At 30.7% G+C, this 60,278-nt stretch overlaps 7 protein-coding genes and 1 pseudogene across 7 annotated transcripts in view; 1 reads left to right on the top strand and 7 right to left on the bottom strand.

Moving 5' to 3' along the window:
• The window catches only part of LOC114370880 (myosin heavy chain, skeletal muscle-like), a 7,519-nt gene extending 2,166 nt beyond the window's left edge, over positions 1-5,353 (bottom strand). The window contains exons 1-7 of the mRNA XM_028328282.1: positions 4,813-5,353; positions 4,411-4,549; positions 4,118-4,312; positions 3,755-3,877; positions 2,880-2,917; positions 2,622-2,778; positions 1-2,025 (exon numbers count right to left, since the gene is read on the bottom strand). The exon at positions 1-2,025 is cut by the window's left edge and continues 1,476 nt beyond it. Of these exons, the coding sequence (XP_028184083.1) occupies positions 1-2,025; positions 2,622-2,778; positions 2,880-2,917; positions 3,755-3,877; positions 4,118-4,312; positions 4,411-4,549; positions 4,813-4,820 (2,685 nt within the window). The 5' untranslated portion in view covers positions 4,821-5,353. The remainder of the gene's footprint in view (positions 2,026-2,621; positions 2,779-2,879; positions 2,918-3,754; positions 3,878-4,117; positions 4,313-4,410; positions 4,550-4,812) is intronic.
• Positions 5,354-7,093: 1,740 nt separating this feature from the next.
• Positions 7,094-8,178, bottom strand: LOC114369822 (leghemoglobin C3). The gene is made up of 4 exons (XM_028327078.1): positions 8,021-8,178; positions 7,793-7,901; positions 7,589-7,693; positions 7,094-7,361 (listed from the first exon to the last, which is right to left on the bottom strand). Exons 1-4 carry the CDS (start codon positions 8,116-8,118, stop codon positions 7,236-7,238), a joined length of 438 nt encoding a protein of 145 aa, XP_028182879.1. The 5' UTR covers positions 8,119-8,178; the 3' UTR covers positions 7,094-7,235.
• A 3,134-nt stretch (positions 8,179-11,312) lies between these two features.
• LOC114369821 (leghemoglobin C2-like) lies at positions 11,313-14,112 on the bottom strand. The gene is made up of 4 exons (XM_028327077.1): positions 13,997-14,112; positions 13,783-13,891; positions 12,235-12,339; positions 11,313-11,456 (listed from the first exon to the last, which is right to left on the bottom strand). Exons 1-4 carry the CDS (start codon positions 14,092-14,094, stop codon positions 11,313-11,315), a joined length of 456 nt encoding a protein of 151 aa, XP_028182878.1. The 5' UTR covers positions 14,095-14,112.
• Positions 14,113-15,714: 1,602 nt separating this feature from the next.
• On the bottom strand, positions 15,715-17,078 carry LOC114369823 (leghemoglobin C1). Its single transcript, XM_028327079.1, has 4 exons — positions 16,913-17,078; positions 16,629-16,737; positions 16,292-16,396; positions 15,715-16,005 (listed from the first exon to the last, which is right to left on the bottom strand). The coding sequence occupies exons 1-4, from the start codon at positions 17,008-17,010 to the stop codon at positions 15,883-15,885; spliced, it is 435 nt and encodes a 144-aa protein (XP_028182880.1). The 5' UTR covers positions 17,011-17,078; the 3' UTR covers positions 15,715-15,882.
• Positions 17,079-20,474: 3,396 nt separating this feature from the next.
• Positions 20,475-22,228, bottom strand: LOC114369824 (leghemoglobin A). Its single transcript, XM_028327080.1, has 4 exons — positions 21,985-22,228; positions 21,757-21,865; positions 21,419-21,523; positions 20,475-20,740 (listed from the first exon to the last, which is right to left on the bottom strand). Exons 1-4 carry the CDS (start codon positions 22,080-22,082, stop codon positions 20,618-20,620), a joined length of 435 nt encoding a protein of 144 aa, XP_028182881.1. The 5' UTR covers positions 22,083-22,228; the 3' UTR covers positions 20,475-20,617.
• A 6,143-nt stretch (positions 22,229-28,371) lies between these two features.
• LOC114370184 lies at positions 28,372-30,296 on the top strand (annotated as a pseudogene).
• A 1,939-nt stretch (positions 30,297-32,235) lies between these two features.
• On the bottom strand, positions 32,236-37,397 carry LOC114370839 (coatomer subunit alpha-2-like). The gene is made up of 3 exons (XM_028328228.1): positions 37,039-37,397; positions 36,462-36,956; positions 32,236-35,597 (listed from the first exon to the last, which is right to left on the bottom strand). Exons 1-3 carry the CDS (start codon positions 37,244-37,246, stop codon positions 32,644-32,646), a joined length of 3,657 nt encoding a protein of 1,218 aa, XP_028184029.1. The 5' UTR covers positions 37,247-37,397; the 3' UTR covers positions 32,236-32,643.
• A 15,424-nt stretch (positions 37,398-52,821) lies between these two features.
• Positions 52,822-53,622, bottom strand: LOC114369644. The gene has a single exon (XM_028326877.1). It carries the CDS (start codon positions 53,535-53,537, stop codon positions 53,121-53,123), a length of 417 nt encoding a protein of 138 aa, XP_028182678.1. The 5' UTR covers positions 53,538-53,622; the 3' UTR covers positions 52,822-53,120.
• Positions 53,623-60,278: the final 6,656 nt, after the last annotated feature.

A 60,278-nucleotide genomic window follows, 5' to 3' on the forward strand; every position in this document is an offset into this window, starting at 1 on the left:
AAGCATTCTTTCATACAACTGTACATTTTCTGCTTTTAGTCCAAACAAAGCATTGTCTTCATCATCAGAACTTTCAAATGATAAATTCCTCACAACATCTTTGCTCATTAGAGTCTGGGAATCCTCTGTCAAATCATGAAACTTCATGTCATTTGGAAAATCAATTGAACAATTTGAAGAAATTTTGGATTGCAGATAAGCAGCTTCAGTTTCCAGTTCTAGCTTGGAATACCTTGGACAGGATTTCTCCTTCCCTATCATATTGTCAGATTTCAGCTTGTTGGTCTCTTCAGATTCAACCTGTTGTTGATTTTTAGTTGGTGGCGGAAAATCAGATACAAATTTTGCATTTACATTTTTCAATTCCTGACTGGAAATGCAGAATATATTTTCCTTTAGACTGCAATCTCTTACTTCATTCTGAAATGCATTATCAACTCTGATTCTTCTCCCGTCCAACTCATCTTGAGAATTAATGTCATACTCAAAGGAAGTAGCTTTTGTTTCAAGTGACTTCTTCAAGATGATAATGTTACACAGGATTGCCTCAGTCAATTCCTTCAAATCTATTTTACCTGCATCTTTTGAGAGCTCTGATACACTGAAACAACTCTCATTTTGGTTTAATGTCATTTGACCCAAAAGAGGATCTTGACCCCTCAGATTCTCTACTGAAAGCTTAAGCTGCTTATATAACTCAAGGAACACTTCAGTGATGTTGATATTAGTATCAGAGTCAAACAGAGGAAAATTAGAAGAAAAGGAACCAGAAATGATCAGATCCTTTCTGGACTCTCTATGCTTCTCACAAAATTCAGCTTCAAGATCTTGCACCCTTTGTGTTAAAGCTAAGATTTCATTGCCAAAAGCATAAACACCATCGGATAACTTGTTTTCAAAGTTGGTGATTTGTTTCCCTTTCTCAAACTGCCTATTCCTCCATTTTGCCTCATTTTCTTCTAATGTTTGAGCCACAAAACATCTTGCTGTTTGCATCTCTTGATCTTTCTCTTCCAGAGTTTTCTTCAGAAACTGGATAGTACTTTCCATATTTTTTTGTTTCTCCTGCATAAGTTGGTGCTCAAGCTCCCAGTTCCGGAATTCCTGTAGTTCAATCCCTTCATGCAGGCATCTTATTGCATTTTCATAAGTACCAAGATCAGCATCTGAATGACAAAACTCCTTTCTCATTTTCTCTGGTAGGACTTCCTTGCTCAAACTAAAATCCTCTTCCTCGCTGTCTTCAAGCACACGGCTATTAATTTCAGCATCTTGAAACCGCAAGCTATTCATTGATAGATCAGCCATCTCCATTTTCTGCTTTTCATTTATCTTCTGTAGTTTCTGGAGAATGGAAACAAGATCAATCTTTGATTCCTGTTGTTTCGTTAGCTTCAACTCCAAGTCACGATTAAGTCCTCTCTGATACTTGACCTCATCTTGCAACTCCCTTATTGTATTATCCATCTCTTCTATCTGGAACTTAAGATTTCTGCTGTCATTTTGTTTCACCATTGAGGTTAGCCGCTGAATTTCTTCCTTCAGTGCATCGCTCTCTTTGTGTGATGCTGACAACTCCATTTCAAGTTCTTTTTTATTCTTTGACTTCTTGCTTAAATGCTTCCGCAGTCTCTCCACATCAACCATCAGCTTTCTAGCATTTTCTTCCCACATCTTTGCTTCACCATGAAGTAAATCAATGGTTACTTGTGCTACACCCAAGAGATCTTTAGATGAACTAACACTCCTTGTCAACTTTGTCTCACTGGCATTTGAAACTTTCCCAAGCTCTTCCATTTTACCTTGCATCCGTGTCCCAGAAATCGACCTTACTGGGGATGAATATGTTGATCTGGAGGTATCATAGAGTGGATAGGGGCCATTTTTAGAGTAAGTTGAATCTTGTCTCTCATTCATATTCTTCTTCAATCCACTGACATTACTTTGTTGGGGAGACATCCCAATCCAAAAGGACAAGGAACTCTCAATTTCGTGATCTGAACATGTTGCAAGTGGACTTATTCTCTGTGAGATCATAAGGTGATTTTATGTTAGAAGAAAGCCAATTTGAACAAGAACTTATCAAGAGAGGAAACAATACAAAAAGAAAATGAAAAACCGCTTAAACTACAGAAAAGGAATCTAGTTAGACAATAAAAAGGAAAATATGCTTGTACAAACTGTGAAAGGTATGCTTTTTTTTAGTGTACAATGGCTGCAATGAGGATCGAACCTAACAACCCTAGTGGGTTGACAAAATGTATGTTTGTGCAGGTCTCATAATTCATAACTCATAATTAAAATTACTAGTGCCATGCTTAATAATTTGTAGTAAATAGTAGGTTTACTTAGATAATAAATGAAGCCAATAAAAATGAAGGAATTACAAAAGCATTTGAAATTATTTTGTTTATGTTCACTGAACAATGGCAGTTACTGAAATGATAGAGCTCGATTAGACATTGCAAAATACAAAATTTTTCATTTACAAGTGAAGTAGGAACACGACACATTTCACTCTTATCATATACAATAGAATGACTGAAGGCTGAAGCATATGATATTGATTGGTATAAAGGGTTGATTACATAAAAGTTAAATTAGCTGAAGAATTTTAATACCTTACTGCTAAGTTCTCTTCGATAATATATATTTTCTAAATGGTCCCAATGTGAAGATCCACTAGTCCTGCTGAATGTATTGTCAGATACATCGGATATGCTGTCCACATCATCAGAGCAAACACTCATTTCGTCCACATATGAATTTGCATCCTTCCTGTGATATCCAATAAAAATGAGCGCATATTTATTTATTTATTTTTTATAATAAGCACACATAAGTTAAAGCAGAAAAAATTTATTCCATAAACAACAGACCTGTATTTGCTTCTTGGGGTCAAGCACTGTATTTTAACCTGAACAAAAAAAATCAGAGAGAACAAGAGGAACAGATTTTTAATAATTCATAATTGTAAACTGATAAAAAAAAATCATAACTGTAAAGAAACTAGGTGTAAATAGTTGTAAATTTGGGATGCTAATTGTTTCTACTTATTGCTTGGTAAAGGAAATATTATGGTGTGCTAGGAAGGGAAAGTGAGAATCCTTATTATTTGCTAGAAAAAGCGGATTATTAAAAGAAATTCGTATACCCTGTACAAAACCATTGAGCCTTTATCAAGTAGCTATGGGCATATTTGATTTTTTAAAATATTTTTGTTTTTATAAATAATTACAAAGATGGCATTATTTTTATTTTATTTCCTATTTTAAAGACTTGTATAGAAACTGGTGAATAGATGTAGTTTATCAAAATGAGAGTTTACCATTGACACCAAGAAAGCTAGTTTATTTTCCAGTTTCTGTTGTTTACAAATAATTACAAAAATGTCTATTTTTATTTCTTATTTTTAAGGCTTTGTTTAAAAAATGGTGAACATGTGTTGTTTCTCAAACTGAGAGTTTAGCCTTGATTCAAAGCTTTGAAGAAAATTAAATTAAAGAAAAAACTTAAAACTCAGGTATGTGTAAATAAAAGCAAAATTTCTAAAAACAAAAATAAAAGCTTAAATATGAATTTATTCTTTGTAAGTTAACGCTTTTTAATTTTAATCTTTATAACTTTTTTTTTCATTTTAGTTTATGTAAGTTTGTGTCTTTTTAATTTAGTCCCAAATGTAAACTTAGGACAGATACTAAAATAAAAAAATTGGAATTTTAAAGAGACTAGTATTGGAAAACATAATTCTTACTTGTAAAATTGTCCCATGGGAACAATGTTGTCTCAAAGGCAATGATGCAGTAGAAGTTTCTGGTCTAATGTAACTTGCTAAATTAATGGTAGCCTCCCCAAGGGTCCCAAACCTGGCAGATCCCTGTAATAACGATGCCATTTCAGGTTGAGTAAGTTATGTTAGACAATATTGAATGAGTTTAATTTATATATATTATCAGTGTAAAGTCATTTTACAATTAACACGTACATCTAATTGAAACTTGCCTTAACATCACATAAATTACCGAATATATTGATAGTTAATATAAATTAAACTCATTGAATAAACATAATCAAATGCGAAGTGCACATAATCAAGCAACAAAGTTAACCTACAGACCATGGCAACAACAAGCTTAAGGAGGAAGCCTTCATTATCTTGTAGAGAATCATCAGAAATCCATATAGTACTTAGCATGGAGTCTTCCCAATGACACTCTCCATTTTGTACTGCTGCTTTGCCAGACTTAGCTATGGTTTCCCCTGTTTCTATACTAATAATGGAAACAAAAAGATTGTTCCACCCTTTTTCTATCTGCAAAAATAATAATGATAATGATAATAATATTATTAATATGTAACCAGGAACCTTTTTTAATACTAAGAGAGTTCGAGATCGAGTTGGAGAGAAACCTCCAGAGCTTGGAAATCATAGAATTTGAAATCCAATCTCTCCTGGAATTTATCTCTGTTATGCCCACTCAAATTGCATATTTTCCTCTTTCCTTTTCCATCCTTCAATTGTTTCCCGTTCTCATAATAGGCTTCAACACTGCCACATTGAATCATATCATGTCACATAATTTGCTATCTATAATAATTAGTAATTCCGAGCTTACATGGTGTAAATTGGTAGTTTGAATTATCGATATTCAATATGTCAGTTCTTCCCTAACCAATTATAGTATAACTAACAATTCATATTAATAAGAAACACGGTTAATTTTAGAGTTTATTAGCACACTAAAAACCATATAATTTAGAAGCATTGTGGATGTACTGTATTTTAAGAATAACAAAACAGAAATATCTTACCTTGACATGGCCCTTCCACTTCTACATGCACTATAGAGAGTAAAGTGTGATATTACCACTAAGGTATGTAACTTATGAAAAGAAACAAGGAGGGCTATACAAATGGTGCTAACAGCTAGCCCGTCCCCTTGTTTTTTTAACTAGACGGCAAGAACTTTAGAAGGTACTTTCGGATATTTTTAGTTGAATAATGAACTCAAGAAGGGCAAGGGAACTACTTATGATTTGTGATTTCATGAGGTCCAATAATATAAGTTTCGGTCAATTAAGCAAGTTTTTTTCCCTTTTCATTCCTTTGAAGGATCGATGGTTGTATTAAAAAAGAAAAAATTGACTGCATTGCATTATATTTACACCCAGAAGTCAGAATTGTGTTTTGTAAACGGTTTTAAGTTTCATTTGTAAGTAGCAAGTATCAATATAAACTAATTTTGAGCGTGAGTTATTGTGTTTGGTTCCGAGTTCGAAAGTCTTAAACCATGGTATAAGCCAAAGTTATAAGAGACAAGTTTTCGTTTAAGTTTTGGTTGGAGCTTTCCAAACACAAACCACATGCTCTGTTTTTTATTTTATTTCTTTTAAATGCTGGTGGTTGAAATGAAGCATTGAATTGCTTTGAAATAACTAATTGTCACAATGTGATAATTATTTTAAAAAAATATTGTATGCTTATGTATAGATATAATAAATATGTTCATGCATGATTTCAAATATGAATGAGTTGAGTTATTAGTGAATTATTATAGTTGGATTCATTATTTGTGTACTAATATGTTTTAAAAAAAATACATTTAAGTTTATAATCGCACTCACTTATTTAAATGAGTTTTATCAACTTAACGTTAGTCTTAATGTGTGTGAATATGAATGAGTTGAGTTGTTGTGAATGTTAAGTACTTAGACTTGACATTAACAAATGTATTGATGTTTATTTAGACTTAATTATTTAAATAATTTAAGCACAAGTTTTGCCGGCTTAACATTAATATGTGTGTGTTGTGTTTTTTAACATAACTAAATTGAGTTATTAGTGAATGATGTGGGTTACACTTATTATAAGTGTTGAAACTCCTTGGTTTAGACACAATTATTAAAGATTTAAATATGTTCTAACTTCATGCAAATATGACATTGTTGTCTGGTTTTAGATTTTTAATATTTTTTTAGTATTCCTTTTTAGTCCTTACATTAACTCTAGTTAGTTTAATGCTAACAAAATAAAAAATACTTTAAAAAAGTTTAACAAATAGCATGTCAAACTTAAACTTTAAATTTTTTAAGATTTATTATATTTTTTAATTCCTAAATTTTAAAAAATTTATATTTTTATCTCTTAGATTTGATTTTTTTTACTAATCAACGTCTTTTAAAGTTTTTTCGTTTTTATTTCTAGTTTTTTAACTCTCTTTTTTCATCCTTATGAGACTAAAAAAAAATCAATAGTTAAAAGTAAAAATCTTAAGAATTTGGATTCAAATATAAAAATTCTAAAAACTTTTAGGACTAAAAAAATAATAAATCCCATATTTCAAATAGGCCGGTCAGACTAATTTATCCAAAACTTTATTCAGCCCACCTTATTATTCCACTACTAAAAGTTACCGCGACTATGGCAAAATTTGTGAAGTGACAAAAACAACTTCACTTTGTTCGAATTGATCTCATTTTATTAATTTATTTATAATTCTATACCACTTTAATCAATCAATTAGCTTAAAGAGTGTGATTTTGCTGCAAATGAGAATTGAGAAGGGTAAATATTTTTTTTTCTATAAGGCATTGCGTAGTAATGTTCTTTAATTAGTAGCGGAAATGTATAACAAAGGTGGACCTTGAATATCTTTCTAAATTTCTCAGCAATCCGTTCCCCTATATTTACACGTGATAAATTGTTATTATGATTTTAGTATATTGTGCAATGTAATTGAGCTTCTAATTTCTCATTAGTTTTAGTCTTTTAGATTTACTGTATGTGGTAATAGTACGATGATCCATTGTTACTATGATAACATTCTTGCTGCATGTCAGTTTTTAAGTACTAATCCCCCTCTTGCTCCTACTATTCTTACAAATATTTTCAATGTATTTGAACTTATCTACCACAATAACTATTTCTAAAGCATTTTACTGTTACTTATTTTTATTTTTTCGTAGAAAAACATCTATCCCATTTAGTTAAGCTTATTTGAATTTGTACGGGTAAAATAATTTTAAAACATACAAGTTATTTTGAACTTATTTGTATAAAGGATCGATTATGCATGATTCACAAACATAAATCTATGGAAATATAAAGCTTAAGATTGTTTATCCAATACCATATAATTTACTTATTTTAACCAACATTTATATCGAGAACTTGTTTAATAACAAGTTTTAGTGAAATAATATTTATTTATTACACTTTAAGGCAATTGTAGATCCTAAAATGCCTTCTTAATAGCTGCTGCCAATTCATCATAGGCTACTTCCCAAGCACTGCTCAACTCGTCACTCCATTTGTCCCCAACTGCCTCCTTTATTGTTTTCAGCAGTGCTTCTTTAACCACCTTCGAAATCATCAGCAATGGTTTAGCTCTTACATTTTTCCTTATAATTAAAATTCCATACAAAACTCTTTAAAGAAGTACATAATTTAAGATTTTAAGTAAATCCATTACTTCTGTAAAAAAAAAAAGTAAATTCATTACTAAGCAAAAGTGATGATCATATAGCACTGCACTATGTAAAATTAAGTATTTGTGCATTTATTGTAGCTTTTCATTATTTATCATACCACAAATTGAGGATCAGTGATTGCTTTTTGGGCATGGATAGAACCAAGTGCGGCATCAATCACCACTGTTCCACTTGCTTTAAGTTGACCAGCTGAATCACGTACCTATAATTCAAAAAATATATAATATGTGACAAGACAATCATGGAAGAAAAATAATAAAAAATACTAATAGGATTTTAATTTTAGTAGGCTGATACTTACCAATCCAAAAAGTTTTTCAGCATGGCCCGTGAGCTTAGGATTAGTGGGGTCTACTCCATTAGCTAGAAATGAGAACAAGTCCTTTGCTACAGGTGCTTTCTCCAGTATCCTATTCATTTTTAGTCAAACCAAAACCACTCACATTAACAATATATATCTTTTTTCAAACACAACAAACCACGAAAGTTAAACATACAATAAGACACATAATTTAGATAGAATACTTACGAGGTGTAGAACACAACACTGTATTGAGGAATGTTTGTCTTGAATGCTTCAAATGAGCTACTCACCAAAGCCTCTTGCTTATCAGTGAAAGCACCCATATTTCTTTTCTACTTTTCTGTTATTTCTATTAATTGTTCAATGCAAGTTATGCAACAACTTCACATCCAATACTTATTTATATAGAAGGCTTGAAGAGTGATCAGAATAACTAATAAAACTTATGTCTCTCTTGGCTTGTTGGAGGAGGGTGATCAATTGGTATGGTGAAGAGACAATCATCTTTTCAAAAACTTAAATCAACTCATTTTCAGTAAATAAATAATTTAAGTATTATTCTGAATTTAAAATTTTAATATATATTTTTTTAGTTTCCATATAAAATAAAATATTAATATATCCGACAAATTTCTAATATCACACTTTTTAACAGTCCCTTTTCCAGATTTTCTCTATTTTTAAGTTAAAATTTATGCAAACTATACTAATAAAAATTGAGCCCTAATTTTTTTAATATAATGTCACTACGAGATTTTATCCAATAATCAAAAGGGAAACAATTTTTTTTATATCAAACTCGGAGGAAGAACTTTATAGTGTGATCTTATCCAATTTAAACAAAAATGGCTCTAAGACAAGATACATACGATTTAGACAAAAAAATTATATTTTTAAAATTCATCTTATATAAAAATGCTTAGACGATGTTCACTATTTTTATTTTGTAATTTTTTTAACTCTCCTTTATAAAAATAAAAGAAATAAATCTACAAGATTGGAAATTATGTAGCAGGTTTTTTTTTTCTTTTCTTAAATAGTACTTTTGTTGGTTCTTATGGCATATATATGAGTGTATTTTTTAATCTTCATATAAAAATATAGATTCATTTTAAAAATATTAATTGCTAATTTTCATTTTCATTTAATATATTGTCTTATTAACGAAATACTTACTCAATATTTTTCATGCAAGTGTATTTATTCATTGTTTTATTGATGATATAAATTATATCTGTTTGTGTAAAAAATATTTTTTGAATTATAAGTAATGCCATTAAATATAACAATAATTTTAAACATTTAATTTTGTCAATATTTCTAGAATAAAATTAAAATCATAATATTTTTAATTTAAATTAACTAATTCAACAATTTATTTGTATTGATAAATCATTTATTTGTTTCTGGATGACTTTATAAATGAAATGCTTTCTTTTCTTTAATATTTTTTTTTTCTAAATCAATGTTCTTAACACTTGTTATAAAAAAACTTAAAATATTTTCCTAACTTATAACTAAAATAATCTACGTAAATCATATAAAATTACACAATTGTTTTTTGAAGATTTAAAAAGGCAATTTCGTGTGGTGCATGCAAGACAACCGTGGCCTTTGTGGTTTAGCCGATTAAGACTGGATTGGCTTCTCATGCTTTCAATGGTTTGGCTTTGGAAATTTGAAGACGTTGTGGTTTTTAGGATAAAGTCATATATGGTTCTTATGGAACAATAAAAGCTAGCTCTATATCTTGCAAGTATTTAATTTTCTGAGTCAATCTCCTGGGTTTAACAGGGTAGAAATTGTTTTCCCCTTCTCAGTGACACCACATTGGTCCATATTTTCATCTCATACGAAAACGAGTTAATCTCCCCCCACTCTTGTGCCACCTTGGCCGCTAGCAAGCTCTATGAGGCTCTCCACTTTCTAACCACTTTCAACTTCTCCAAAGTTGCCTAAACTGCAATTTGCTTCCAAGTGTATTATTAGTAGCAAGGAAATCAAGGGTATGTTCGGATATAAGATATAAGTGTTTTTGAGCTTTTTTATTGAAAATTATAAAAGAAAAATTCAGTAAAAAAACTCTTAAAAACTGACAAAATGACTTTTAGTTTTACATATGAGTGCAAAATGTAAATTACAATCAACGTACCAGTAAAGACAATTATAAAAAGAAAAGTCAAAAGAGGAAAAAAATCCAAACATTACTTTATTGTATTTTTAATGTCCAACTATAGCAGCCACCAATATAAGAGAATACAAGGGAGTCTTCTACCCTTTGTATCAAATTTTACATTATTTTGTTTTTGTGCGATCGATACGGGATCTACCGGTGACTCTTTTGTTTGTTACTTTTTCCTTGTTCTCATTCTTACATTTTTTTCTTCTTCTAGTTTTCTCTTGTGATCTTGTTCTCATCGTTCTAATTTATCTCTGTTTTTATTTATTTATTTATTTCTGTCTCTCTACACTTTTTTTTTGTCTCCCCCACCCCCACCCTCACCTTTCCCCCCCTTTACTATCGGGCTCCCACTTTTCTTAATAACTTTTTCAAAAAATGTTAGCTCCTACATTTCTATGCTCTTTTGCTATCCATAATTTTCTTTAAAAAAATGTGAACTTTTATTATATACTATTTTCAATACATATAATATGAAAAAATGGATTATACATTACCAATGTAAACTACTTTTATAGTCATTCAATCATACTGCATATGATAAATTTATTAATTACTTTAAAAATTATATAAATGATGATCTGTGATTAGATGATATTATAAAATTTATTTATACAACATGACTATTAAACTTATATAATATTTATGATATACATTATATAATAAATAAATATATAATAATATATATTGTTTATAAAATATAATAATAATATGAATTGCTTAATTAACATAATTAATATTAAGAAGGATATTCTAATAAATTTTAGATTATTTTATTTATAGTGTCTATTGTCCACCAAGGCATAAGATAAAAAAAAAACTTATTCTATAACTTAAATGTTTGTTATGTTCCATTTTTTTATACAGTACTTTAGTATGTATCAAACCTTTAAATTCATATATTGTATGTTTTAATAGTTAATCCAGATGTTACTATGTTAGTATTATGGCCACATGTCAATTTTCCAGTACTAATTAATCCCCTTCTTTAAAATCCAAAACCTAAAATATATTAATCTAAAATTCATAAATACTATATTTTTGACGTTTTTGAATTTATTTACCACAATAAATTTTTATAAATCATTTCAGCATTACCTATTTATGTTTTTTAGTAAAAAAGAAAAACTTCTGTCCGATTTAATTAAGCTTATTAAAATAATTTTAAAACATTGTATAAAGTATCGATTGTGATTCATAAACATAAACCCTGAGCAAATAATTTAATATTGTTTATTCAAAGACAAGTACTGTATTTTACCTAATGTAACCGACATTTATATCAAGAAGTTAATAACAAATTTTAGTGAAACAAAATTTATTTATTACTACTAGACTTTATACTAATGATCCTATAGCCATTGCCTTCTTAATTGCGGCTGCAATTTCATCGTAGGCTACTTCCCAAGCATTGCTCAATTCTTCGCTCCATTTGTCCCCAACTGCTTCCTTTATTGTTTTAAGCAGTGCTTCTTTAACCACCTACGAATCAATAATGATGTTTTAGCTCTTACATTTTTCCTTATAATTAAATTTTCATATTAAAGTTTCGCAGTAATGCTATTAATATCCCAAGAAGTTGTAGTAGTAATGTTTATAAATCAGCAACTGTTGATACAAGTAATAAGGTTTTGTGTTTTTTAATTAAATAATTTAAAATTAAATAAAATACTGGTTGACTATGAAATAATTTGTCTGTTTTTTACGAGACCTACTTCATACTAATACAATAAATAGAAAAAAAATAATAGTATTTATAAACAAAATTAAGTTGACTTTAATAAATATGAATAAATAAATGAAAATATTTGAATTGAATCTTAACTTCAAAGAAAAATGTCGACAGGCGAGAATCAATGCAAAAAGAAATGATAATTAATAATCAATCAAAGTTTTTTTTTTTTGAGTAATCAATCAACGTTGCAATAGCCAATAGATTATAAAATGCTATTAATAACCTAATCCAAAAATAAATAATCACATAGTTTAGCTTATTTTATTTCCATAGTATATGTGATAATTTATATAAAAATTGAGAAAGAGGAAGCTAGTTATTGCAGTGTTAAATCAATTTCTTTAAACATTGCTCAAAGAATTATTAATTAAAAAAATCATTGAAAATTACAATAATATAATATTGAGGACATTAAATGTTATATGTTTAGTAAATTCATTACTAAACAAAAGAAGTGATGATCATTACAGAATACACCATGTTAGATTTAAGTATGCATTTATTATAACAATTTATTTATCATACCGCAAATTGAAGATCGGTAACTCCTTTTTGGGTGTGGATAGGACCAAGTGTGGCATCAGCCACCACTAATCCCTTTGTTTGAAGTTGAACAGCTGAGTCACGCACCTACAATTTGAAAAATATCATAATATATGATAAGATGATCATTAAAGAAAACTAATCAAGAAATACTAATATAATTTTATACATTATTAATCCCTAGTACGAGATATGTTAAAGATATAAAATACAATTTAACAAATGTTCATTGATATTTTAAGAGTATTATATAAGTGCATGTTTAATTTTAAGAGCGGAGTATACTGGATTAACATTTTAAAAAAAAATTATAAATTTTTTTTTCTGGTATTTAATGAGAATTTTTAAATGCTATAAATAAGTCTTATAATATTCAATTAATATTTTTAAATTTTTTTTAATGAATTCAACAAAATTTGGTGGTATTCAATTAAGTTTTTTATAACTTTAAAAAAAAGTTTTGAAACATTAAAAAATATACAAATTTCGATAGACTACTTTTTAAGATAAATTTGATGGATTTTATATGACTTTTTAGTATAAAATGTCTATCAAACAATTTCTACTAAACTTTTGAGATTTTACTAGACTCTTTTACTTTTTTTTTATTAGTCACCAGACTTTTTTTTTCCTTTCTCATTATACATATCATTTTTTCTCTTCAATACCTAACACAAAGATGAGATCTACTTAATTAAAAGAGGTATCGAATAACTGTCAAAAAATAATATTCTTCAATATGTGTGTCATATATGTTTTTTTATTCTTTTGGAACAAAAAATGTTAAATATGTTCCTCTTCTTTACACTTTTCAATTTGTTTTCTAAATTAAATTAATGGTTAACTTATGTGACAAGGTTAACTATGTTTTCCTTATATTGATTATGCTCTTGACATAATGTTTTCATGATTGTCATTCTTAATTTTGTCTTTCCCATAATTCAGGAGTCCTACTATAAAATTTTCACCTTTATCATTTCCTTTTAGTATATGCTTATTATTGCATCCTATTTAAATATGTTATTGAATTTATCATACAATAATTGTAGTAATTGAAAAAAAAAACAAAAAATCAATGTATAGTTTTAAATCTATTATTCAAATCTAAAAATAAAAATAAAAAAATATTATTACAAGAAGGATTAGTATAGGAGGAGCTAAAGTTAGAATCCAATTAACTATTAAATGATTAAAAAAATTATATTGATTTTATTTTTTTATCCAAACATTATCATTTTTTATTATTTTTTTCACTAAGTCTTGTAATTTTGAATTTATTTTTAAAAATTTATAGAGTACTTTTAAATCTTATAAATATATAAAATTCTTTCAAATTCTTTAAATTTTTATGATATAAATACATTAAAATTTAAACTATCATAAAAGTCTTATAAAAAAATTTAATAAATCATAATATTCTTATATAATTTTTAAAATATACAAACACTAAAATAATCTTTTAAAATCTAATCCAGTATACATCCCTAAAATCACATAAAATAACTATAATTTTAGTTGACTAACACTTACCAATCCAAAAAGCTTTTCAGCATGGCCCGCGAGCTTAGGATTTTTCGGATCTACTGCATCACCTAAAAATGAGAACATGTTCTTTGCTGCTGGTGCTTTCTCCAATATCCTATTATTTTGTTTTTTAATCAAACCAAAGACACTATTATGTACACTACCTCTTTTCAAAACACAAAAGACGAAAGGGAAACATAGGGTGAGAGAGAAAAATTACGAATTGAAGAATACAACGCTGTGGTGAGGAAGGTTTGCCTTGAATGCTTCAAACGAGCTATTCACCAAAGCCTCTTGCTTCTCTGTAAAAGCACCCATATTTCGATCTTTTGTAATTTTCTGTTATTTAATTTCTATTTTCAATCCAGTTATAAGTTCACATCCAATACTTGTTTATATAGATGGTTTGGAGACTGAAAAAAAAAATTTGTTGCGATTGTTATTGAATATGTCTCTCTTGGCTTATTGAATGTGGAGCGTATCAATCGGCATTATGAAGACACAACGACCTTTTCAAAAACTTAATCAAGTAATTTTTCACTTAGTCAAAGTAAATAAATAATTTAAGTTGTTCGGTGAATTTTTAATTTTTTAATGTATTCTTTTTTCAGTTTTAACGTAAACAAAATTATAAGTAAAAGAAAAAAAGTTACCAAAATATATATCATTGATTTGAGTAAAATTAAATTTAAATTCTTTAAGTAAGATCTTGGAGTAAAACCTTGTAGATATAAAAAAAATGTGGTTAATTAAGACGTAAAAGTTATAAGTTACACACACCGAAGATTAATTTTCACATATATAATATGATGGGAAAAAAAGTTCAGTAGGCTTTAACATTGCTTTTCTAAGGGTCTCTGTTATTAAAGTTAAACTATATACAGACTCTACTAATAAAAGTTTGAGCTCGAACTATTTAATAGGGTCGTCCTATGGGATTTCTTCCTATCTTTTTTTTTTCATTAATTACATACACCGTGTTATTTATTTTAAATTTATAAATATTATATTATTTTAAAAATTTAAGTAATATAATTTTAATATTAATAAAAAATAAGTTCTCATAATGGTCATATACTTAGGGACTAGAAGTGTAATTAACAAATGTAACAATGTAATTAACAAATATATATATATAGGGGTACCCAAACCCCATATACACTAGAAAGTGACCAAAAGGGTATTTAGAGTTTCATGGTTACAAAATATTAACATGCCTAGAAACACACATAAATATTATGTAACCATCCTCCCCTGTCATGATAATTCTATCACTTCCAACTCAACCATTTCCTATACGTGTTGTAGAAATCCACACATTCTGCCCTTAATTGCATATCATTGTCACATAAGCAACTAAGTCAACTAATTAATACAATATATATATATATATATATATATATATATATATATATATATATATATATAATATGAAAAAATTGTGAAATTAAATTAATTAGTTTGGAGACAAAACACGTGGAAAAAAATAAAAGAGCAAAATACGTGAAATTTTAAAAGTAAAAGGACAAAAAAATACAATTAAACTTTATAGTTTGAGCACATTGTACCAAATGATTGAGCTTCTAATTCCTCAATAATTTTAGATTCATTGTACGTATGTGGTAATAGTTTTTCGGTTGCTACTATGATAAGATATTGCCCACATGTCAGTTTTTGAGTACTAATCCTCCTTGATCGACTTTCTCTTCTTCCTTAAATCCAAAACATATAATACATTAATCTTATTGATAAATATATTTCAATGTATTTAAATTTATTTACCACGAAAACTATTGGTAAAGCATTTCAGTGATATTTTATTTTTTAGTAAAGAAATTTTGATCCCATTCGGCCATTCCCATTTAATATATTAAGCTTCTTAAAATAATTTTAAAACGTATAAATTATTTGGAATTTATTTTTATAAAGTATCGATTATGATTCACAAACGTAAATATATGGAAATATATAACTTAAAAGTGTTTATCCAATACAATGAAATTTACTTATTTTAAACAACATTTATATAGGGAACTTGTTTAATAACAAGTTTTAGTTGAAACAAGATTTATTTATTACACTTTACGGCAATGCAGTAGATCCTAATTATGCCTTTTTAATTGCTGCTGCCAATTCATCATAGGCTACTTCCCAAGCACTGCTCAATTCGTCACTCCAATTGCCGCCAACAGCTTCCTTTATTGTTTTCAGCAGTGCTTCTTTAACCACCTACAAAATATAAAAAACATTAATAATGGATTAGCTCTTATATACACTTTTTCCTTATAATTAGAATCACAGTTATACAATTTTCAAAATGAGTAATGCTATTGGAGTAGTGGTACGTTTTCTCATGATCTCAACAAATTACTAGCATCGATCTGTATTTACAAAATTTTAAGTTGACTTCAATAAATATGAAAAAATAATAGCCATGCATGAAGTCATGATCACTATGTACGTAAAACTTAAGTTTGCATTTATTGTAACATTTTACTAGTATTATTTATCATACCACGAACTGAGGATCAGTGACTGCTTTTTGGGCATGGATAGAAACAAGTGCAGCATCAGCCACCACTGTTCCATTTGTTTTAAGTTGACCAGCTGAGTCACGCACCTACAAATTCGAAAAATAATTATCACAAGGATTATATATATATATATATGTAATTACCAACAAATACTAATAGAAATTTATATATTATTCCTAGTTCAAGATATGGTAAAAATATAAAATACAATTCAAAAAATTAATGTTCATTGATATTTTAAGAGTGTTAAAATACATGATGTTTAATCTTAAAATTAATCACATAAAATAGTTATAATTTTAGTTGGCTGATACTTACCAATGCAAAAAGCTTTTCAGCATGGCCCGTGAGCTTAGGATTAGTGGGGTCTACTCCATTTGCTAGAAATGAGAACAAGTCCTTTGCTGCAGGTGCTTTCTCCAGTATCCTATTTATTTTTAATCAAACCAAAACCACTCACATTAACAAAATATATATATATATATATATATATATATATATATATATATATATATATATATATATATATCTTTTTTCAAACACAAAAAATTTCCAGAAGAAAAACATAGAATGAAAGACACATGCTTATAGAGAAAACTTACGAATTGTAGAACACAACGCTGTATTGAGGAATGTTTGCCTTGAATGCTTCGAATGAGCTACTCACCAAAGCCTCTTGCTTCTCAGTGAAAGCACCCATATTTCTTTTCTACTTTTTTACTTTTTTTTGTTATTTTCTATTGTTCAATGCAAGTTATGCAATAACTTCACATCCAATACATGTTTATATAGAAGGCTTGGAGTGAGAAAGTTTACAACTTAAGTTTCTCTTGGCTTGTGGAGGGTGTCAATCGGCATGACGAAGAGCCAATGATCTTTTCAAAATCCTAATCAAATAATTTTCAGTTAATCAATTAAGCAAATAAATATTTTAAGTATTATTCTGAATTTAAAAGTATTTTTTTGTATGTTTTCATGTAAACATAATTATTAATCGAAATAAAATATAATATCACACTTTTTAACATTCGCTCCCTTTCGAAAACTCTCTCTATTGTTAAGTTAAATTTCATGCAGACTTTACTAATAAAACTTGAGCCCAAATTATTTAATGGCTTCACTATGAGATTTCACCCAATAATGAAAAGGGTAACAAAAAATATAAAAAAGTTTGATTTTAAAGTTTATTATAATAAATAAAATGATGTTCACTATCTTTATGTAATTACTTTTCTGAAGTCTCCTTTGTAAAAATAAATAAATAAATAAATAAATCTACAGGTTTGGAAAGATATAACAGTATTCTTTTTTGTGGGGTTGAGGATATAATAATATTAAAGTGTGTAAAACACGAGAAGGCTTCTCACCGGGTAAATAGACACTAGAGATTTTTTTTTAAATGTATGTATGTTCAACAAAAACTCCATTGTATTAAGAGAAAAAATTATACATTAACATTGTGTAAAAAATTACACAATTTTACATTATTATCTAATTATATCTTATCATTTATAGATTTATTGATTTTTATAATAATTATTTTAAAAATTATATTAATAGTAAATTATAATTAGACAACGGTGTAAAAATATTTTTTTTCATAACTATTAAACTCTTATATTAATATGAATTATATATCAATATAAGTAATGAATAAATATTATATACAATTAGGCATACTAAAAATTTATAATGTATATATTATTTTCTTTCTTAATGAGTGATAGCTAAATTACTCTAGGAATTGAAAAGTTTTACTTTTCTTTATAATCTTTCTTATTTTTATTTCAGTTCAAAATATTGTTAACACTTGTTAGCAAAATCTTCAAAAGTTTACGCCATAATTTCTTGAAGAATAAAAAAAAGGCAATTTCGTGTGGTGCATGCATGAAAGACAACCGTGACGTTTGTGGAAGGTTAGTGCATGAAAGACTATGTTGGCTTCTCATTCTTCCAGTGGTTGGGCTTTTTAAAATTAAACACCTTGGTGCTGGGTAAAGTCAGCATGGTTGTTCCAATATAATAAATATTTATTTAGCATTTTTTATTTTCTTAATAAAAAAGTATATATATATATATATATATATATATATATATATATATATATGAAATAAAAATTGTTGAAACATTCCTGCTGCCTTTTAGCCGGTTGAGCTTTAGTTGGCTAAAATGCCATCATATCAAGACTCGAGTTCAATATATCTAAAGAAATTATTAATATATTTTAATGTAAATCTTTTACCAATATTGTCTTTATATTGGTCTAGGTAAATCTTAGTTAGAAATCTAGCATAGTTGGATCTATTTTAGTTGGTTGGATAGAACTATGATATTATTATTAACACTCTTTTATGCTTTCTAATAAAAACACTACTATTTATCTATTTAATTAGTTTTAAATTACTCTTAATTTTAATAAATTTGTTTTATTAATTTGATCACTCAAACTTTTTTATAAGATACTTAATTTTACTTTCTTACTTAGTTAGATATTTAAATTTTAAATATTTAATATACTTTTATAATTTAAATTTATCAATATATACAAATTAAATGTACATGATACTGTATTTGAATTATGAGATCGATGGAGAAGACAAAAATCTTGCGTAGTTAGTTCATATGCCAAGGCCAAAAAAAGGGCAAATATTGCTCCAATTCACTGTCCCTACCTCAAAGTAAACCCTAACTACCTTCTCTGCGCAGTTAGTTTCCCATTGACCCAAACCTACGTTTTCCTTCAATTAGTTGTGGATCTCAGATCAGATAAGCAGCCCCTATCACACTGGCCTCAGTAATGGAATTTATTCTGTCAAAGACAGAAACTGACTCTAACGCATCACATATAATCATCTTAGAAGCTGAATTTATTTTATCAATTTTGTATGCATGCTAGGTAAAAGCCAAAGAGTAATTTGGAACACTAATGGAAGTGGAATCACAAAGTGAGGGTCCATTAACTATATATGTCATGGATTTAATTTAGGCAGCTAGATAACAATAAGTTTTTTGGCTTAATTTGAACAAGCAATATAGGGTTTTCATGTTCTTGTAATAAGGCATATTATTGTAATAGGGAATGAGAGGAATATTAATTAAGGTTAGGCCTTTCCAAAAAAAATTAAGGATATGAAATTGGTCCTAACATATTTTTAATCCATTTAAACATTTGACGTGTCATTTAACAGGAAAAGCAGCAAACACATTTCATTAAAACGCACAGTTAAACTAAGCACAAGCTATGTGCCCAATTTAAGCCATCAATGCCGTTGAAGTACATCAGGTCCCATATCCCAATTGCAATATAACCTATCCCTGACAATTTCTCCACACCTTTCTAATTTTCGTCTGAAAAATCCCCTAAATGCTCAAAAACCGTCAACGACCCATGCATCCTATATATATATATACAACGTATAAAACAAATGCAGAAGCAAGAAAACTATAAAATTCCTCTAGCCATTTCCATTTTATTTCATGCGTTGTAGAACAGGATTGCATTTCCAGAATTCTACAGCACCCATGTACATAATGCAACTTATTCCATCCACATAAGCAATTCTGTCTAATTAAAGTAACATGCATATACAGATACACTGATGATGGAGGGACGACTAAAAACTGAGCATATCCACAAAATCGAAGACTAAATTGTGTAAAGTAAAACATTTAGGGACCAACGTTAAGCAGAATGCCACTTTCAAGGATCACATTGTTGGTTAATTCTGTCTCCAATAATTAAACTAATGCTACCTAGGTAGGAAGATGTTGAAATTTTGTGGATTATACATTTTTAATTATTAAATAAAATTTTAGATTATTAATATCAATTATGAAAATAAATTTTATGATACTTTAACTTACTGAGCAATGTTATTTTGCACGAAGTGCAATTAGCACGAAACACATGCATATGTGAGCGGTTATTATTTTTTAAAATAAATGAAAAAACTAAAAAATATAGAAAATATTTTCTAACACAGAAAACAAACGTTTGTGCATATTCGACGAATTAGCTTTCGTACCAAATAACATTTTACCTGCTGTTAAAATAATTTTGAAACATATAAATCATTTTGAACTTATTTGTATAATTTACCGATTAATTATCAGAAAGGAAAAAAAATACCGATAATGATTCACAAGCATAAACCTACGCAAATATAGAATATTAACTTAAGATTTTTATCCAATACTATATAATTCACTTATTTTAACCAACATTTGTATCAGGAACTTGTCTAATAGTAACAAGTTTTATAGTGAAACAAGATTTATTTATTACACTTTACTGCAATAGATACTAATTATGCCTTCTTAATAGCTGCTGCCAATTCATCGTAGGCTACTTCCCAAGCACGGCTCAACTCGTCACTCCATTTGTCCCCAACTGCTGCCTTTATTGTTTTCAGCAGTGCTTCTTTAACCACCTTCAAAATCATCAGCAATGGTTTAGCTCTTACATTTTTCCTTATAATTAAAATTCCATATAACACTTTCAAAAGAGTACGTAATGGTATTGGTCTTCTCATCATCTCAACAAATTATATCAATTAACATCTATAAAATTTTAAGTTGACTTAAATAAATATGATCAGCTAAATGAAAATATATTGTACTTTTTTTTTATCAAAAAATGAATATATATTGAACTGAAGCTTAACCTCAAGAAAAAAATCGAGAGAATCAATGCAACCAAGATAATTGATAATCAATGAACATTGCAATAGATAGTGAAAAAAATTATTAATAACCTCATTCAAAAATAAACATGTCATGGTTTAGTTTACTTTAATTCATTGTTTATGTCATAGTTTAAATGAAAAACGAGACAGAGGTAGCTTAGTTATTTCATTATTAAATCAATTTTTTAATTAAACATTGCTCAAAGAATTCATAATTATAATTTTTTCATAAAAAATTGCAACAGAAAAATATTGATGAGCTAATTAAATGTTATATTTTTAATACTATTTTTAAGATTGCAACATTTTAAGATTGTAGTTATCAAATGCATGAAACAAAAGAAGTGTGTGTTGATCATTATACTGCTCCATGAAAAATTGAAGTATGCATAATTTATTATAACATTTCATTATTTATCATACCACGAACTGAGGATCAGTGACTGCTTTTTGGGCATGAACAGAACCAAGTGCGGCATCAGCCACCACTGTTCCACTTGCTTTAAGTTGACCAGCTGAGTCACGCACCTACAATTCAAAAAATATATAATATGTGACAAGATAGTTATGAAAGAAAAATAATTATCAACAAATACTAATAGAAATTTATATACTATTCCTAGTTCAAGATATGGCAAAAATATAAAATACAATTCAACAAATTAATGTTCATTGATGTTTTAAGAGTGTTAAAATACATGATGCTTAATCTTAAAATTAATCACATAAAATAGTTATAATTTTAGTTGGCTGATACTTACCAATGCAAAAAGCTTTTCAGCATGGCCCGTGAGCTTAGGATTAGTGGGGTCTACTCCATTTGCTAGAAATGAGAACAAGTCCTTTGCTGCAGGTGCTTTCTCCAGTATCCTATTCATTTTTAATCAAACCAAAACCACTCACATTAACAATATATCTTTTTTCAAACACAACAAATTTCCAAAAGAAAAACATAGAATGGAAGACACATGCTTAGAGAGAAAACTTACGAAGTGTAGAACACAACGCTGTATTGAGGAATGTTTGCCTTGAATGCTTCGAATGAGCTACTCACCAAAGCATCTTGCTTCTCAGTGAAAGCAACCATATTTCTTTTTTAATTTTCTGTTATTTCTATTAATTGTTCGATGCAAGTTATGCAACAACTTCACTCCAATATTTGTTTATATAGAGGGCTTGGAGAGTGAGAAAACCAAAGCTTATGTGTTTCTCTTGGCTTGTGGAGGGTGTCAATCAGCATGATGAAGAAGAAACAACGATCTTTTAAAAAATTTAATCAAATAATTTTTTAATTAATCAAATTAAAAAAATAATTGAAGTGTTGTTCTAAATTTAATATGGTTAGTTTATTTATTTTCAGTTTTCATATAAACATAACTATTAATCCAAAAAAAAAATATCACAGTTTTTAACATTTCCTTTCTTCCTCGAGAAAAACCAACTTTCCAAGACTCTCTATTCTCTACTATTAAGGTAAATTTTATGTAGACTCTACTAATTAAATTGAGCCCAAATTATTGAATAGAGGCACTATGAGATTTAACCCAATGATGAAAAAGGAAACAGAAAATTGTCAAAAAGCATGTTTTCAAAATTCACTTTATTTTTTTTTAAAAAAAAATAAATTCTTTTTTATAAAAATAAAAGAAGTAAATCTACAAGATTGAAAAAATAACAGTATACGAGAAGGTATATATCACCAGATAAAATAATAAATAGACACTAGAGAGATTTATTTATAAATGTATCTTCAATAATAAGGATTAAATAAAATTCAGTATACATAAATTTTATAATAATTTATATGTTATTTTCTTTTTTAATGAGTGAAAAATAAATTACCTTTTTTTGCAGCAACTAAATTACTTTAGGATTAATTAATTGAAAACTCTTTTTTTTGTTTAATATTTATTATTTATTTCCGTTCTAAATATTATGAATACTTGTTAAAATTATTTTCTTAAAAGTAATATAAGTAAATTATATAAAATAAGTTTACACAATAATTTCTTGAAGAATATAAAAGGCAATTTCGTGTGGTGCATGAAAGACAACTGTGACGTTTGTGGATGTGTTAGCCGATTAAGACTAGGTTGGCTTCTCATTCTTCCAGTGGGACTTTTGTAATTTAAACACCTTGGTGCTGGGTAAAGTCATGTTTTTTTAATTATATTTTTATATATTATATATCAGAAATATATAATTTATAATAAAAATAAAAAAATAAATATGATCCGACATTTTTAATAAAGTTGTGATGTAGTTTTAGACTTTTTGTTCAGCACATGTATCTTTTATTGAAAAAAAAATCTCCTATAAATCATTATAATTATAAATGATAAAACTTTTTTAATTACTTAATGCAACTTAATTTTTAGAACTTCAACTCAAAATTTCTAGTTAAACTAGAGTTTTCAAATCCAAGTTTACAATAGTTATTTAATTTATGATGACAAAAGATATTAATATTTTTACTTCATTTTTATTTTATTTATTGTGTAATTTAATATTTATTTATTATTGTTTTAAAATATAAAAAATGATGCAACTTGAATTGGTAATTACATTTAATTGAATTACATTCGAAATTATATTTACTCGAATACAATATAAGATCTCACAGTTAACTTAATCTGTGAAATTTTGAAAAATACTTTTACACTATATAATCTCTTTGAAAGACAATTGTAATATTAATTTATCTATCTCATCCATAGATTAAGAAAATGTGTTAAATATGTATTCTTTTAAATACTCATAGATTTTATTTTTTTAATTACGTAGGAAGTTAGTATTTTCTATTTTTTTTCGCTAAATATTAAAAAATATTTTTATTTTATAAAATAAGAAAAATTTAAATTAATTTTTTTAGTCCTCTAATTTATTTTTTAAATTCAATTTGGTCTTTTAGTTTTTTTTTTAATTTCATCCTTTAATTTTTTAAAACGATTCAATTTAGTCATTCAGTCTAAATGGTAAGAAAATACATATTATATATAACTGCATATTTTGCCACTAAATAATTTTAAATCGTCACAAAATAAATATTTTTCCAAAAAATTGATCGATTTTAAAAATTAAATAACCAAATTCAACCATAAAAAATTAGAAGATGAAATTTAACTTAAATAATAAATAATTGGAAAAGAAACTAATTTGATATCAAGACTTGAGCTGCATTATAGCTAATAGCTTTTCCCTTCCGATTTTTAAACAAGACACTGAAGTGCTAAACTTTGTACGTAAATAAATGATTAATCGTTGTTATTTCTAAATGATAAAAAAACAAATGATTTTTTTTCTCACCAAATAAGATATTATATATAACTGTAGTACGTACAAGTAATACCCACAAAATTAACATAAACTGTTCTTATGTTGCCCAACAAAAACAAGTCAGCCCAACAAAAAACAAATGATTAATCATCTTTTATCAATATTGTTTGTTATGTAAATCTTTTATTCTATTTTATTTTTTCAAAAGCCAAAATAAATATTATTAATAATGACATGGTTTGAGCACAAGATGTGGCAGACACATGCAAGTAGAGTTAATAGGATTATTAATAAGATTTTTTGGTGGAGATTTGTTGTTTTTTCAAATAGATTTGTGTGTGATTGAGTTTGTAGGGTTAGATACAAGATTCCCCTTATTGTCTTCCTAGAAGCACAAGCTCCAACGAGCATCCTATAACGACCAATAACCAGAATGAAAAAGGAGGAAGGATGAGAACATTTGCAAGAAGCCATGAAAGGAAATAGATGGAAGAAGAAAACTTGAAGGAAAACTTGAAGGAGATGAGTGAAGTATTTCTTAGCCAACATATTTGAAAGGAAAGGATGGAACTTAAAGAATGAGAAGAGAAGGGAAGCGAAGAGAAGTGAGAGCCTTAAAGGGAGAAGAGTTTAAAGACAAGCGAAGGGTGTATAGATAGAGAAAAAATATATATTAATATTAAATTTTTATTTTATTAATATTTAATTTAACACTTAAATATTTTTTCATCTAAATATCTTAAATTTTATGCCTAATCATTATACATATTTATTTCTTTTTCACATAAATATTTATTTCTAATCCTTATAAATTATGGATGACATGAAATTATACGTCTGACAATCTTTTAAGAGTGTGTTTGGATAGAAAATTTTAATTGTGGAAAGTAATTTATTAGAGAATTTAAATTTATTTAATTTAAAATTTATTGTTTAGATGTTTTTTATGAAGAATTTAAATTTTTGGAATTTTAAAACAGAATTTTAAACAACTAAAATTGTGAAATTTTAATTTCCTTTTAAAATGTGAGAAATTGAAATTTTCTTTCTTGATAGTAGAACCTTCCAAAATGTTTTCATGTTTTTTTTGTAACCTTTATTCTCTCTTAAACCTTCTCAAAATTTTCTCGAAATCTCGTTCTCGAATTCGTCACTCATTTTCTTTCACTCTCATAATTTTTTTTATCCAAATACAAAATTTTAAAAATAAAAGAATTTCAATTGAAATACTTGAAATTCTTAAAATTTAAAATTTCTCAAAATTTTACTCCAAAATTATTTTAATTTAGAGACAATTCTCCATTAAACACTATTGATTGAGTACTAAAGATACGTATCTCTTCCACTAAAAATTTGAATTTCAGTTCCTCACATTATCTCGTGAGACCAATCTCTTCTATTAGTCTCAATTTTGTTGGTTACTCATGACAACAAGTTTAATCACATAATAGACATTATATAACATGAAAATTTTAATGATATATCAACAAGGTTAATGGCTTTTTCTTCAGAGGAACAAATTTGATGACTTGTAGCATTATCCAAGCGGAATATAATAAGTTATGTCACCATTTTTTGTAATCATTATTAACCAAAATAATAAAGATTCCAATAAATATTAACCATCAATAAAATTAATAAATATTTTTCACTATCATGCTAATATAAAAAACCAAGATACATGTACAAAATAAATTACACTAATATCGTAGTGAAAAAAAATCAATACAAAAGAAAAAATCAATCAGGGGCTTAGGGCTTACTGTAGTAGTATTGTTCCTTAGCATCACAGAGTCGGCGCTTAGTTTAATTTAATTTTAAATAAATCATTTTTATTTTGCACACAGAACATTTCTATTCAATAACATAGTAATAATATCAAGCAAAATAGTATTGTTTTGCTATATCAAGCAAAATTTTGTTTAAAAAAGTTTTACAAGATCATATAATCACAATTCTCTTCATATATATAAGTTTATTAATTTTTAAAATAACTATCTTAAAATAATTCAAATGATGATTTATAATTAGATTATTTTAAGTGTTAGTGTATAAATATTAAACTTTAAATATATATCGGACTTGAATATTATTATTGAAATTTTTAATTAGATTTTTTTTAAATATGTACAACACACTCTTATTTTGTAATCATGATTTTCGGCATATCTTTTACCGTCATGACTTTTTATAAATAGGAGTAAATACTTTTGACAAAAATAGTCATAATCCAAATTATATGTTAACATTCAACCGAGTGCGAAAGGAAATTGATTGAAACTAATTAAATGAGATTAATGATATACAAATTAACATGATAGTGTTATGTATGGTTTCATGTTAATTTTGTAATATAAAAATTATAATTATTTTTGCTTTTTTTTAAATGTTTTTATCTTATTATTTTATTTTCGTTAACATAAGTTTGTTAAAACAATACTTATTTCATAGAAGAAGAAAAAATGTACAAACCACCGCAAATTCACTAATCATCAAGATGTGAATTTGTCTTGAAATTATAAATAAAAGTACAAGTCATGCATAATACTCTTTCCTGTCCAAATAACAAAAATATTAAGGATAAATAATCAACTTAATCATTAAAAGTGTAATTTGTTGATATATGAATTCCTGAAAAATGAAAAATTATTTTTTTGTCATTGAATATGTAAAAATACAGACAAATTAGTATTGTTGTCAAAGGTAATATTTTTACTGATATGACATGTGAGGAATGAAATGTCATGAGAAAAAAATTATCAAATGAGATATTGGACTAATTTATCATGAAAATTTGGTTGAACTATTTTGTCAATTTTAAAACTATTATATTCTCAAAGTTTCAATCTCAACACAATCATTTCTCATACCATTCTTTTCAACTCATTCTGGAGGACGACAATCGTTCCCCACCGACATCAATGCCGATGACATGGATTGAGACACAATAGCAAAACCAAACACAAATACCTTCATGATAATCACAAATCCAATAAAAAGGAGTACTATCTATATCTAAAAAATCATCAACCTAAATTTCAAAATTTACACAATAATTCATAAAATCAAATGTGTAAGGACCCTCTCATCATCGTAATTAGTGGCCCCAACAAAGTCGCTAAGAACGCCCTCATCATTTGTGTCCTCTTCAATCGTGTGTCTCATCACGACTGGACTAGCAAGGTAAAGGATGGTGGCTTGCCTTTTTGGGTCAATGACCACACTTTGTACTTCCATCAGAGAGGTCGAGGTGGCATTGCCATTGCCGCTTCCGTGTTCTTCCTTGCATCCTCCTCCACTATCTTTCTCTGTCTAGCATTTAGGTTAGGTTGGTATAGTAGAAAGAAAGGTAGACCGGGAAAGATGAGAGAGAAAAAATATGATGGTTGATTTAAAAGTGGAGAGGCTATTGGGTAAAAAAATTCAAAATTGACAAAATAGTCTATAAAAATTTCCATAACAAATTAGTCATATAGAGATAATATCCTATTTGATAATCTTTTCTCATGATATTTCAATCCTCACATGTCACAACAACAAAAATAATATATTTGACCGATAAAAGTAACAATAAGATTGAATTGTTGATTTTTTTATACATTCAGAGATAAAAAAAATAATTTTTCATTTTCAATGACTTATGTGTCAATTGAATTATACTTTTAGAAATTTTAATAGATAGTTACTCAAATATTACCATCAAATATTACCAACAAAGAGAAGGTAGGGTGGGTGGGGCTTCACCTAGCTAAACTCTCACAACTAGAGACATCCTATATTAAGTACTAAGTGCATGCTAGGTTTTTAGTTGTAAAATTATGTTTAAGACAAAAAATCATTTTATTAATAGATCATAATTTTTGTTTATTTTTATTTTTATCCACTAAATCGGTATTGAAATGCACGCCATAGTAATGTCAAGTGTAAATCTAACATTCACATACATGTTACCGAAACCAAACTTTGATGGTAAATTTGTGCGCCTCTCCAAACAAATTACATCCTGATCCCACAATCATTTTGAGTTGTCGACCAGCTTTCAACAAAACACTTCTGCCATTTTCTAAAATGCACAAAGGCTTGGTCAAATGACTGAATGAATCTGCATTAACACGAGGGATGGTCATCAATTTAGTCCAAGAACAACGTTGAACCCCATACTCCTTCATGAGCCACAACAAAATGATCTCCTTTTGAGGTTTCACTTTTGGTTGCTTCCATGGCGGCGTTTCGAAGCGTCGCTGAGGCAAGCCTTCGAATCTCTGCAACCATCCCTGAGACCCCCTTTCTCCTTATCCATTCTCACCCCCGACCAATACGCCCTCCTCAACCGCGCAATCCTCCACGGCGTTTTAACGGAGCCTCATTTGGCCAATACCCACATCAAACACTTGCATGCAATCGTCGCCGACGCCCACGCCACCTTCCTCAGCTTACTCCTCAACGCCGTCCTTCAACTCTACCCCAAACTCCTCCACTCCGTCAAAACGCAGTTACTCAGGCTCACCGAGGAAATGCTTCGCGTTTTGGGTATCGGATACGACGCCGTTTTGCTCTTCCTTTTGCGCCAAATCGCCGCCGCCGATTGCACCGATGCCAACTTATCGCTCTGCTCCGAGTTGCTGACCCTTTTCTTAAAACAATTTGAACCCTTATTGGAAGGCGCGCCTCATGTTTTGTCGTCTGCGTTGTACACGTTTCTTAGGGTTTTATCTGATAAATTTAGGGTTAGCATCGAAAAGTTGGAGATTTTGAAGCGGAGGGAGATTCATCTGTGCGTGAAGATAGTGAGGGAAGAGTTTCGCTTGTGTTTGAAAATTGGGAGGGATTTTATTCGCTTGTTGCAGGATTTGGCTCATGTTCCCGAATTCAAGGCCATATTACAAGACATTGTGTTCAATCCATCTGTGTTTAATGTTGTTGGTTTTAAGGATGTTTGTCAGATTTACTAAACCAGGACTTCGAGTTGGTATTCTCTGCTTAGGATTAGTCCTGAGATGGAGACCCAATTGAGGTTTTTGTTGACGGATATAAAATTGGGGCATCACAAGAGGCAACAGCTTTGGTATGCTAACAAGTTTTGAATGAGCGTGATAAAGAGTTTGTTATAGTCGATATTGTGAGGTTTATATGCTGTGCACACCACCCTCCAAATGAGATCATTCAATCAGATATTTTTCCTAGGTGGGTGCTTATTGGTTGGCTTTTGACTTGTAGGAGTAAACAAGTTGAGGAGAGTGTGAAACTGGCTTTGTTTTATGACTGGCTCTTCTATGATGAAAGGATGGATGGTATCATGAACATCAAGCCGGCGGTTCTGCTCATGGTGCATTCTGTTCCCAAGTTCATCAACGTGACTTGTGCTCTTCTTGAGTTCTTGTCGCATCTTGTGGATCGTTATGACGTGGGACGGAAGGGTGTCATTGTTAAAGGTGTGTCGTCCGCTTTTTGGTTGCTTGTTCGCAAAGGCGTGGTTCGGTCACTCGATGTTTTGAACTTAATCCTGGTATACGAGAGGGTCTGAAAAGGTTGTTATCAGATGGGAAGGTTGGAAGCTCTTAAGGGATTTCTGCCAGAATGATAGTTGCTACTTGCTAATCCACAATGGCCACCTTTGAGTTTCTTCAAAATTTTGTCCTCAATGTAAACCAAGGTAGATAAGAATATGTATCAAACTATATACACAAATGTAAGTTCCAATTCATATTGCTGAAGTATGTATTAAGCAGTGGACACAAATGTAAGTCCCGGTTCTTATTAAGTCAATTGAAAGTTATAAGTTATAACATTACATATACTCCCCCCACGCCCCCTTGAATTTTGGATGCAGCTAACCAAGATAACTTTCAAATGAAATGAAGACCTCAGGGATGGTATTTGCCACAATGGCCAAAGCTACTTGATCTGGATTGGTAACTGGAGCCTGAATTTTGGAAGTGGTTTTGGCTCTTAAAAAGATTATCATTGCCAGTTTGTTGTATATGTGAAGTATATAAGCTGCCAAAATAAATTTGATCTGTGATGAGATATCATTATGTTCTTAATCTATATCTACTAGTGCAGACAAAAGTTCTTGATCTTAAAACACAGTGCAGTTCTTGTTTATTTGCAAGAATTATTGAACATTACTTCTGGTGCAACTTCACGAATCAATACCCTATGGTCCAAATCCAAAGGCTGCAAAAACATAATTTAAGATGAGAATAGTTGAAAGTACAAACTTAAATATGATCGAGTCATGTAAGAAAAATCTGTCAAGCGTTCTGACTACCAATATATCCAGAATGGGAATTTAAGGAATAATGTTACTAGTTAATACAGCAAAGGTTTTAAAAAAAACAATACGCAATTGAATTGCATCCACAAAGGTTTTTAGGGCTTCAAAACAACATCATATTTGCAATTGCAGCTGCATCAACTACTTTTATTAACAAATTTCCATAGTATCGAAGATCACAATAAAACTGCAATTGTGACTGTAATTTAAATCTTGTTTATAGTTAGATTAGCTGTAGTGTGATCTTACATAACTATAACCAGATGGGGCAACCGCGTGAGAATGATATCCAAGTGGAACTCACTCTTGAAGAATACAAAATTTATATATGGTCTAATGTCGCTTATTAACAAATTTGATTGTGTATGGTCTATTTACATTTATCCCAGATGAAACTTGAGAAAAAAAAAAAAAAAATCTTGCCAGTTTAAGTCAGTAGAGTTTTATATTTTTCCTCTCACTCATTTGTCTTTGTTTTCCCTGATTAAAATCTATCCATTGAAGTGAACACAAGATTTTATTTTAGTTTCTTGCACTCTCTACAAATAACTTTGTCTTGGCTCCAATTAACCCAAAAACAGAAAGAGCTTTGCTCCACTATATTCTGAGAATATAACAATTAGAAAATTACTGTGGAATGCTTTAGGCTGATTTATTTATTTAAAAAACTGCTTCTGCAAAGTTTCATTTCTTTGGTACCATTCCGTTCTGTAGGAGAAAATAGGCTGAGCTTCAGTTCTGCCTGTTATTGCATGTTTCAGCTTCCGATAACGTGAATTAATTTCTCGGTTTCCATGTCATGCCGGTGAGAAAAAGTAAGGGACGCCTTGAGCAGAAATAAATTTGCTTCTGATAGGTTCTTGAAATTGGATGCCGCAACTCGTACTCTTACCAAAAGTATTTTCGTTGACCTTTTAATTGTTTATTACAGATTTCAAGAAATCCATGCCTTCTCGTGTTACTAACTAGAGAAGAAAAGCAATCAAATTTTCTTTATAGTAGAATTTATGACCACAAGTAAAATTTATGACCAACTATATCATGTTTACGTAAGGGAAGATCACTAGAATACCATGGTCAGTGGTCACATTTATTTTGTTAATGCTTGATTTTTACGCAACATGTAAACTGTGATAACGAGTAATCATATTATGATTTATTTACTTAAAACTATCTCTTTTTAATCCCTGCACATACTATTTATAATTCCTTAAGATAAGAATTAAATATGATTAGAAATGATAATTAAGATCAAATGAGTAATTAAACTAAAATTTATATTGGAATTTTTTATTTTTTTAAAAAACAGCCACGTTAATTTATTCATGGACAAAAAATACTTCAAGATTTGAAAATTTCCACACGGCGGAGCAGATATTCAATTTCAGTCTCAAAGTCTAGAGTTATATCACTCTGTCCAAATGCCCAGAAACTCGTACTATTTGGGCATTCATCAACTAAAAAGAATTAATGAGTAGGAATTTATTGATGAGTTATTTGTTGGAAGCTAGTGCAACTATAAAGTGCTACTCCGACCTAGTTAGTATACAACCGACAGTCGAATAATGCACGATTGATTTATTAAAGGGTGAGATGAATTGATGATTGCATTCCTCCTGTAAGGTTTTGAGAATTCTTAATTCTTATGATAAAAATTCTCAAGAACATTGATTGAGTGGACCTAGAATCAAATCAATCTGAAAGTAAATTGCATGGACTGAATCAAATGAACCATCAAAGTGTCGCTTAACTACAAAGAAACATTATTTTTGTAACCAAGGGACTGAAACCCCACTAAACACAGACATATATGTACTTTGCCAATAAAACTGTGCAAATTTAACTCTTGCACAGCCTATAACCATCGTTTGATCTAAGTACAACCTTTCACTTTCTTGTGTATGAAAAACTAACATTGAAAATCATTTTCAAGGAAAGAGAACGGCAAGCAAAAAGACGAAAAATTAATTCCTCATGACTAACTCTCACTTTTATCACAGTACCATGAGCATGTTGACTAATTAATAAGGATTCAACTAGTGCTGAAAACTGACCCAAAACAAAATTTAACATTGGACCTGATCCAGTAGTTCAATCAGCGTATCTGGGAAGGTGAACAAACCAGACCAGAAGCATCTGCTCCAATCACTGCAAGATCGCAAACATTACAGAGTTGTCCCTCCTGGCTAGGCACAAAACGTGAAGAACAATATGGGCAAGAGACATCCTTCTGTCCTCGATAGATTGGCACGTAAGTTGCACCACAAATTACAAATGGGTTGCGGAAATCATAGTTCAACTGGGTAGCATCAGTCATAGTTTTTTCAGCAGCTGCTACCACTTGCCTTGCTGCCCTAGCTTGGTTTTCATTGGTAGGATTTGTCTCAAGTAGCCTCCGGGCAAAGTTTGCAGCAGTGGCAAGGTTCTTTGCCTTGAAGCAGACAGTCATTGCATTCTGCAAAGCTAACCTCAAGTGAGGTGTCTGAAGGTTGCAGTGAGTGAAATATGCTGCAAGCTCCTGCTGCCGTACTATATTGTCCTTAACTTCCCTCCTCTTCAGCTCCATCTGCATGCCCAAAACATACTCTTTGACTATGACAATTAGTTCCTTCACATCATCCACTTCCCTCCTTGACTCAACAACAATCAAAGGAATTGTATGAAGAATATTAACAAATGTCTTAAGAGCTTCAGTGAATTTCCCAGCAGTGGTAAGCTTATAACCAGCTCTAAGTTTTTCATCCAACTGAGGCAATTTGAAAGGAAGTGCCGGTGGGCCTCTCACATTAGCACTAGATGACTCAGTCCAACCTCTTTCAACTGCAAGTGATATAATGGGAGCAGAAGAAAATGCCCGGAGATAGGAATGACTGCCAGTATGAAGATCGAGAAACATGGATTTCAGGGGGGCAAAATTCATTATCCCAAGTTGCCGGTTCAGTAACCTCATTGCAGTATCAAAATTTCCAGCAGCTGCATGATCAGCTGCAAGAGATGATTTCTGAATCCATATATGACTTACCGGCATGCCAGGTGTTGGGGTCACAAAAACTGAAGATTGGGTACTGATAGAAGCTTTGGGAGTGTCAGCTTCAGGGCCCAGGCCTAAATCCTCCATCTCCCATCCACCCTCTTCATCATTTTCTTCAGCCACCTCTCCATCCTCCAAAATCGCAGCAACATCTCCATTTTGTAAGCCATCTGCATCAACTATGTCAAGCTCCTCACCCCAATCACCATCAGCAGCCTCATACTCTTCTTCATCAGCGACTCCCCGACCTGTATTGTCAAGCACACCATCAAACATGCCTTGCATGACCCTGAGAAGAGGCCAATCACTTCCACAAATGACAGGTGATGGAGGCATCATGAGAGAAGGTACTTTTCCTGCAGGCAACGATGGAACATTATCTCCCAGTTCAGTTGCAAGCCGCTCTGCAACATCATGTAGCCCATGGACTGATGCAGTGATGTAAGCAAGTGGCAAATGGCCCACATTTTCCAATATCTTGACACGTTCTCGAACATCACCCATATATAGGGCATTGTGAAACTGGCCCATCACATCATTCTTGACTTCAGCAATTTTCAACATCTTGGACAGTTTCTCCATGTTACCAGTGACAAGATAAAGGAAAGACAATCTCTCAAAATTTTTTGTTCTCTGGTATGCATACTCTACAATACCAGCATTGCCTTGGCGAAGAGCCTCAACCCCTAATCGGTACCAGTGATCTTTCTCATCAATTGCTGTTGCTGAAGCAACTGCAATTTGAATGTTCCCACTCTCTAAAGCCAAATTGAACCGAATTTTCTCATCTTTCACAAAATGCAGTGCAACCTCAGGAAAGCCCTTCTGCTGTAGATAAGCAATCATAGCCTGCCCACAAAGCTGTGAGTTCCTTATCATGTTCATGACATGATCATATCTTTTCTTCAAGAGGGAAAGCTTAAAAATATATTCAGTAGCATCAATAATTATTGATCTGTTCTTTCCATCCCTATCCAAGCAGAAGATTGTGTTGCCAGAGACCTTTGTGATATAAATTGGAATGTCCAATGTCTTTATTATCCCATTATCTCCATTGGGAAGACAATATTTGATGTGATTTAGTGTTGTATAAATGAAAACACCATTTTCATCCCAAGCTCCACTTTTTACACGGATAGTCTCATGGAGAGTGCATTGGTGTACAAGTTTCTTGCTAGCAATTATAATGGCATGCTTGCTGAGTAAAGCAACATGTTCCATGTCATCAGACCAGACAACATATTTAATAAACGGGGTCTGAAGTTCACCAAGAACAATCCTCTGCTGAAGATCAAATATAATAACCCTATCCTCAGACCTACATAGCAAGTTGCCTGTTCCTGCATAGAATATAGCATCAGTGGCAATCGGAAGGACACTCTTTTTAACAATATCATTCTTCAAATTTTTTATAAGGACTTGATTGCTGCTCTTCTCCAGCACAGCAAACCGATTACGAGCCACAAAGACTGCAGAAGCTCCATGACCTTTTTTTGCATCTTGCACATCACCCCTACCATAACTGTCCTTTGATATGCAATACAACTCATAAGATCCACCATCTACATCTGAACACAGAAGAAAAGCATTTTCCGTTGGGCTATAGGAAAGAGTCTTTGGGCTTTGATTCAAGCTTAAAGAGCCCGGTCGTCGGAATGGAAGTACTTGTGCATCTCTTTGTGTTGAAAATTCATAGAAACACAGGAACCGATCTTTAGTGTAGAACAATGAATCACCACTAACAACAAATGCAGGCCTTTCTCTCTCCAGCTTGAAAACAATCATGCCACTGTCATGACCAGCTGCCAGCAGATTCATTTCAGGATGGGCTGCAAGAATCCAAAACCTGTCATGCTCTCGGCGGAATGTTTGAATTCCAGTTCTCTTTGTTGCATCCCATATGCGAATACTTTTATCTTCGGAATTTGACACAATGATATCCTGCTTGGCATGGAACATAACACATGAAACATTATTCATGTGCCCTCTCAAGGTGTCCACTTCCCATGCCTTTGTGTCTGAAAATAGAGATACAAATCATTAACAGCATAAACAGCATCTCAAACACTACAAGCTTATTATTCACCACATCCCACAATATTTATATTTAATGCATCCAATAAACTGGGTATACATCAATTGAAAACAGTAAACAAACAAACAAGGCCTTAGTTTTCAGTTTCACCCCAACAACTACTGCCATGTTTGGTTCTGCTGCACAAAACTCCAAACAGTGGTTTGTCGATGTTGAACGAGATTTTGCTAGGAAATTATTGATGCTTGATTAAAAATTTGAGTTTGAATAGAAGCGAAAAATGCATATTCAACATGAGGGCAAAAATCTTATACCGACTTTTACTCGAAACTAGCCTTTGAGATAAAAGTTTTCAATCACAAATCACTTCACTTTGAACTCAACCTTAACCAATATCAATTATACAAAATTCAAATTCGCAAACCCTCACCCAAACATACTAAAGATGCAAGTTCATCCACACACAGACACACTTAAATAGTAGTATATAATAACCAGAACAGCATCAAACCAACACAAAAATCTGACACACTCCCACGCCCCAGGCCTGATTTTTCAGGTTTACTGAGAGAAGGAAGCTAGCAGTTGACTAGTTATAGCTTCTACATCCCAGGCGTGATTTCTTGCTATTTAATGGGTTTTCAAACATGCAATATGTTTTATTACAAACATGTCATCGGGATAAAAGTTTTCAAAATATAAATAAACTACTCCACTTAAAACTCAATCTTAACCAAAACCAAGTTTGCAATCACTCACCCAAACACAATAATCAGAACAGCATCAATCAATCCTATACATACAAAATTCCAGCGAGCTCAGCATTATATGAAATTGAGTAATTTACCATTCATCCTCCAAAGTTTGACTTGGCGATCATCGGCAGCGGATACAATGAGAGGCAGCGTGGGATGGAAGGAAGCCCAATTAACACCGCGGTCATGGCCTTCCAAAACATACTTAACAACGGCATCCACGCCGCCGAAGAGATCAGTGTTCATCTGGCTGAGACGAAGGATATCGTCGGCCGGGGACGCGGATTTCCGCTTGAGAGAGCTGATGTCCCAGACGCGAACGGTCTGGTCGAGCGAAGCTGACACAACGAGATCCTCTTTGGGATGGAACAAAGCGCACATGACATAGTGGTTGTGGCCAGTCAAAACGGAGATGCAAGTGCGAGATTGCCAGTTCCAGATGCGAATGGTTTGGTCGTCGCTGGCGCTGACAATCCAGGGATTCTCGTGGTGGAACTGCACGGTGCGGATATAGTCGAGGTGGCCCAGGAGGGTGAAGAGGCAGCGGTGGAGCTTGTAGTTCCACACCTTGATTTTGTAATCGTCACCTGCGGGTGAGATTAGATTAGATTGGGGTTAGCAAGGTTCGGATCTGAGGAAATGATATGTAGATCTAGTTAAATTTGTTACCTCCGGAGACGAAGAGGGGTTGGGAGTGGTGGAAATGGACGCCGCGGACGGGGCCGTCGTGCTCGTCGAACTTGTCGATTAGGGTTCCCATGCGGTAGTCCCAGAGCTGGATGACGCCGCTGTGGAGACTCGCCAGGATCCATGGCCGCTTCGGGTGGAAACTCAGGCCCTTCACTCTGTTACTCTTCGTCTCGAATTTCGTCAACATCTTCCTCTGTTGTGATTAGGGTTAGGTTTGAAATGAGATCAGAGGAGAAAAAGAAGAAAGAGGGTTTTGGGAAGATGAGATTCAGATCTGCTATCCCTCGTCACCCTCGAATCGAGCATATCCCCCAGTTTACTATAGTGTGCGTGCTGATTCGGGTCTGTATATATACCTCCTTTTTTTTTGTTGTTGGGCTTCAAACTTCCTAGTAATCTACTTATTTGTAATTTAGCGTAAATTGTGTACTTGGTTTTTGTATGTATCATCAAGAAAAAAAAAGTTGAAGTTAGCTAAAAAAAAATAAAATTTTGAATAATATTTATATTTGAATTTTTCATGACTAATGATGTGTTTATTATATATTATTGGTTAAACTTTGTATTATTTTATACATCTTAAATTATTTTTCATAAAAATAATAATTTAATCCTCAATTATAAATAAAAAGATCTATCTAAAGGATCTAACAAATCTAAAAAATTAAGGAGGATGGACCTACTGGGATGTGGACACCTGAGTGAAAATAATTTTTTGATTAACAACACGATGATACGATAAATGGCCGTGGTTTTTGAGTGATTTTGATGTTTAAGTCATAAAGTTTTTAAGATACATCAAGAAACAAGTGAAATTATTCATATTTAAAGGGTGTCTAGATTTTATAGATGTGCTAGCTGGCGGGATTGTGGGAATGTTGGTTAGATTAGTTGTGTTTTGTATAAGATGGGCATGATTCTTAGTGTTTGTTGCTTGAACAAAACTATACCTCTCATCCAAGTATAATCGGGTCAAGTGCCATGCTAGGTCAGATTTACTAGATCTCATATTCCTTGATGCGGTTTTGTCTTTTCCCACAAATGTGATTAAGGTGAGTCGATATAACCTCTGTAACAAAACCTAATGAAGAAACAAAAAAAATTCAAGAGGTAATGCATTTCTATTATATGTGAAATTTGTTGTCAACTTAAACACAACCAAAAAAAAATCCTTGTATTTATCTTTCAATAAGTGAAAAATGCACTACACAATATGTAGTCTTGAATTACATAATATATCATTGAAAAACAAGAGAAAAGTACAAAATTTAATTTAGTATAATGTTTTTACCTTAAATGGGAAAGGTATCTTCGAAAAGGTATACTTCCGTGGGTGGTGAGAGTAGCAATTTTTACCAAAAACTGTGATTCCATTGTATACTTCTACAACAAAAATATACTTTCATGGGAAAGGTATTTTTGGAAATTAGTTAAAAAAAAAAATAACACCCATGAGAGGGGTGAGAATAGCAATTTTGGGGCTGAAAATAATTGTTCCAAGTGAGGTACCTTAAATTATTCCATCATCAAGATATAGCCCCCATTTAGCAATTACCTTGGCCCAATAAACATACTGGTCAAGCCCAAAAGCTTATGCTGACAAAATAATTAGATTAATGATAAGCAAGAGAGTTTCGGCATCAATGGTGATAGTCTAGCATGATAGAAATGTCAAAATATGTGGTTGCTGAATGGCTATATATCAGTTAATTTTATCCATGCGTATGAGCTCTTTTCTTTTTTATAGAGGGCAGTTTTTTTTTTTTTTTTGATAAATATAGAGTGCAGAGTTAAGGAAGATATTAAAATAATCTTACAACATTGCAATAAAAGTGAATGCTTCAAAAAAATAAAAGAAAATGTTTGATTGAATCAATTAATTAGTTGTTAAGTTATACCAAATTGCTGCCAATCATGCCAAATCAACTTCAGCAATTAAATGGTCCATTACACATGTTCAATTGGAAAATATGTAATAGTAATTACAAAATTAATTTGACTTCAACATTCCAAAGAGAGAAAGAGAGAGCATTTCTCTTCATTCAACTAATTGAAGGGGATGGTTGTTATCCTGTCGTTTCTCTTCATTCAGAAGCATGGCTTTGATTGTCGTCACGTAGTGTTCTTTAACTTTTCAAGATCATCTATCATGTTACTTTTGACATCCAATGAACCAACAAAACTTCTCATTAATTTTTCAACAGTGTTGGACAAAAGAACTTCAACCATTTTTTCAGATATATGTGGTAAAATTAATTTATAAGCTACCTCAAAATTCATAAACCAAGTGAAAGTTATAAGTTAAAAGCCACCTTACCAATTTTAACAATTTTCTTTCTTTTCCTTCTTTTTAGCGTAGTCATGTAATGGTTGGTTTTTTCTGGCGAGACGTGAAAGGAGAGTATTGGACCTAGGCAATGCATCTACATGAAGGGAGAAAGACGATCCGCTATGTTCTGATTTTTTTTTTTTAAGTTTTCAATATACTACATATAATTAGTATATCTTTGCAATTTGTGCTAAAAACACCCACGATGTCGTTATTTAAATAAATAAACAAATTGATTACGTTATGATGTTTTCTAAAACATATTTATTAAATTGCAGGAGGATAGGGCCTTTGGTTGGATAAAAGAAAAAGAAATCCTTGATTAAAAGGGAGATACTTTTAACATGGGATAAATTAAATTTCCAATTACATTTTTGCTCCGACCAAAATGGACAAAATTAGTCAAAATAGAAAAGCAGAGGAGAAAATATATATATAAAAAAAAGAAGAGGAAAAATTGGGGTAGCTAAGCTAAATTATTAAACATTCCAGATTTTCTAAGAACAAAAGACATCTAAAACACAACCAATTGCCCAATCGAGACTTTAATTCGAGAATTCATGCCACTGTCAGAATTAGAAGCAATATGATTTGCAAATAAGCCAAATAATATAGATCTTATCTAATTTGTAATACTAGTAACTAGAGATGAGTATACAGATCCAGATTGGTGAACCAATCCTATAGATTCATGGATCAGGTAAATAACAAACTTTTCATTTTTAATAAGCATAATTATATTGAGTTTGTTCCATTAAGTCTCCGAACTTAACAGGAATTGTAAATTATATTTTTAATTCGCTTAAAGTTTAATGTATAAGTATTATTAATTTATTATGTTAATATTCTGATTTTTTATTTAAGTTATTATTGTTAATTTATTATATTTAAAATATTAATATATTTTAGTGTGATAGATTATAACTTAAAAAATAAATTCAAGTTTTTTCTTTTAATTTTATAGATTTTTCACTTCTATGATTCTCCTGTAGAGGAAGAATCAGAGTGATTTCTAAGAGTTCATCTTCCAAGCCAACTGCAGGACCCTCTTGATGATACTCCCCTAAGGGAGTGGAGAAAAAAACTCATCGAGATAGGAGCATGGCTGGACACAAAATTCATGAAAGATGTCGATCCTTACAAAGTGATTGAAGAATTTTGTTGTCGGATGACGGGAACACTGAAGGAATGGTACCACAATCTAGCTGTGCATCAAAATCAGTTCCATGAACTGGGATCTACCGCAGCTGTTCTAGGAACTCTCCATCAAGAATTTATCGGAGAAGGGAAAATTTGAAAGAAAGACGAGGCAAGAATTCTTTGAGATGAGGTGTTATTCTTTAAAAATAAAATATTTAGACAGACACTTCCAAAGAATGAACCAGAGATTTTATCTTCTCAATGGTCTTATGATCCAAGCTTGAAGAATACATATGTGGCATCATTACCAGAAGAGATACAACCAGAGTTAAACAAGATGGTAGCAGCCGCCCAAATGTATTTTTCAACCATGTCTATGGGACAAATCCACCAATTTACTCTAGAGGTCGTTGATAAATTATGCAGGCAACACCGGTATTTCTCTGACATCATGAACAGAAAAGCCAAATATGCCAGAGCTTGTAGAAAACCTTACTTGGAGATCAAATGCAGAGAGAAAGCTTGTCATTGCTCACCTAAGAAAAAGAAAGCCATACAAACCCAAACAAAGGAGAAAAAAAGGCCATTGAAGTTTCTCAGGAGAAGCCAAAGAAGAGGAAAATCCAGAGGACAACGATGTTTCATATGCAACCACATGACATTTTGCAAAAAATTGTCTCTAAAAAGTCACAAAAGGCCATCAGACTAATCTCTCATCTCCAAATCGGTGAATATGAAGATATAGAATCTCTGTATTCTGAACAGAGCGAGCCAGATGAGGAGACTGAATTTACCTTGAACCAGACAGATTCTTCTGATGAAGAATCCTCAGCACCTCCAATTCCCATCTTCTCTCTACAAGAAGAACAATATATCAAGCCTGCAATTCCTCAACCATGCGTTGAAATTCAGGTGTTGGCAAAGAAGTTTGAAAAACCAATTAAGGTTATTGCCTTTATAGATACTGGAGCTCAAAGGACGATGATGCATCCAGATATCCTTCCACAAGAATGTTGGAAAAATGAAGTAGCCTACTTTGTAGCAGCCGATGGAAAAGTTTTCAGAACTGACCTTGTGACACATGCTCCTATAGGTATCAAGTTTTTCCCTGGTTGTATTTGGACCAAGGTGATTGGAAGCAAATTGCCTGATAGAGATCTCCTCATAGGAATGGATGTGTATACTGCTGCCAACAGACTCCAAATACATTCTACTAGGATCAAGTTCAAAAGAGAATTCAAGCCTTTCTCAGAAACTACCAGGCTCTTCTCTTTAGCAGAAGCCCCTCTAGAAGTTGAAGAGTTTAAACAAAAAAATTGCTCCTTGTGTGCAGACAATCATGAAGAATTCAGTCATCCATATCCTTTATGGAAAAATGAAGAATATTTTGTTGACTTGTCATTCAAGCTAAATGAAGATATCAATCCAACAAAAGCAACTCATCCAGGGATGACACCATCAGATCTTCAAGCAGCCAGAAAAAGAATGCCATGATCTGCTAAGGCAAGGATTGATTGAGCCAACCCAGTCAAACTGGGCATGCCAAGCTTTCTATGTAGAAAAAAAGGCTGAAAAATTAAGGGGAAAGAAAAGGTTAGTAATTGACTATAAGCCTCTTAATCATTTTCTTAAAGATGATAAGTTCCATATCCCAAAGGCTTCATCTCTCCCCACCTTGATCAGAGAATCAAACTTATTTTCAAAGTTTGATTTAAAATTAGGTTTTTGGAAACTTGGCCTAAAATCAGAAGATCGATACAAAACAACATTCTGTATCCCAAATGCTCAGTATCAATGGACAGTCTTACCTTTCGGTTTAAAAGTAGCACCTTCTCTCTTCCAGAAAGCTATGACCAGAATCTTTGAACCCATTCTGGAAAACACTCTTGTCTACATAGATGACATTCTCCTTTTTTCAAAAGATATTGCCTCTCATAAAAAGTTGTTGAATCAATTCTTTGAAATAGCTGATCAACATGGGATCATGCTTTCAGAAAAAAAGATCCAGCTTGCCCAATCCCAGATTGATTTCCTAGGGATGCATTTTTCCCAAGGTACCTACCAGCCTCAGCCTCAGCCTCACATAGCTCAAGAGCTATTAAACTTTCCTGATGAAAATCTCACGATTAAACAAATCCAACAATTCTTAGGAATTGTAAACTATATCCGAGATTTTATTCCCAGAGCAGCCCAATATACCAGTTCTTTATCCAGACTTTTGAAGAAAAACTCTTCTCCATGGTCAGAAGAACAGACGATAACTATCAAAGAACTCAAAAAGATTGTTCAAAATCCCCCAGCCTTTAAGATCCCTGGAACAGGCTAGAGGATATTACAAACTGATGCAAGTGATCATTATTGGGGAGCTATCATGATAGAACAAAAAGGAGAGAAGAATTATTATTGTGGCCACGCCAGTGGACAATTCAAGGAAGCAGAAAAGCACTATCACACCACATTCAAAGAAGCCTTGGCAGTAAAAAATGGAATCAAAAAAATTGATTTTCATTTGAGGGGACATCAGTTTCAGGTTCATATGGATAATTCATCATTTCCAAAAATTTTGGAGTTTAAAAACAAGATGCCGCCTGATCCTCAAATCTTAAGGCTCAAGGATTGATTCTCTAGATATGATTTTTGTGTGAAACACATCAAAGGGAAGAATAATCTGATTCCTGATTTCCTATACAGACCAACCCACAAAACTGTTAAGGTAATAACCTCCACTCACTCCTTCCCACTGATATTCATGGCAAAACCATTATCAGCCAAGAATGTTAAGATGTTCCCTCCAGGATTAGTCACTCATACTCCTGCACAAATCCTTGAATATGCTAAGTCCCATTATTTCCATTTTCTACATGAGACCATGAGATTCAAGCATACCCCAGCACAAATATTTAACCCTGAGATACCCTTTGGAGGTATATTTGAATTGTTCTGTGATGTTGGGTGGGATCTGTGTGAACCGACCATCTGGGCCATCTGATGTAACACAGTGCAGTATTCAATTCCCATCGCCATAAAACCTTTGATGACATACAACATGTTGACAGATCCGTACAAAGATGAATATCTTTTATGGACAATGTTAGAATGGTTTTCTCCTTTGACATGGTGGCGTATGAAGCTGAAACAAATTCTAGATATTGAAAGATAAAGAGGGATTTCACAAAATCACATAGAGAATTTAGTTTCTATTGTGATTATTCATCGTCCTTATTTCATGGAACGGGGACAACTCTGGTCTAGAAATGAAGCTCAAGTCTGGGGAACTTTTGAAGCATATCCCTTGGAAGAAAGTTATCGTCATCAGCTAGCAAGGCATCTCTGTGAGATCAATAATTACTCATACAAAACTGTAGATCCAAATCTGCCAAGTTCATCTCAAAGGCCAAAAGAAAGTTATCCTACTGATAGGATAATACCCGAGAATACCGATGATGGACAAATCAGAACAGAGTTTTATGTTCCAGAACCAGTGTTCCAAAAGGCAGAAGATTTAGCTGATGATTATTCTTCATTAAACAGAGATTGGGAAGACTATAATGCTCAATTAATGGAGGACTTATTGCACAAGAAGAAATACCGTTATCATCACCCGGTATATGGAAGTCTCACAAGATAAGAGGTGCAAAATTACAACTTATCATTATCCACCAAGTCTGACTACAGGTCAGACTAGTGATGGATGGAAAACAGCTGTACAGAGGTGTGTTGGAGAACAGCTGTACAGAGGTGTGTTGTAGAAAGAGTAATCTTCAGGATAAGGATAACCCTTACTTATCCTAGTTGTGTGCCACGTGTCAGTAGTTTAAAGGTTACCTTATCTTGTGACTATGCAACCTAATCTTATCTGTAATAAAGTAGACTCTATGTTGTAATAATCTTATCTTTTCACGGATAAGATTTTGGATGTTAGTTTCGAATCCTCTCCTATATAAAGAGGATGAGTCTGTATGCTAAGGCACACTGAATTCAATAATACTCTCTTCTTACTAAAATGTCTTTCTTCTAAAAGTTCTCTCTTCTCTGAAACTCTGATTCATATAATGGTTGTCATTTAAAACTCTCAACAGCTAGTATGCTCTACACTCGCCTCTTAGGAGGAACTTGTGTATCAGAACGCCGAATATTGATATCAATTGATGAGTTATCTCTTTAGTTTATAGATATCTTACATCAAAGTTATCCTAGACTGCTTAATGCCTTCGGTATAGCTCAACAACATATTGAATATACTGACATAATGGATATTTGTAATTCTTCACAGAGACAATCCATCTGCTTGAAAAAATTTAATGATTTCATGGATCAAATTGATCCAAGTCATTTAAAACACAAATTTGGCGGGCTGATGCTGTCGTATGCCCACAGCTACTGGTAACGCAGTAGATATAACAAAACAGTGAGTTAAGTTTGATGTTCAGAGTCTTGGGAAATTGGGCCGATACAGGATTTACTTATTAGCTTCAAAAATGGGCCTGAGCGCAATGATGATATCGGCGCCGAATAACATATGTTTGGACTGATTCTTATTACAATTTGAGTAAAGTTTGTGCCACCAAAACATGGACAAAAAAGAGAGGCGGGGGAATTAAACAAATATAACTGAATATTATATCTTAGTTGCAGAACAAGAAGCAAAGTTAAGATTAAGATGATTCTAGCAACATCAACTTTCTGGGTAGTGTTTTAAGATAGTAATTGGGTTGTCCACTGATATTTTACTTTAAAATGATTAACAAAATATTATTTGATGAGACTAAATTAATATCACGAGATCGCACACATTTCTTCAAACCTTATATTTATGATATCAACTTTTTAGTTTTTTCAGCAATGTATTAATATCTGGATTATTTGTTAGAAAAATCATAATAGAATAGATTTATAATTTACTTTCTATTTAATAAAGTTATATTTATAAAGAGAGTTCATTAATAAATGATAGCAGTAGTACTTTTCTTTTGGCAAGGCTGACACTGATATAATGCAAATAAATTCCATATGTGCAGAGTTGTATTAAATAAGTTTCCATTCCCAATGAATGAGCAGAGCATTTAATTCTTCCTTCTTTACAGATGAAGGACAATGTGTGCTGCCTGGCTACACAGAAACAAAGGGAATCCTGCTTAACTACAACATGGCAAGTTCGGAGACACCTTTCCTTTCACTTTTCCATTTTTTACTTTTCTTTTATTTTCTGTCTCTGCTGCAAGCAACTCATACTAGTCTATGTCATGTGTAATGTGTAATGTGTAATGTGTACTCTCTCTCTACCTCTTGTTCTTTCGGCAATAAAGAGATCCAACACAACATAGTCACAGGCAACCACAAAGGCAAAAATCCTATCAGAAAGTAATAAGGCTAATCTTTTTATCAATAGTTTTATTATCACGTTTCTTCCATTGCCTCTCATATACAGTTGTCACTGCCTTCCAATTGTTTTTTTTTTTACAATCTTTTTGAGCATTTAAGATCACTCAAAAATTAAAAAAGCAGCATTACTTTTTTTATGAGTTTAACTATGCTAAAAGAGTTTTACACTGTAATAATATGATATCAATTCTCTATTATGTTATGTATTTTTTAAGATGAATATGGTAAAAATTAACAGATTTATTTTATAATTGTTTATTTATTTTACATTTTATTAGTATAAAAAAATTTATTACTCTAATACCTTACCGTAAATCTAAATTATTAATTAGGATAAAAAATAGATTATGTATTAAGAAGGTGTAATTTAATTAATCGAATCATATGTGTATGTTACTATAATTTTTTATATGTGAGTTTAATTTTTATTAATATAAAATATATATTAAAAAATAACAGTATATATGAGAGAGTAATTAATGCAGCATCTAGATGTACCCATCCATTGTCCCAAACAGAATTAATGTTATCTTGTATCGATAACTTTCTTAATCTGATTGTGTTTTGTTATTTATAGTAGTAGATATTATTTTTATCATTCATGAGCAAACATAGAATCCGGGTCATTAATAAAAATTGCTAGTGGTGCAGTTGTCAACCCAATAATTGGCACTCATTCAACCAAATATTATAAAGAAATAGTGAGATACTCGTGTCATTAAACAGTGTATTGCACGCTGGACTACATTTTCCCCTTACGGACTTGAGACATTTCTAGCCATATGGAGATAAGCTGCTTGCAAATCTGACTCTAGTTGTGATCATGTGCTTGATCTGGCGTAAAAAAAAACATGATTATTTAAATATATGTAACTAATTTCAAGTTTTAAACAAACTAATTAATAAATTAATATTTGCTAATGATTATCCTTCTCAAATAGTGGAAAGAGGGAGAGATGTATCAAGTACGGAGTGTTTAACTAGCAAAAATAACACCGGCCATATGAGAAGAAGCTCAATATAAAAAGATAAAGAGGGAAAAACATTTAATGAATATGCTGATATGCATTCTCTTTTTAATTTCCCCACCTCTAAATTTCTCTGAATTTTGACTTGGACATCAGGTCATGACACGTAGTCACACTTCTACATGCTCCTAAAGACATTATGATAAGTTCACACATTATTTATAAAGAGCTACCGGCTACGTAGGAATTTAATTCCTGATTGAATAATGTCTTTTTTTCACATCCAATTGTTGTAAAATGAGAAAAGAAATATATATAAATAATGTAGAAAAATTAAGTTTAAATTCGAAAATGAATGCAAATATTTCTCTTATAATAGCCCGGCAGCATTCTGTGTCAGATGCTTCAGTTCTTGCTTGTAGTACTATGATCAAGTTAAAGTTAAAAAGATTCAGAACGGAAAATGATATAGTTGGAGTCTATCCAGTTATCATCAATTTCACCACCAGAAATCATTGTCGGTGATGAGAATGGATAATGTTGGTCGTGGCCTAGGATGATCGTACCTGTTTGATGATGAAATCGAGAGAATATAATAGTAATAGTTGAAGGGTCTAAACAACTAGTCTCATCTGCATTGCCAACACTTATATCAATGGGCTAGTCTAGGAAAAGATCCGTGATCCAACTTCTTCTCTTTTCCCCAACAAATTTAAAAATATATCTGCAAGTTAGTGCCTGTGGATACGTTAATTATAAACTTAATTTAAATTTACACTAGAAGAGATGAAATTACATACGTTTATTATATTTACTATTAAACATCTCAATCAACTAATATAAATTTATTTCACCTTATTAAAAGATTTTATTATAAGATACGATATAAATTTGATGTATTGTGCACTAGAAGAGATGAAATTGAAAAGTGAATTTTGAGCAAATCATACAAGTATATATAAAATTACTTTTTCATTCAAAATGTTAAAATATTAGGTTTATAAGTCTTTTTTACTTATATCTTATTTAATTTGCTAAATTTTACTTAATGGGAGACTTTACATTTATATTTGTACTCTAATAATATGTTTTGATAGGTGAGTTTTGAATAGAAAAAAAAATTAATCAGCTGAGCTAAATATTCTTAATTTTAAAAATGGGGAAGTAAATTATTTTGAAAAAAATAATTGCGGGATGAAATAAGGTAAATCAATTTATTACAAATACAAAACCTCAGTAAAACACAGGAACCGCCAAATGTTGACTATACAAATTAAGTCTGAGAACAGGGTGGACTATACATGAAAACTAAAACAAAAAACAGATCTTCACTCAACACCCAAAACTCCCTGGTTGGATCATATATATGGCAGCACCAAACTGAACGAAGTACTTGAAATGCTATTCGGCACCAGCTACCTCTCCTCTACGCATCTTGACAATAACTAAGGGCTAATTACTATTGTCAACCAGACAAATTTGAAATTTTATGCATTTAGAGTTAGATATATTTTTCTCTTAAACAATGACACTTCACCAAGCTCAATGCAACACTTCCATTTGTCTCAAACATGTGCTTTCGTAATAAATTTTGAGGGGTCAAAATTATACATAGTTCACAAGGCAAAATAAAATAAAATTACACAATTATATTTTTCTCAAAATCAAGTTCATAATATAATTTAGTATAGCAATTAGAGTCGATGACTTCATCAGTTATTTACTAAAAACAGGGAGTGTGTTCTTTTACAAACCGAAAGTTAATTACGTATATATGCTGAAGATTACCAAATGTACGTAAGTAAATCACAATTAAAAAAAAAAGAGAGAGACAGAGAGACCTATACCTACAAATTTTCATTAGAATTAGATAATAATACATATACTTATCAAAGATGGTTGAGACTTACATGTGTAGAGACATTATTAAGGAAGATTAAGCTAATAAGTATTTGGCTAAAACTCGAGCCCGAAATGATAATAATTCCCTAAAAATATATTTGATGGATGTATATAAAGTATAGACCCCTCAAAGTGAGAGTATGCACTATTGGGTCGGCATACATGATACATATGGTATAGCATTCATGTATTTTCTAATTTTCCACGAGGAACATCCTCTATGCCGTAGGCCCCACCTGGCGGTGGATCTGCATTCTTGGAATCCTTTTCGTGACAATGACGCATCCTATGCTTCTAACCTCTCATTATTCTTTTCTCATATAATAACTCATAAGTTGTGAAAGGTGATAATCTTCTTTGAAACTTGTGTTTTACTAGTTGCTTACCAATTTATTTTCTATTAACATACTATAGCATCTCCCTCTCTATGCTTGCGCTCTTTGTGTATTCCTCAACTTGACGAGCCACTATAGTTTACCACCCAACTTTATTCCTTATCCAACTTATAATTAAAGTATACTCTTGGTGACTGGCTTATAGATCAAGTTCTCTTTCTTTATATTGGTTCTTCATTCTTATTTTGGCTTCCAGAGTTATACTCTCCATGATGTCCATCGCTATGACTAAACTTTTTCCTCATTATTTTACGGTCACGCCAACCTTTTAGGACATCGGGAAGAGTAAAGACAAAGAAACGTAAAAACGAAGCCATGGGATAAAATGTACATGCGCAGGCAGAGAGAACATCACATGCCAACAACATAATTAGTTGACATTGATTGATTAGTTTTATTGTGTACTATGTACTTTCATATATGTATATATACGCTACAAAAACTTCATTTCGTAGATTCAAGGTTTCTTTCTTTAATTTTTTTTAATTATGTGTGTTTGAATTAGCTTTCAATTCTATCTAAATTAGTTTTTAAGATCAAGTTGAAGGCAAAAATAACAAATAGGTATTTCAACTTTTTATAATTTTCCACCATGGTTTCAAGGGTCAAAGTTTATTTTAATTAGTAGATATCCAAACACATTGTACGTAATGTATCTAGTTGGAATGGCCATGACGTTTGGAACAAAATGGCATATCAATACAACATACTAGTGCCCTGAATATCACACTTGTTCTTTTCCCTTTACCAATGGGTTGCCAATGATTGAAGTAGAGCACGGAGATATTTCTATTTGTTATTTTCAGAAGTTTTTTTTAGTTTAAAAATACATGAAAAATTTATATATGATTATAATTTTCTACTGTAAAAGAGTTTAAACTAAAAAAAAATTAGTATCCTTTTATAAACTAAAAAAAGTACCTCGTAATTTTTTTTGAAAAAAATGTTATAAAAGTGTTTTCTTTATTTTTTTAAAGAAAAAACCCTACCCTATATAGCGCCAAAATATAGTTATGTATAGCTACAAAAAGTTTGTCTTGCAAAAGGAGTTATTGCATGACATTGAACTTCGAAATTCGAAATATTTCACCAGTGACCTTTCGGGTAAAAGTTTTTTTAGTTTTTTATTAATCTTAATTATCAACATAAATCGAACTTGGCATTACCTTTATTTAAAGAATGACTATTGTTTATAATTAAGGAGAACACATTATACATACATGTGGTAGAAAAAAGAGAAGAACATACACAGGCCACAACATTAAGTTAGCTAGCTAGGTACCACTGTAAAGGTAATGGTAATTTTGTAATTTCATTATAAAAAACAAAAATATTTTTTCTCTTCATATTTATGGTAAGATACCCTGCTGTAACATCATTCTCAGTATTTCTCCTTTTATATTTATGTCCTTTTTCATTCACTGGTTGTTAAGTAAAAGTAAGAACATGATTAGGTTTCACTTTTAAGATATCTGGCTTGTTTGTTAAATATAAAGTTTTAGTTCAGCGGCCTATTTATTTAATAGACATAATTTGTTTAAACCTTTACCCTAACCTGAAAACTTAATTATTTGATGACATATTTTATAATGAGATTTGATTTTTTTTATCATAAATCAGATTTGAAAAATAGATCAATATTGGCTCAAAATCGACAAAAAGTGAAATATTATATATATATATATATATATATATATATATATATATATATATATATATATATATATATATATATTTGTAGAAATATTTATTAGCTAGAATAACAAAATTTAATTTGTACAAATAGTTATTAATTAGAAGAAGTAGTTTTATGAAGAGTTAGTCTTTGGTAAAGCTACTCTCTCTTTAATAACTCTCTGTGTTTATTAAATTTGATTAATTTAACTGTTGAATATTTTGATATTAATTCAATGATCACGTACACCAAATTTTAAATAAAATTATATCTTCAGTTATGTAATTTTATAGTTTTATGCGTTATAATTAATATTTTCTAAATTTTTTGTGTTAAATTAAATTTATTTATTGAAGTATCAAATAATTTTAAATTTGTATAATGGCTCAATACTTTTTTACGTCTTTTTAATTTAACATGTACAAGAGTTATAAAGCTATAATAACTACATTACTAAGAGTTAGTCTTAACATACCTTTATATATATATAAAACCACTTCTTATCAATTATCAATATCATGATGAAACAAAAATATATTTTGTCTCATATTAGAAAAAAACTAATTATAAAAAAATGTTATTTTAAATTTTTAATACAATATTAATTACTTTATTTAATATATACTTCTAATAATATTTTTGAAATGTTGATGTTGTGTTTCTGGCAAAGAAGATTAATTCCACTGAAAATAGACCATTCATTGAAGTGAAATTAATAATACACTTAATTTTGTAAAATTAATATACATTTTTATTTATTATTAGATATTATTGACCTATGTAAAAAAATTAGGATGACATTTATGACAGAGAGAGTATAGTTTCTTTTTTTGATGATGAGAGAGTTACATTATTGTAATGTAAATATTAAAATTAACGGTCAATTAATTCCGTCTTTCTCTTTTTCTCTTAATATTGACAGGGAAATTAACTGATGTATTGGGAGAGACATTTGAGAGATAGAGAGAAAATTAATAGACAGATATTAAACTTTTATAAAATTGATTTCATTATTTGTTTAAAAAATTGAAGCATTATCAGGCCATTAATGGTTGACGCCAGACAAATTATTGGTTTAGCCATATCGAGAAAACTACTCTTGGCAAGATATTTGCAAAGATTATATTCATACAGCGATCTTAAAAGAAATACTATAAGGTGGATTAGATAGATCAAATTCACTTGGTACCAAAAAACAAAAAAGAACAAATCTCTCTCACCTTGGTGAGTTGCACGGTAAATCTTCCACATTCAGTTGGCAAATTTTCAAGAAAAAATTATAGAATTCTACTAGGAGGGATAAAATTCAAATATGGCGTCTAAAATATTATTCTCATCCTTTTCAGGATTTATATTATATTTTCTTATAAAAAGACAAAAACTTAGCTAGTTTCAAATCACAAGGTACATAGCACTTCTCACCACTTATCTCTTCCATCTGTTATTTATTCCATTTCACAATCTCTCTCGCAGACAAAATCAAAAGTTCTTTCATCAATCCCGAAGCGGTGACAAATACTTGACCTTATTGTACACATTCAGGCATAGTTGTCAAAGCACATACGCACATAATTAACAATTCACGAAGTAAATTAAACACCCTATCAAATTACTCACAAACTCCATGCTTTCTACTAAAATAGCAGTGATTAATTCCATTACGTAACGTAAGCCACCAATCTCATCTACCTTGTCTTCTTCCATCTTTCAGAACATTCATTTTCATTAATTTAATTATGCTCAACAAAATACCGTAAACGCAACAATTTGATCGATCATGCAAGAAACCCAGAAAACAGAATATATGAATCGCACAGGAACAATTGAACTTGAAATTCAGAAAATTCTACTCTTCTGCTGGTAATTAGAACCAAATTCATGAGATTCACACACAAAACAATCCACATAAACAAGAATCGAGCTCGTAATCCAACATAATCAAGAACACCCATCAAACCAAACCAAACCATAGAAACAAATTGCAAAAGGTAATCAATTAATTGAAGGATTGGAGACAATTCAACGCTATGTTGATTCTTTCGATTAATGAACATATACTATTCGGGATCCAATATTTCACATCTTATACAAAGTGAAATTCATTCATATAACATATGAAAAAACCAAAATTAAAAAAAAAAAAAGAAGAAGAAAGAAATTGAACCAAAGAAGTGGAATTGGATGAAAAAAAAATAAAATTGTGTAATTTACGTAGTTCGACAGGGTCGAAGGTATGGTTGTTCGAGGAAGCTAAGGTTGGAAATTTTTGATCATGTACAAGTGCAGCTCTTCTTAGGAAAAGTGGATCTGAAGAAGGCGTCCATGTCCTCCTTATTCGTGACATCGAAGAACTGAAACTCATCAAGAAGTTTTCTTTTGCAGGAGGCGAGCTTCGGCTTCCTCGGCGCCGGCGGACACGTCATCGTCGCTGGAATTTTGCTCTCCTTCGAAGTCGGAGTACGGTAATTCTCGTCGTTGACGTTGACGTTGACGTTGACGGCGACGGCGACGTCGACGATGGTGGCTCCGTCAGTTTCGGTCTCGGTTTGAGTGATGACGGAAGAGACGGCGTTGCGGTCGTCATCGTCGGAGGGGAGGTCGTCGGTTTTGACGACGGCATCGGCGGCGGCGGCGGAGGCGATTCGGAGCTGGGGCAGGTCGTTGTGGAGGTGCAAGTCGGTGGACATGGTTTCGATGTTGGTGGGAAGAACGCAGAAGAGAATAAAAAAATTACTAAACGTGAAGTGCGTGAAACAGCGTTTGTTGGCGTTTATATAGACAGGGTTGGGGGGTTGAAAAACTTTACGGAAAGCTTTCAAAGCGTGCGTTAGAAGGTAGAAGGGTGAATAAGAGAGAGAATGGTAGGAAGTTGAGAGAGAAAGATAAGTGTTTTTGGTTGGAGGTGGGGTAACGCCCTATCACTATCATCACTAACTCTTTTAATTTTACACTTCAACTTTATTTATTATTCAACTATATCTGTGAAATTTACTCTTTTTTTCTTTCAATAAACTTAATTTCTTTAATTAGCTTTTCTTTATCGTCTAATTCTTAATTACATGTAGTATACTCGCATAAACTTTTTAAAAATTGAGAATGAATTGAATTTGATTGTCCCGATTTTAGATTAAACGGTAAATTTAAGCATTTTGAAAAATACTATTTTTATTTCATTAGTTTAAAATAACTGTTTTATAAAACTGGACTTTCTTGTTTCTAGCACTGCCACTTTTCATTATCCACGTTAGCACAATTACTTTTTCTGGTGTTTGAAACTGGATTTTAAGAGTTGGCAAACTAGGGGTTGTATAAAACGACAGAAAACTTGATGATGTGAACAGTAGATGAAACCTGAACTAATTCCATTTATTATCAATTAAAATTGTGTATTAAAAACTCTTAACTAGATGTAATTGCTTGCTTAAATTCTCATATAGCTAGGGAATATATTTTCATAAATTAGCACCTTGCTTTCTATGTAAAACTGAGTTAAAGGAGTTTAATAGTAACAACAGTGAGGTTAAAAATAGTAGGGTTTTATTAGGATGCATTAATAACCTTTTTAATAAAAAATAAACCATCTATGATTCTTTCAAATAATACCCTCCCACGACTTGTTACCATAATAAACCTTGTTTAATGGTGCTTATTTCTTTCTTTTGTGGCATTGATTCCTTACGGAAAATTTTACAGCTGGGGGCATTTCAGACTCCATGAGATAGCATAGTTTATAGTGAACGACAAATGAAACTACTCCACGTGTAAAATAAAAGTTGTTTTGGACAAAAATGCCCTTTTATGTTACATATGGTAGTCTTGGCCACAGCAGATAAAACAGACTTTTCCCGAGCGAATGTCACGGCCCCTTGCTTTTACAAACAGTTAATAGTGGAACGTACAGCTTACGTTATAGGCAAAAGGATAGCTATTGTCGCATGGTCCCGTTACCACGCTCTTTCAAGGGCGCGTGATTAACAACCTCCACTCATTTTTCTTTTTATTTGTCTGATTTTGCAGGCAAATGTTCAATGTAAGCTGTCTATTTTTCTTTTCCTTTCGAGTTTTCATGATTATTCAGATTCATGCATATTAAGGTATTTCTGAAATATAAGATTTTAAAAAAATTTGAAAATATAGAATATAAATATACTATTTTCAAATGATGTTCACTCGAAACACAGGTCTACCAATAAAAACAAGTTTAATACGTACACAATTATTATTTTGTTAATTATTAAAAATAAATAATTTAATGTGATATTTAAGAAAGACACGTCTGAACTGGAAATCATTCTAAAACTGCATAGGCAACATCTTAGTTCTATGTCAAATTTATAAGTTGGCTTGTAAAGAAGCAAGTTCAGTTATCCACTTGTTAACAACGGTATCTAAATCGTATGTTGACTTTTATTGTTTCAATAGTATTCATATTGTATTAAGGGATGAATCTACTTAATTTCAAGATTTAGGGGGCAATTGCCCACATTAAATTTTTATTTTTTTAATATAATATGTACATGTAGTTATAATTTATTTCTATAATTTAAAATTTAATTAAAAAATAAGTTATAATAGGAGTTTTGTCTTCACTAATTTATATACGTGAATATTGTCTCACAACTAAAAAATTCCGGATCCATTACTGATTATATTGTTTAGTTGTTTTTGAACGAAATAGTACGTGTATCTTTCATTAAAAAAATTGACTTTTTGAATAATTATTATAAAAGTTAATAAATTTATGTTGTTATTATTAATAATCATGCAGAACATTTTATGCTATTAGTATATTTTAATTAAATTCTAGAAAAACACCTAGTATCATTTATAAGAAAATATTGTTATTCAATATATACGTAATCATGTATAAAAAATTACCAAAATTTATAATAATTGCTTTAGACATCATTTTTTGATTAATTGACAATGGTTTTTTTTACATTGACATTATATTAATATTAAACTATGATACTTTTTCTTTTAAACGTGAGACTTTTTAATAGAACACAACAAATGATAAACATCATAATCAATCAAAGTTATTTTATTTTACATTGTTTTTTCAAGTTTTTAAAGACTAAACTTCAATTAGGGGGATTAATAAAATATGTATTTTGTAATTTCACTATAAATCTTCATTAAAATTAGTGGCTTTCCAAATTTTATATCAGCGCGAGCCTTAACTTCTGTTAGCACGAGAGGCAAGATACATGAATGATTAAATATGATTTTAATATTAGCCATTTATTTTAATCATACGGTTGAAATTCATTTCTCTTATATTCTTATGTCTTATTTGACACATTTTTCTCTTTCTTTATGTATACAAATGGATTACACTTTAAAAAATTATATTGTCATTTAATTATGAATTGACATATAGTTGAAAATTATTTAATTTTGCAGTAACTAACAAAAGTCATATACAAGATGAATTCGAATTAGTTGACGATGTAAAAATTTAAAATAGATTAACTCAACTCGCCTAACTTAATTAGCCCACTCTACATTAGCTCGCAAAAAATTAAGTGCACGGTACTAAGTACTAACCCACTCTCAGTATGTAGGTTGAAATGGTTAGTCTGTCTTTTTTAAGATAGGGTTGGCAAATCTACTCACTAAAAGTGAAAAGAATAAAGAAAAATGTTAAACATTTAAAAATTAAAAGTCATAATTATTTTAAAAGTCATTATTTATAAATAATTGATATTTTCATAATTAATTGATAACTTAAATCTTTACGTTATATTTATTGAAATTAAACTAAAATAATATACGTACCCAAATAATGGTAAAAAATTGTCCACCTTATCGTCAGAACTTATGTTCTCCATATATCAAACTCAACATAATTAAGCACCAATTTGAATTTCACGAAGCTATCCTAATTAATTTTCTAAATAACGTATGCATGTTTTATGCTGAGCCCACTATATATACAGTATTGTCTCACGTGCTCCCGCTCATCCTTGTATGCCCAATAATATCACCCTTTTTTACTCATTTTGTTTATCCAGTGCATGGCCAATAGTATATATTTATTGTAAATTTTATGAATTATGAGTCTCTTAAAACGGTTCATATTTCGAGTTATACGGAACATTAAAATTTGATATGTATGTATGAAGGCTTTAACAATAGTGCATGCCAATTTTTTATCCATATATAGACAAACAAAGAAAAGGGGGGGGGGGGGGGGGGGGAGAGCTTTCTTGATTAATATTGGACTTCTCTCTTTTGAATACATGGTAAATGAATTGATTATATATATATATATATATATATATATATATATGTCATTCTTATTTTTCTGTCCTTTCGTGCTACATGATTGACAAATGGCTATACTATATATGTACATGAAAATGACTTTATATTCTTCAATAAGTTAATTTGTTTATGTTTGGTCCTAAGTATGTTGAGATGCAAGCACGAAATTACCGCAAATACTACCCATAATCATGTCATTACCTTGTTAATTAATAGAAACTTGCTTGCCAGCCATTCTTAAAATCAAAATGTTATTTTGATTGTTTATAATTTTACCATTCCATAATTGAGTTTTAATTTATGATACGTCCTTTTGTTTTTAAGAAAATACTAACACCATTAGAAATGAGTGATATTTGTTTATTTGTTTACTTACACTTCAAGAGCGGGAATATATTGAATTTAAACTTTTGCCTATTTTCAATCGGTTTTTTTTGTTAACAAATTAAAGTGTTATTTTATTCGATTACCTCTCGGATGAGTGAGATAACACAAATAATCTAGTTAAGACTGTAAGGCCTTTTTAATTATTTGATGTAATTTTATGGGATGGTCTAATTGCTTCCAAGTAAAAATGAGATTAAATAATTTTAATCCTTGGTAGTCCAATAAAATTATATAGAATTTTGTGCATAAAAATTATATAAACAAATATGTGTAATTTTATTGGACCACTTGGGATGTGATTGTTTAACCTCATTTTTAGTTGAGGTTAGTTAAACAAAGCCGTAATTTTAATGAATGATCAATAATTAATTCTTAATTACAGGTCTACAGAAACTGTGTACTGATTCTTTTTTTTTTACGAGGATTGTGTACTGATTCTAGCTAGCTGTACAGAAACTATGTACTGATCAAATTGGAGAAACTAATTACTAATACTTTTAAATATATAGTTGCAAGTAATTTGTTTGTCTAAGCATACATATATAACTGCTTTAAAATCTTCTCTGACTATAATGAAAACAATGGAATGCAATCTCGTAAGATCGATTTTTTTGGGTGAAAACATAAGATAGATTTAATGCACCGGGTGTATTTTTCTCAGCAAACAATTGAAGTACGTACATGAATCTGAAATGTATATAACGATAGAAGTGTATAGTATGTAATCTCGAAAGGGTTTGGAATATATAGACATATTAATTATTTAAAATATATTGTCCCCTGTAAAATGGCATTAACATGTGTTGGTAATCTCTTTGTCTGTTGCGGAAAGATGGGTCTCATTAGGTGATCCCATCATGGAAGAGGGGTGTTCGCTTTCATCCACCCCATAGCAGATGCGCGTGCACATGGGCAATGCATGCAAAGAAGACGACCTATCTTTCTGTGCCTTGTTCTTTTCTCTCTCTCTCTCTCTCAATTTTCTTCTTCGTGATCTTTCTTTTGATATCATTAGAGGAGCATTGGATACCATCTTAGAGCCTTCAATACGCCCATCTACTCCTCTCTATAAAAAAAATAAATTGTGTTTGTTAGTGTGGATTGGGTTTACCAAATACCAACCCATCATCAAATGAATCTTTCCACGTGCATTGTCTACTTACTACACATTTATGTGCTTGGTTTTCACCACTAATCATGAGCAACCACAGTTATATTTTTTTCTTCCCTTACAAATCCATTTTATATTGTGCTGGAATAATGGCCTACGTTGTGCAATTTACGACAAAAGTTTTAGAACTTGATGAGCTTTTCTTTCTTTTTATTTTTTAAATAGGCAAAAAGTAAATTTATTGAATATGGCATGTGCTGTGCACAAGAAGACTTAGAATTTCAGTTATAAAATGTGTATAATAAAGTATAAAGTTTTCAACAATGAAGTTATTTTTTACTAGAAAAATTTAATCACAATTTTTGGGTTTCGAACAAAAAGTAAAATATACGTAATTCGATGTATTATAAATTATACACTTTACTCACACCTTCACATATATTAACATAATTTCATTTCAATGCATTATAGGTCAATGTAATTTTTTTATGATTATTTAATTACGTTTAAACATTATTTTACAAATTATATATGACAAAATGTGTATTATAAATTGTGGTTTGTTAAAAAAAACATTTTTAATTTTCAGTAAACAATTTTCTATAATTTTTCCATTAAAATGCTTTTATAAGGAATGTCTGATCTCACATTTTAAGTTTAATTTGAAAATTAAGGGGAATAACTTGCACTTGATTATAATTTTACATGTTAAAAATAATTTCATTTTAATGCATATATTATGTGTAAATATAAAGCTATTATATATTAGTGTTTAATGTTGCCCAAAATATGAATGGATAGGTCTATATATTTTCCTAGATCATTATCAATTACTTTTATTTTTTAAAATGTATGATTGATGAGGATAATTAAATGTATTTAAAATTAAAATGATTTTGACGAAAAAAATGTGGAGACAAAAAAAAAATGATTTTAAGCATAAGACCAGTAAGAAAATCTTTTATAAACTTTCAGATATAAACTAAGGGAATTTGCGTTAATTGATTAAGCAGAACGAACGGATTGTTATAAACTTGCAGATTTAATTGCCTATGATTCCTCTAGATGGAAAAACAAAATGAGGGAATCCCAACGCTAATAACTCGAATGACTCATGTCAATTGAATCACATGTTTAGTAAATAATATACCATATAATTTCACGTATTATAGAATTTTCCTTCTTTTAAAAAACAAATTAATATTTTTGATATATTACTTACAAATTATATTTAAGTATTGTATTTTAATATCTATGCAAAACAGTATTAGTAATTATTCTTAAAATTGTTAGGATTTTATTCTTTAATCTATTTATATATCTAATTAATTAATGCGTTTTTATTGTAAGATATTTTTGTAAATAAAAGTAAATATTGCAGTAAATAATCTGAAAGGAGTTTTATAAATAAAAAAAGTCAAAAAAAGCTAACAGAAAACCTTTTACAAATAAGACCATAGTAGAAGTATCTAAAGAAATTCATCGTATTTACATTATATAACATTTTCTTATTTAGCTATTTTCTCACCATTCTAATATGTACTTAGTTTTTGACTTATACGTACATGCATGCCTTCAGGCTTCAGTTATGTCATTATTGATCCCTATGAGTAATGACTCTGGCTGGTGTCGCACGTGCAGAAAGGTTTTACAATGATTG

The sequence above is a fragment of the Glycine soja genome, chromosome 10 (genome assembly GCF_004193775.1).
Source record: "Glycine soja cultivar W05 chromosome 10, ASM419377v2, whole genome shotgun sequence".
Lineage (NCBI taxonomy): Eukaryota > Viridiplantae > Streptophyta > Magnoliopsida > Fabales > Fabaceae > Glycine > Glycine soja.

Coding starts and splice junctions, on each gene's coding strand:
- LOC114369821 (XM_028327077.1), bottom strand. CDS start 14,094: ATGGGTGCTTTTACAGAGAAGCAAGAGGCTTTGGTGAATAGCTCGTTT. Junction 13,892..13,996: donor AGCGTTGTATTCTTCAATTC/GTAATTTTTCTC, acceptor ACAAAATAATAG/GATATTGGAGAAAGCACCAG. Junction 12,340..13,782: donor CTGAAAAGCTTTTTGGATTG/GTAAGTGTTAGT, acceptor TTCAAATTGTAG/GTGCGTGACTCAGCTGTTCA.
- LOC114369822 (XM_028327078.1), bottom strand. CDS start 8,118: ATGGGTGCTTTCACTGATAAGCAAGAGGCTTTGGTGAGTAGCTCATTT. Junction 7,694..7,792: donor CTGAAAAACTTTTTGGATTG/GTAAGTATCAGC, acceptor TTTGAATTATAG/GTACGTGATTCAGCTGGTCA. Junction 7,362..7,588: donor TCACTGATCCTCAATTTGTG/GTATGATAAATA, acceptor ATGATTTCGAAG/GTGGTTAAAGAAGCACTGCT.
- LOC114369644 (XM_028326877.1), bottom strand. CDS start 53,537: ATGTCCACCGACTTGCACCTCCACAACGACCTGCCCCAGCTCCGAATC.
- LOC114369824 (XM_028327080.1), bottom strand. CDS start 22,082: ATGGTTGCTTTCACTGAGAAGCAAGATGCTTTGGTGAGTAGCTCATTC. Junction 21,524..21,756: donor CTGAAAAGCTTTTTGCATTG/GTAAGTATCAGC, acceptor TTTGAATTGTAG/GTGCGTGACTCAGCTGGTCA. Junction 20,741..21,418: donor TCACTGATCCTCAGTTCGTG/GTATGATAAATA, acceptor ATGATTTTGAAG/GTGGTTAAAGAAGCACTGCT.
- LOC114370839 (XM_028328228.1), bottom strand. CDS start 37,246: ATGTTGACGAAATTCGAGACGAAGAGTAACAGAGTGAAGGGCCTGAGT. Junction 36,957..37,038: donor ACCCCTCTTCGTCTCCGGAG/GTAACAAATTTA, acceptor TCTCACCCGCAG/GTGACGATTACAAAATCAAG. Junction 35,598..36,461: donor CAAACTTTGGAGGATGAATG/GTAAATTACTCA, acceptor CTCTATTTTCAG/ACACAAAGGCATGGGAAGTG.
- LOC114369823 (XM_028327079.1), bottom strand. CDS start 17,010: ATGGGTGCTTTCACTGAGAAGCAAGAGGCTTTGGTGAGTAGCTCATTC. Junction 16,738..16,912: donor AGCGTTGTGTTCTACAATTC/GTAAGTTTTCTC, acceptor AAAAATAAATAG/GATACTGGAGAAAGCACCTG. Junction 16,006..16,291: donor TCACTGATCCTCAGTTCGTG/GTATGATAAATA, acceptor TATATTTTGTAG/GTGGTTAAAGAAGCACTGCT.